General features: G+C 35.5%; 2 pseudogenes; both read left to right on the top strand.

Moving 5' to 3' along the window:
- Positions 1-23,654: 23,654 nt before the first annotated feature.
- LOC149181566 (polyubiquitin-like) lies at positions 23,655-50,297 on the top strand (annotated as a pseudogene).
- A 15,343-nt stretch (positions 50,298-65,640) lies between these two features.
- LOC149181565 (ubiquitin-NEDD8-like protein RUB2 pseudogene) lies at positions 65,641-67,763 on the top strand (annotated as a pseudogene).
- Positions 67,764-72,089: the final 4,326 nt, after the last annotated feature.

Here is a 72,089-nt window from a genome sequence, read left to right as displayed (position 1 = left end):
AACTTTTAGGATTTTTTTCAAATTTTTGTATTTATTTTGGTTTTTAAGTAGCTTCTAGGTTTTTCTTCAAAATTATGTATTTATTTGGGTTTTTAAGTGGCTGGTATGTTTCATGATTCTATAATGTAAAGAATATCTTTCAATTTTATCTGTTAAGCCATTAGGGAGGAAATACTTATGCAATAGGTGCAATTTTTGGTCCTTTTTTTGGGAAGGTCATTAGTGTTTCATGTTTCTGTTCGCATATTTTTCTCTCTAACACTTGATCCTTCTAGTTCTCTTGGGAGGTTTGATAACAACTTGTGTTGTAAGTTGTATCTGCTTTTAGTAGTCTACATAGTAGATTGAATTCTAAGCTGAGAATCTTTTTTGAATTTGAAATTTGCTAGTCAACATGATTATAGTATATATGTTGTGAGATTATAAAACTAAAAAAATTGTTTACCTGTAAAGTCATTTATAATAGATGTAATTTTGCATTTTTTATTAAATTCAAAAGAGATACTTTGGGCACGATAAAATATTGAAATGTTGAATAATTTACATAAATACATTTCTTATCTGTATTGAAGCATTGATTTTTTTTAATAGTAAATTTTTTTGTTTTGATGCCCATTGCGGGCTCATCTATGTAGGATGACAAATGAATGATGAAAAGATATCCAATGAGTACAACATTTGGGGTGGTTCTCTTCTTTATCTGGTGTTAGATATGGGTGGGGGTCGTCAGTGAGAGGGATAAGAAATATTTTTTCCCACTCAAAATTTAATTCTAAATCAGTTTTGACTAAGCGATGAAGATTATGGATGAAATGAGTTACTTGGAATTGTCAATTTTCCTAAGGTTTCTAAGGTCTTGTTCTCCTTAAAGTTATCCAATTTGTCTAGCTGGGGGTTGTTAGTGAGATGGATAAGAAATATTTTTTGCCACTCAATATTCAATTCTAAATCAGTTTTAACTAAGTGATGAAGATTATGGATGGATCGAGTTACCTAGAATCGTCCATTTTCCTAAGGTTTCAATGTATTATTCTCCTTAAAATTAACCAATTCAATGGAATTGTTTTTAGTTACATTTTGTGTTTATTTTCTTTGTTCTACATATCATTCCTAAACACTTCTAAACATATAGCTGATATTAATTCCTAAACACTTATGAAGATATAGATGATATTAAGTGATTATTGGTTGGAATTAAGATGCTAGGTTGGAATACTCGTGTGGTGAGAGGATTATGTGATATCTCACTTTTTTTAATGAGGATTATATGCCCAGAAAGTACAAACATACAATGGATTATGTGATATGATATTTGGTTTAAATTGTTTTTTAGTTTTCTTCTTTTGTGGTGAGAGGATTATGTTATAGCTCATTTTTTTAATGGAGATTAAATTCTCGGAAAATACAAGCATAGAATGGAATATTTGGTAAGAAAGATATGTTTCTTTTGTGGTGAGAGGATTATGTTGTATCTTATTTTTTAATGGAGATTAAATGCTGGGAAAATACAAACATAGAATGGAATATGTGATATGCAAAATATGTTGCTTTTGTGGTGAGAGGATTATGTCATATCTCATTTTCTTAATGGAGATTAGATGTTAGGAAAATGCAAGCACAAAATGGAATATGTGATATGAAAGATATGTTGCTTTTGTGGTGAGAGTATTATGTTATATCTCATTATTTTTAATGGAGATTAAATGGTGGGAAAATACAAACATAGAATGGAATATGTGGTATGCAAGATATGAGATTAAGAATCTTGTAGTGTTATTTCTTTGGGATATATGAATTGTGGCTGGGTGGAAGCTAGGTGGGTAGAATATTTATTAAAAGTTATAAACAATGATGGACATGGGAGAATCTCACCCAACCAACATCTATGGCACCATCACACTTCCTTGTAACTATCTAAAGTGCTGGTGTGATATTTTTTTGGATAATCTTGCAGGATTGAGATCTCTGCAATAAACTTTCCTCTGCTTGCGGGAAAGATTGGGATCTCTGCCATATTTTCATAGTATTGTTGTATTCTGCTACTAAAATATATTTTTGGTTATCAGATGTACTCATATAGATCTTTTTAGTTTCCAGTTTATTATTGTTTGTGTAGGATTTTCATTCTCATGTATGTTGTGTTAAGGGTGTGCAATTGGCTGGAAATATCAGTTCATATATTAATAATTAAATTAGTTACCCATCTAAAAGTGGTGAACATTTTGGTACCCATTCCTTAGTGATCAGTTTTTTACTTATTAGTTGTACACATGTTTCTAGATTGTTTCCATTTTTTTAAATTATTATAATGTTTAAGTGTATGTAACTCACTTGAAAGATCAGCTCATAGATTAAAATTCCATCACAAGATCAAATCATGTTGCCCATTAGTTTGTTATATCGAGATGGCCATATGTTGTTTCAAAAAAACATTGATGGTAGATACCTCATAAATAGCCCTACTTTGTTGTACAATATCTGCAATCCATGACACAACATCACAACCACATTAATTAGTTGTACAGTAGTAAGATTCCCGCATACTTCATCATATTCAAAGGAAATTCACCATGACATCTCTACATGGTCACTACATATCGACAAATTCTCTAGAATTTCATTAAGGTAATTTGTTGAATTTGTGGTGTAGATCTTTTCATTATTGCAGGTCTCTTCTAATAAAAAGTGAAAATTGATCTTATTCTTGGAGTGCATTTTACCATAACTAAATTTTCCGGAGGTCCAATCTCTTATAATGTAAGGTATAGAAAATTGGTATAGAAAACTAGTTTGTAAATCAAAATCAAATTATCAATTGTGCAAAATGAACCCATAAACAAATGAGAAGAGGGATGAAGTGGTCACCAAATATGAAGAAAACAAACTTAGAAATGCTTAAAGTCCTAAGTTACTTCAACTCACAACCAATATTTCAAACCTCATTGACACCCTAGTAAATTTTACCATACTTACCTTGCTCTTCCCTCCACCACAAAATTGTCCTTCAATTTCTATAATTATATTTATAATTTTACCACACTTACCATTCTAGTTGCTCCACCACAAGATTGTACTCCAATTTGTATAATTTTATTTATAATTTTACCACACTTATCATGCTGCCTACACCACCACAAAAATTGAATTTGATTTGAATGTTACCATTTGGCTAAATATTGTGTTGTGTGCAGTACATAAAATGAGATTAAAAGAATTAACAGTGCATTACATAAAATTAGATTAAAAAAAAATTCAATGTATTAATGCAATTTAATTGGTAAATGTGATGGAAAGACCAATTGAGTGGGTAATGGAAACATAATTGACTAACTTAGATTAATGGCAAGAAACTAGATGATAGAAAAACATAGTTATTTGGAAAATTTATCCAATTTTAAAGAAAAATGATTTGGAAAATACATTAATATAAGAAATGATAGCATTGTCCATTTCAATGTTAATCTAAAACCAATTAGTTGAAGGTTATGTTTGTAAAAAAATACGCGAATCAAATTTATTAAGAAACTTGACACCTGTGGAACACCACGTGTAAGACTAACAATTCCTTTGCACACCTCAGTCTAACAATTCATCAAATGAGAAATATATTCATGAAACACACATTTAGGGAAGTTAAAACAACACGGAAGAAAAAATGAACAAACTCCTTAAGGTTTTGTTTGAACGGTCACTCCATTACTACGTTTCTTCATTAATCTTTGGAGAAATGGATTCATGGATATGGTTAACACTTCGCTAAACAAATCAAACTTGATTCTATCAAGAGTTTTGGTAAAAATATCACGAGCATTGTCACAACTATTACAATACTCAATATGGATTTCTCTTCACTCAACTTTCTCCGTTAAAAAACAAAATTGTGTATGGATATGCTTTGCATTCTTATGAAATACTCGATTATTTTCAAGTTTGATGGAGCTCTAGTTGTCCCATTTGATCACTGCGGAAACCTTCTGTTCTTATCCAACATCAAGGAGAAGTCTCCTCAACCAAACACCTTCACATCTTGTTGCACACATGGCTTGATATTTAGCTTCGACAAAAGACATGGATATGGTGTTCTCATTTTTTGTGGTCCATGTAATGACCCGAGAGACAATGCTAAATACCAAAATCTAAGGTTCCCTCCAGATACCTTAAAACACCTTTTTCCGCAACCCAATGACTCTCAATGGGCTTTCACGTAAATTGGCTCAATGCACTCATTGCATAAGCCAAATGAGGCCTACATGTAGTCAAGTAGATTAGACTCCTAATGAGTTGTCTATACAAAGTTGCATCTGCCTCCTTAGATCCATCTTCATTCTGAAGTTTTAAATTTTGCTTTAAAGGTATTACTGTAGCTTTGCACTGATCCATTCTAAACTTTTCCACTAAGTTCCTCACATACTTACTCTGTGACATAAAAGTTTGTCAAGAATCACTTAGGACTTCCACACCCAAACAATAATGTAGCTCTCCACGGGGTTCCATCTCAAATACTTGTGACATCTCCGCCTTGAGTTCTTTAATGAGATTATAAACATTCCTTGTAATGATTAGATCATCTACATATAAAGAAATTAAAACAATACTTCCCTCTTTATCAAACACGGTATAAAGATTAGGGTAATTTTTTCTCCTTTTACAACCATTATGTAGGAAAAATGAATAAATTTTGTCATACCATGAATTCGGTTCCTGTTCTAGTCCATACAACGCTTTCTTTAACATGCAGTCAAAATGCTCTTCACCCTGTTTGACAAACTCCTCAAGTTTCACTAAGTAGACTTCTTCTTTTAAGTCCCCATATAAAAATGCAAATTTAACATCTAGCTCGTGAATCATCCAATGGTGTTTGGTAGCTAAAGCAATTATCATTCTGATTGTGTTTAATTTAGCTACAGGGGAAAATGTTTCATCATAATCTATGCCTTCTTGCTACGAATACTCCTTTGCAACAAGCATAGCTTTATACTTATCTATGCTCCCATATACTTCAAATTTAGTCTTATATAGCCATTTGCATTAAATGGGTCATTTGCCTTTAGGTAATTTAACTAAATCACAAGTTCTTGTTTTGATGATTGATTCATATTCCTCTTCTCTAGCAGCCCTCCATTCACTATATTTACTTATTTTTTTATAAATTGAGGGTTAAAAAGCATTCATCATACTAGTTATCAAAGCATTTTTCCTATATCTTACTAGAAACTAAACCTTCTTACCTCAACCTCTCAGTGGTAGGGTAGCTTCAAGCCTCGTCTCATCATCATTTTCTAGACTTGTCTTGATAACTACATCATCTTCTTTCCCTTCCTACTACTACTGCTGCTCATTATTGTCACCTGATTCATCACTTCCTTCTTCCATCAACAAGGGCACGTGTCATTGTTCATTAGCACTCTCATGGCTTCGATCACTAACCTGCTCATGAAACACTACATCTCTACTCACAAAAGCTTTATGAGTAGAGGCATTAAACAATTTCTAAGCGTTAAATTATGTACAATACCCAACAAAAATGCATTTGATGGTCTTTGAATTGAGTTTCTTTTTATCTTCCTTTGGGACCTGGGTAAAGGCTTTGCTACCAAAAACTCTCAAATGCTTAACTGTGGGCCTATAACCAAAAAAAGCTTCAAAAGGAGTTTTGAAATATAAACTTCTTGTTGGACTCCTATTCTTTAGATATACTAGAGTATTAATCGTTTTAGCCCAAAACCCATTAGAAAGATCCTTACATTTCAACATACTATGAGCACACTCCATAAGGATTTTGTTCTTCCTCTCTGCAACCCCTTTCTATTGAGAAGTGTGGGGTACTGTAAACTGTTCATGTATCCCATTATCTTTGCAGTATTTGAGGACACAAGCTTTCTTGTACTCTCCCCCTTGATCCGAGCATAGGATCCTAATGCTTTTACTTGTGCGCTTTTCAACCAAACTTCTGAACTCCTTGAAGTATTCAATAGTTTGGCTCTTCTTACTCAGGAAATACACTAAAGTAAATCTAGTACATTCATTAATAAATAGTAAAAAATAGCATGCACCGCCTAACAATCTTGTCTGCATAGGCCCGCATAAATCTCTGTGTACCATCTTGAGTATATCTCTCCTCCTTCTATCAGCATTCATAGGAAATTCATCTCTGTGCAACTTTTCTAGTGAACATGCATCACAATCAATATGAGAGGGATTTAAAATAGGAATACCTTCAACCATACCTCTTTTCTCTAACAACAGCAGATCATTGAAGTTAATATGGACATCATTGTACCATACTTACTTTGTGTGGTCAAATAAAGCCGTTTATTGGGTTGAAGGTTTGAACCTATCAATTCCACCTACATAGCCCTCATCCCCAAGGTGGACTTGCCGATATCTTTCAATCATTTAAGACCTATATCCCATTGTAATCTCCTTTATAAAATTATTGCGAATATTATTGTAAACCACATTAAACCGATCTTGTCGGGCCACATCTCTCCAGAACAGTTTTCCTTTCTACAAAACCAACAAATCCATGAGGCCATAGGCACGACACAAGAGGCCCTTCACTCCATCAAACTGAAGAAACTCAAATTGGTGTTGCTAAAAATTAACCTCTCAAAGGACTTTGACATGGTGAGCTGGTTATACCTAAGGATGATATTTACCCATATCGGGTTCCCACTATTCTATATCAGATGGATTATGTGTTGCATCACCTCCGTATCGTTCGCAATCTTAATCAATGAATAAACCTCCCACTCTTTCTGGGTGGAGTGTAGAATTAAGCAAGGGTGCCCACTATCCCTCTGCTATTTCTCTTGGTCATGGAAGGCATAACATGGTTGATTGCGTCAAAGAAATGAGCAATGCAACTCATGGGTCTCAAGATGACGAATCAATGCACACTATCTCGTCTGGTCTTTCTTGATGACATTCACATTTTCCTAGATGGGGGAATACAGGACAACATCACACTCTCTGAAGTGCTTAAACTATTTAGTGTTGCAACAAATATGGAAATAAATGGGGCCAAATCTACTATATCATTCTCTGTGTGTACTCAACAGGAAACCCACATTACAATACAAAATTTCTCGTTTCAAAACGTGTCATTGGATGAAGGTTTGAAGTACTTGGGATCTATGATAAAAGAATATGGATACAAAATTGCAGACATGACATGGTTGATTGCCAAGGTGGAAACAATATTAAACATTTGGAGTCGTCATATACTCTCGACAGTGAGTAGACTACTGCTCATTAAATCAGTTCTAGAAGCCACACCAGTCTTTTGGATGTCCCTCGCTTGGATCCCCCAAGGCATACTACAATGGATTCAACGAGTATGTTTTAATTTCTTATGGAAGGGCCACATGGAAGGAAAACCCTATGCATGGGTCAAATGGAGTAGAATTTCTACTCCCAAAAAATGGGGAGGTTGGGCCCGAAAAACCCTCTCTACATTTGTACAAGCACTTGCAGCAAAACTAGGTTGGTTGCTCTTGAAGAAAAAGAGCCTTTGGTTAGAGGTGGTTACCTACAAATACATCTTGGCAAGCTTTGTTTTAGATTGGTTAAGGCTACATACCTAGAATAGGAAGGGTATATCAGTGAGCTTGAGGGATGTAATAAATACCCTTCCTCCCATAAGAAGGGGTTCCACATGGAGGATCGGTAATGTGGGTTTGTCCGCAATGGAATCGATCCATTCATCGGCTCCAGAAACTCCTACCATATCCCACCTAACCTGATTACCTTCCTCAACCAAAACAGAGTGGTCAACATAGCACAACTCGGAGATCCTCACAATACAACTATATATTAGCAAGTGTGGTCATCTGGGGAGGCCTTGGATATACCAGCTCAATGTCACATGGAGTGGAGGACTTACATGCAAACATTAATTGACTCCCATGTGAGATTAAAGGATGAGGATGACGACAAGATCTCAGGATTTGCACAGAAAGTAAACTATACACCAAAGGATGGATATCCTATCATCCATGCTACCCACAAGCCCAAATCTCTGAAAAGCTGGTGGAGTAATATCTAGAAGATAAAAGGTCCACCACACATTTGCTTACTAATGTGGAACATCATTATGGATAAAACCCCGAATGGATCTAATCTTAGGAAATGATCGTATTTGGGGCCTACACGGTGTGTTTTATGTCAAGCAGAGGAGGAATCAAATCAACATCTCTTCCTCTCATGCCCCACTACTCAACAGGTATGGGCGTAGGTCTTACACACACTAAACTTACCTCTTACATGGACTGGCGTTGATATACCAACTGCCTGGAACACGTGGTGGGCAGCAGAAACTAACCCAAGAGTCCGAAACCTACCTTTAATATTATGCTCGTACATTTGGATGTCCTAGAACAACAATATCTTTCAGGGGAAAACATTGTCTCGACACAGATAATCCCCAAGATTTGTAATAGCTATTTGGAAATCCTGGTCAATGAACAAGTTGTCCGGACTTGGAACATTACTCCAAAAGTTATTGAGAAGGTGCACCATTCGGCCTATTTCAATGGAGCAGCACAAGAATACAGTTATGGTGGCAGAATTATCCTTCATTTGACTAAAACACACTATTTTCACATTTGTTTGGGGTTGGGGGATGGAACAAATAATTTCGTGGAGCTCCTTACAATCTGTCATCTCTTATATTTTTTTATTTACAAAAATTATAGACAATTACAAATTTATGGGGATTCCAAGATTTTTATTAACTCGTTCAACTGCATATCAACATGCCATGCATATACACTCAGCACCATATTAGATGATGTTTTATTTCTAAAAACACAATTTGATCTTGTTTCATGTACTCATATCTACAGGGAGCGCAATGAATCAGTGAACCGACTTTACAAATAGTCCACAGTTGACCATGATCACTTCTTATGCATATGCTTGTGGCATTTACAACATGTTATTTTCTCTGTTAATTAAAATTATGATATTTCTCCTGAGGAAATATATATATATATATATATATATATATATATATATATATATATATATATATATATATATATATATATATATATATATATATATATATATATATATATATATATATATATATATATATATATATATATTTTATTATTATTATTATTTTATTTATTAATTTTTTTCATCTATTTTTAAAATGTTTATTTTTATTTATTTAGTTAAAATATATTCTCCCTTGTTTGGTTACAATAAGATGCTTTATTTATTCGTTTTATATTATTATTTTTTAAGTCTACCGAGCTATTTAATAGAATAGGCCCTCCGATAACAAATAATATTATATAAATAATTATTAAATTCATTGAAATAGAATTTTCTAGATTTAGTTATTCCTAACACCTAGTTCTTAACTAAACTCTTAATATTTTAATATTTTAATATTATATAAATAATTATTAAATTCATTGAAATAGAATTTTCTAGATTTAGTTATTCATAAGAGCTAGTTCTTAACTAAACTCTTAATATTTTAACATATTATATACATAATTATTAAATTGATTAAAATACAATATTCTAGATTTAGTTATTCATAACACCTAATTTTTAACAAAATTTTAAATAATATTTTTCTTACCTTAATAGCTAATTTTTTAACGACTAACTCTGGCCAATGATGCATCCATGCTATTTATTTCAACAGATCAATTGATTTCCACCTTGTTCCGAGGATGAACCACATTAGTTGGTTAGAAATTTCGACCAAATCCTAATAATGTGATTAATCCAGAAGACATATTTCAACATTATGGATCACAAAGTCTTAGATCTAACATGTTTATTCTTGTTTGGTTTTCTTTGAAGAATTGCCATGGATTGGTAGTTTGGAGGGTTCAATACACCATTAGATTTCTAGCCTTGTTTCTTTTTGCATAAATATCTTTAGATAGTAAGAAAAATACTGAGACAAACAAAATTAGAATGTATCGGACATGAAATCTTGGTGAACATTGTATAAAAAATTGAGAACTTTGTTAGCTATACTATGAGAGATGATTTTATATGCTCGAAAATTCTATCTCAAAAAAGTGTCTCGTTGAAGATCATCATAACTCTCTTTTGATACATTAAAATTGAATTTTGTAAAATTTGGTCGAAATTTGAGAGAATCTAGTTTCGTGGGTACTGTTTTAGTTGCCAAATGTTGAAAGAGTGTCTTTTGGTAGTCCATAGAAGTTCGGTCTATTCCACGAGTCCATAAGGAGGTCATCTTTGGAGAATTGGTGTAACATTGACTTGAAGAATATAATCTCGATGTAACTAGTGTTGTTGGAAGCACGATACCATAGGATAAAATTTTGTATGTTGGAAGGCAAATATTATAGAGATATAATAATTCAAGATCAAGATCCAAAATCAAAGGGAAAATCTATGCATTTTTAAAATTTGCATCACTTTTGTTTGAAAGAATAATATGAAGCGTTTCAGACAACATAGTAAAAGAAAAATAAGGGTTGAGTGGTGATAAATATCAAACAAAAATATTCAATGGTGGAGCATGTTAGGGTCCTATAATAATAGGATTCATAATTTTGAATTGGCTATGGTTAGTCTTGTAATATTGTACATACTTTTTCTTCTTGCAAAATCTTTTCCATATTAAAAATTAAAAATATAAAGAGGGTATGTCCTAAAAGAATAATCAAAGGACAAAAAGAAAGGAGAAGGATAAAAGAAGTAAAAAATATGAACCCCAAAGATAAATAAAAATAGATCATGAAAGTGTGAAAATTTAAATGCCACTACTTTCTACTTTATTGTGCAAAATAAGATTGTGTGCATCTTGTAAGAAATGCCACAATCCATGATGGTCAAATAGTTTAATCTTGACTCATCCATGCTTTAAATTTCATGTTGATAGATAAAGAATAAAGATCTAGCCAAACTGTTATATCTTGGGAGATCAATAGTTAGGTAGAAAATAAAAATGAGCTCACGAGTTTAATGTGAGCCATTGCAAATTATAAGGCTAGAATTAGATTGTTTTTAAATCAAAATAAAATGAAATAAAGAGTGAGAAAGATCAAATGCACCGATTGAAATTTAGAGAAAATGTTAGCGTAAATAAAGGGTAGGTAGAAGAAATGTTGCAAATGGACGAGGTGGCTAAGTCAAAAACAAATTTATCATGCTTAATCATATGTTCGATGTGCATGAAGAATTGTGAGAAAGAAAGGATATTCACCACGCTTCTTTACTAATTTCCCCTCATTTCACTACACCCCACATACTTATTTTCTAATTTCCCCATTTTCCCCTTCATTACTTATAAATACCCTTTTCCCCTCATTCTGACCTTTACTCCTTGGTTTCACACACTCCCCTAGAAATTACGCTTAAAAAAATCAGCCCCCTCCCTAAAAACCCCTTTCCTAGTGTCAAACCCATTCCCCATTACAAATATTACTTTCCCCAATTATTAATTTCCTTATTCCCCTTAAAAACATACAAAACCATTTATCCTATGTTTTTTCTATGGTCTCGCGTTATCCAATTTCTGTCCCCCACTTTATATTTCCCTGATACTCTTTTTAAACCAATAACCCTTGGTGGAGTTAAAAAACCTCTGCCACATAACCCATGGTCACATATTTTGTTGTAGTGTATAATTCTTCCTCCTTTAGCTTAAACTCTATCTTCTTAGGTTCCTTTAATAGGACTTCATGTTTAATAAAATATTTCACCTCTCTAAAGACCACATATCGGTTGTACACAACCTTCCTTGTTTCTAAGTTCCAAACCTTATAACCTTTTAAATCATCCTTATACACAATGAAGATGCACATTTCAGATTTACTATCCAACTTTTTTATTTTCTCATTTGGAACATGTACATATTCATCATATCGAAATACCCTCAAATGTGAAAGAGAAGGTTTCTTACGAGTCAATACCTCTTGTGGAGAGTTATCCTCCAACGGTGATGATAGTGATATGAGGTAACATGTAGTCTCCACTCCCTCTCCCGAGAATTCTTGTCCTAACCCCGCACCACTAAGCATGCTTCTTGCCTTTTCCATCAACGTCTTGTTCATTCTTTCTGCAACTCCATTTTGATGAGGTGTGCATGGAGTAGACTTATGTGGTGCTATACCACACTTCTTACAAAACTCTTCAAATTCCTTCTTGTAAAAGTCTCCACCATTATCTACCCTCAGCACCTTTATATTTTTATCTCTCTAGTTTTCCATGAGTGTTACCGGGAAAAGTGTCTATTTAGAACTCCTCTATCACACTAAGGTGTGACAGTTGCCTTAAAAACAAACAGAGAAAACTACTTTTGTATTTCCTTTATGAATTAAAGATAGAGGGGGACAGAAAGAACCGACCTGTGTCTTGCGCTAATCCTTTGATCCAATCCCTCTCTTCTTTGACAGCTTCCAACTACCTCCTCCCTTACTTGCCCAGCTTCACCAAGTACCTGTAAGATCACAGAGGAAGAAAACTATACAAAGACATGGATCTATATTCATAAAGAGCTTAGGATCATATTTAAGCTAATCATACAAATGTAACAAGCATCAATGATACACAAGCATGTAGGAAAGACTCAAATAGTTTTTATTGATATACAAGAAGATCCACGAGGAGTTACAACCAATGATTCCTGACCCAGCATCAACCTCCCAGCAAAGAAGCCCCTCTTCACCTCCAACAAAGCATAAATCACCCAATACTCTGATACCTATCTCAAAACCAACAGCAATTCCTTACAATGTGCAAAATTCCAGCCTCTGGATCTCTGGGATGAGGGATCCATATATAGATGTATGCAAGGAAGATGAGTCAGCTTGTGATTTGATTAGTGTCTTCTCTCTGTCAATTCTTGCTTCCACTTGGAGACTGAAAGCCTCTTACTCATCCTTGGTCGAATTTAGTGAGGCAAGTGTCGTAGGAGAAGATTCTGGAAGCTTCCATTGTCTTTCCACCTCGCGGAATGACACTGTCGTTTGTCATTTCCCGCTCAATGCACCCTCATAGTGCATTTAGGTGCGTTGCAATGCACCTAGCTAGTGTGTTTAGGTGCTATGCAACGCACTTAGCCAATGTAGCAGCTGAAATGATCTTGTTTTGACTTATTCTGAGCAGCTTCTGGTGGAGAACTTCTGGGAGAAGCTGTAACTTGTTGACCTTGTTCCTTTAGGGGTTAGAACAACTCTTTTAGGGACTTAGGAGCCCTTGGTTTATGGACATTTCATACTTGGAGCTGCCAGGCACAAAAATGTCTATAACAGTTGCCCCCTAAAGTATGAGGTCGTTAATCGGGTGAAATGCTTTATTATGAGGATCCGAAGTTCTTTCATGATCTAGTTGAGGCGGGCATTCCCATGATCTAGTTGAGGCGGGCATTCCCATGCTCAGCTTTATAAATTCATTTTCATGTACATAGGATAGACAATCGTCTGATTGTAGACTCATGATTCTGATAGAGCCATCATCCATTTGGTAGGATGATTATCTGTGCTGCAATGCTGTACATTTTAATGTCTTTACTTCCCTGAATATATATCGCAGCCCGGATGGATGAAACTAGATCTGGGGTCTTCAATCTCGTCCGATCTTCACTCGAAGTACAAGTCGATCCATGTGAGAAATGTTTTGAAGTCGAACATGGAAAGACATCGCTTGATTACCAGTCAATGATGTAAACTGTTAACAAGCGCGAGAGGAATCACCGATAATGATAATGACCCTCAAGGTACTACAGCACAATTCACGTGGTGTGAATAAAGGACTTGGCGTCGAACACCACGCAAAATCTTTCGGTCGAAGGCCATTGATGTAAACCTATCGCCGGAAGTGAGAAACTTGCCATTAAGGCATGGAAGCTTCAAAGTACTGAATGGGGTGTTCCTAGACCAACTTCTTGGATAATGAGCTGATGTTGACAAGAAGTGATCCGTCAAAGGAGGGCCTTAATGAATCCAACATCAATGACACAGAACGAAGCAAATGATTTTGATGGAGGTGAAAACAATCTGATGATATACGGTTCAGGGTGGCAGTCATGAAAGAATGGAGTATAATGTATGGTAGTTGGTGGGACACAGGTGACTTCTCTGGATGACTTCTCTTGAACATGTCAGCGACACTGATGTGATGGATTGGTAGCGTTAACCCAAAATGCGGATGGTATGGTGTGACCATGGCGATGTGGCCGGTGAATGAAACAACCCAACCCGACTTGGACACGGAGTGGAAGTGTCATGTTCAAGAGCGACTTGCTACCAATAAAGATTCTTTGAGTTTTCTTCCCAATTTTTCCCCAGTCATTGCTGACCAGTACCTCTTTATTTTTGTCAAGCTTCAGGAGGATAACATATGCTTTTTCTATAATTTGACCTTCGGCCAAACCCATCGCTATGTTTTAACGAGCCTAGCGATAGTGAAACTCGTTCTCGTCTAAAGACAATTTTGTCGCTATTAATCTTTTTAACGAGTTTAACGACAAAGATAACTCGGTCCTTTTCATTTTTAGAGAGTTTGAAAAGGTACGAAAAGGTAACTCCAAAATTCCTTTTTCGTCATCTAATCCCTTAAGTCCGAAAAAGTATAAAACAATATAGAAGGGATGAATTTTCGATAGTTTTAACGAGCCGAACAAAACAAGCGCTCGATCTTTTTGTGTAATAATCCCTCAGGTCCAAAAAGATTAAAATCTAGAGGAGGGATAGCACTTCCTATCCCTTTAAGGAGCTGGAGAGGCTAATGGCTTGACAATCTTTTCATATTTTACGAGTCAGTTGAAAAGAGCTTAAAGAAGACTCGTCTTTTGAGGAACGAGTGATAAAAAGGGTAGCAGCTGATTCCAGGAAAGGTTTGGAATTTTCCAATCATGGGAGTGTCACAAGGATGGCTAGTGAAATCACTCTTCACAGTTGTTCCTCAAAATGGGTAAACAATCAAGTGGAGGTGACGGTGCAAACACGATTAAGGCTTTAATGGCTGAAGTACTACATTCACGGTGGTTATTTACCGAGGAATAGTTCATTTTTTAACGAGCTTAAACGTGGGTGGAAACATTTGCTCGGTGCGGGTTTATTTTTTAACGAGCTTGAACCTTGCGGTAACACTGCTCGATTAATCCAGTCGTGTGATAAGAATGTCTCATATAAAACGACAACTTTTAGAGTTTTGCCCCACATCCTTTCTTTATGCAAGTTAGGAAACGACCAATCCTACGGGTTTAAAGGGTTAGAGTTCCTAAAAATTTAAAAAATAAATAGTCGTTCTTTGCTTGCATGCCAAATGGCTTGCATGCCCCCAGGTATAAAACTGAGTTTCAAGGTTACCTCTACTTCTATCCGCCAAAACATTTGTTTTACCGAGAGAGGCCTACCTCTTACAGGTTACCCAAAGATTGTTCTATTCGCGGCGCAAACAAAACACTTCTTCGGCGATGTCTACCGAGATAAACAAAGGTGAGTGGCGGCGCTCGCAAACTCACATAACTTTGACAAGAGAATCCTCTACTAGAATAACCCCCTCTTCCACTCATGGACGGGGGTACAGACTAGGCATATTCTCCCGCGGAAACCTACTCTATACCCGAAGTTTTCCTGCCGAAGCAGACCAGGATGCATGCCCCGTGGTTTTCAGTCATGTCCCTCCGAATTACTCGCGCTCATCGGGAGGACGGACTGGAGATTGAGACATCTCTTGCGTGAAAAGACCGTTCAAGGATGGTATATGACTATTTGCTCTGTATGATCCAGGAAATGAAAGTTGGTCCACGAGCTTGACCACTCTTCCTTCGTGCGAAAAACACATTACTCTAAAGAGTGAGGAGACAATGGCTCCCATGCAATAAATATAGTCTCGTCCAAGGAGTAGATTGTAATCTAGGGGTCCTTGAACTACCATTACATTCAGGTGAACGATTTTCCCCCTCAATGTTATGGGCACATCGGGAAGGATCCCTAAAGGTCAACTGGATCCTTTATCAAACCCTGTCAGATTTCTCATCTCAGGCAAAAGCGATGGCAAACCAAGCGCTTTCCAAGTAGTTTAGGAAAGGATACTCACAGAAGCCCCCTCATCTATGATGGTACCAGCCATAACCATTCTATACATTTGGACGATAATTCAGAATGGTATGCTTGCTGGTAAACGGGGTCTGCCTAGTTGATTCCAGTCGAAGGAGACAACTAGGTTGCTTGGAGGTGGGATCGAATAGACGGCTGGGTACGGCTCTGACGAACTTCCTTCCTGTGGTAAAGGAACGGGTAAATTGCCCCCATGTTCGTTGGAGTCTGTGCTTATGAAGAGAATTTGGACGGTGTCATCCTTGTTCTCCTCAGTGAGTGTATCATCTGAAGATGAAACCTCTGAAGGCAAGACCGGGTCAACTGCCGCCTCGACCTTTTGACTTTCTTCTGGTATGGATCTAGATGGTTTATATTCAATGATAGGTGCTTCAGCCGACCACCTGAGCGGGCCAGCCAGATTTTCAACTAGTGACGGACTGGGCAAAAGTTTTTTATATCCAGGAGGAAGTCGTAACGGTGAAACCGGACAATCATCCAAAACTCTTTTAGCTTCGTCTAAGAAGGGACAACGGTGGACGGCGTGATCACCTTCACACAGCTTACAAGGAAATCTATATTTTCCTTTTTTTCCTGGGACTTCACTTTCACTAGTCGATGGTGTGCTTTCAACATGATCATCAGAGGTTGACGACACCGGGTTGTGCAATCTAGGAGACCAATCCCTTAATATCCGAGGGATGCAAGGACAATCTCTGTGAAAGTGGTCTCCTTTGCAAATGACACATGGCGATTTAGGCATGGTCGGTGCAGTGTGTGGATTTTCGTTAGACGACACTCGTTTTCCCCCATTCGCCTTTGGCTCCTTCTCCTTCTTCTCTTTTTTCTCCTTTTCCTTCTTCTCCTTAGGAACTTGAATTTTGGCTTTACGAGCCCCATCAAGCGAAGAGGAAGGAGGAGAGGAAGAATTAGAGGAAGTAGAAGGTTGGTGGGCAACTCTGGACTCGTCTAATTGCTGATTCGATTGTTTAGGAATAGTGGTGTTCTAAATGACAGAGGTTGAGAAGAGCCATACAGGCAAACCAATTGTCAGTCCTGGAAGCGACAATGTGGCCATATGGGGTGCACCAACATCTCCCCAAGAGGAGAAGGGACTAGGATTTCCTCCAAGGGGAATTCCTTGCTTGGTGGACTCCATTTTCTCAACCCAAGATCAACGTAGGAAAGGGGTAATGAATATTCCGTTTAAAATAAATTTATAGACGCTTTGACACAACTTGTTTTTTCAGTTTTTAAGAGTCGAGAAAAAACAAAAGATGACTCTAGTCTCCTTCGATTTTTAATGAGCCTGAAGTGACAAGTGCTTAGATGGAACTTTTCCGTTAAGGAGTCTGAAAAGGAACGAAAGGGACTACTCTCGAGATCTAGGTAGAGGGAGTACCAAACCAATCGCAAAACTGCAGAATACTTTTTACGGTACGACAGTCAATCTTCCCGAATGTTGTGTTCAGTGCATTGCGATCGATAGGGCGGCAGACATGGCTTCCTATGGATAAAGGATTTAAGCCTATAGGGGTCTCCCAAAATATACTCGACGGTACGTGGGAGCACAAGTCCGTACTGGCACTTATCATCTCAAAGTGGAGGAATCATCCAACCATCAGTGATGACAACAGTTACCAGGCTTTACGACGCCGGAATACGTATCTAGCCTAGACCTCTAAATGTTTTGCATTAAGTTCCAAAGCGTTGTTAGATTCATTGAATTTATTTTAAGTTGATCTTTCTTATCAAGTTTTCCTTTTTGGTTCACCACGAGATGTAGATGTAATTCCTAAAATGCAATCTAAAGATGATAAACAAACTTTTATCTCTTTTGTGCAATGAAAATCCTAGCTACTAGGGGAAAAGAAAGACACAATCTTTTCACAAAGAGCAAAGAGCACACTGTAAATGCACTTTCCTAAATCAAGCCAAACAGACTGTCAATATGCAAATGCACATGCATGTATTTGTTTTCGACTTTCTTAGTATTGATGCTAAAAAGAAAGTTGATGTACAAATCTGAATTTGCTTTCAAGCGACAAACACAAACAAGCTTCTTTTCGAAATCAAAAGATAGAGACGATTACGACACTTTACGATTTTGAAATGAACACTCATTTTTGACACTAGAAAAACACAAATTCAGACCAAAGGCAATAGTAAAAGTATAATCGACTATCAACAGTAATCAAACTTTCTCCTATGATCGAAATCGACACTTGCGACAGATCTAAATCAAAGGACGACAGTATGACTATTCTACTTTTGCAATGGAAAACTGTAAACGACTCAACAAACACACAAAAACATCTACAGTTCTTTTGTACAAAGGAGGCGGAATAACAGCAAGGAAAAGGGGTTTTTAAACAGACATATACTGATCACAGGCTGCAAAAATCAGAGACAAAGCTGGAAAGAATGAAGCACAAGAACCTCAGCTGCACAGGGCTAGTCTGATCAGCGCACTTGTAACACAGAGAAACTAGATTGCAGCGGAGGTTGCCCTTTCGGGAAGTGCCCTGAAATGCAGGAACTCTTAAAAGTACCTGCGCTGGGCCAGAAACGAGAATCTGTCCAGGTTCTGGGTCACGGTTTGCAGTTTAGTCTTTGGTTTTTGGCCGAGTAAAAGCAATCAGTAATGCAGAATCAGGGGTAGATCTAAGGAGGGTCTAAGAGCTATCACAAGGGCAATCAGATCATTTGTGAATCAGCTCTTCAAATCACAAACAGATCCAGTGAATGGATTGAAGCAGCAGATGTCTACTTTGCATTTGTTATGGCAAATGCAGTTCGAATGCTACTTATAAGTTTGTGAAAAAAACAACAAAGAGATACAAAAACAAACTAATTAGACATTCGTCCCCAGCGGAGTCGCCATTTTGTTACCGGGAAAAGTGTCTATTTAGAACTGCTCTATCCCACTAAGGTGTGACAACTGCCTTAGAAACAAACAGAGAAAACTACTTTTGTATTTCCTTTATGAATTAAAGATAGAGGGGGATAGAAAGAACCGACGTGTGTCTTGCGCTAATCCTTTGATCCAATCCCTCTCTTCTTTGACATCTTCCAACTACCTGCTCCCTTACTTTCCCAGCTTCACCAAGTACCTGTAAGATCACAGAGGAAGAAAACTATACAAAGACATGGATCTATATTCATAAACAGCTTAGGATCAGATTTAAGCTAACCATACAAATGTAACAAGCATCAATGATACACAAGCATGTAGGAAAGACTCAAATAGTTTTTATTGATATACAAGAAGATCCAGGAGGAGTTACAACCGATGATTCCTGACCCAGCATCAACCTCCTAGCAAAGAAGCCCCTCTTCACCTCCAACAAAGCATAAATCACCCAATACTCTGATACCTATCTCAAAACCAACAGCAATTCCTTACAATGTGCAAAATTCCAGCCTCTGGATCTCTGGGATGAGGGATCCATATATAGATGAATGCAAGGAGGATGAGTCAGCTTGTGATTTGATTAGTGTCTTCTCTCTGTCAGTTCTTGCTTCCACTTGGAGACTGAAAGCCTCTTACTCATCCTTGGTCGAATTCAGTGGGGCAAGTGTCATAGGAGAAGATTCTGGAAGCTTCCATTGTCTTTCCACCTCGTGGAATGACACTGCCATTTGTCATTTCCTGCTCAACACACCCTCATAGTGCATTTAGGTGCGTTGAAATGCACCTAGCTAGTGTGTTTAGGTGCTATGCAACACACTTAGCCAGTGTAGTAGCTGAAATGATCCTGTTTTGACTTATTCTGAGCAGCTTCTGGTGGAGAACTTCTGGGAGAAGCTGTAACTTGTTGACCTTGTTCCTTTAGGGGTTAGAACAACACTTTTAGGGACTTAGGAGCCCTTGGTTTATGGACATTTCATACTTGGAGCTGTCGGGCACAAAAATGTCTATAACAATGAGAGCCTTAACATATTTGAGCCTGTCAAAGACTTCAAATTTCTTTTTGAGGAAATATATCCATGTATTCCTTGAGAAGTCATCTATAAATGATACATAGTAAACAAACTTTTCCAGCAGTGGAGCCGAAATAAGTCCAAACACATCACTATGTATAAGCTTTAATATTTGTTTTGCTCTCTTACGATGAGAGGGGAAACTCACCCAACTCTGCTTCCCATATACAAAATTTTCGAAAGAATCAAAATCTAGAGAGGACTTACACGTAACTGCTACTATACCTTTACCATGAGGTATTCAAAGACCCTTCTCTCCAATATGTCCAAACTTTTGATTACATAGCATGGTCTTTTCTCGAGAGACCACTAGATTTTCTACTCCACTTTGAGGAATCACACAACTGTTCCACCCATAAATAATAGTGCTACCCTAAAGTTTGTACAAAGTTCCAATTCGAACTACCTGCATCAATACGAGTGCTCTTCAAACCATCTTGGGTATATCTTTTTCGAACATTGTTCTTAAACTTGCATGATCCAACTTTCTTATGCAAATCAAATTTCTAGCCAATGAAAAAATATGAAGAACACCGAGAAGTGTTCTAATCCTTCCTCCTTGAAACTTCAACCTGTATTTTTTGCGACCCACGATTCTAGACTTCATGTCATCCCCTAAGAAAACATCACCACCATCATATTTCTCTTACTCGCAAATCCACTCCGTGTGGGGATTGAAGTGAAAGGATGCACCTAAGTCAATCAACCATGCCTCATGATCTACATGTGTACATGAAGAAGAAGCCAAGTACACATCCCCACCTTCATCTGAGGTGGCTTTCGCCTCTTCCGAAGAAGCATCATCACATCCCTTTCCTTCCTAAGGAGCTTTAGATTTATAATCCCTTTTTAAGTGCCCTTTCGTTCCGCATTTCCAACAATCCTTTAATGTTTTTTTCTAGAGATTTAGATCTCCCACTCGAGAACTTATTTTTGTTTCTCTTTTGGGATGAACCTCATACAGATAAGGCATCAACATTTTGGTTCTCCATATTTTTCTGTCTCATCTCCTCTAATAGCAAGGATGAGACTATTTCATCAAACTATAACATAGATGCAATGCTACTTATTGCAACAACGAGAATATCCCACGAATCTGGTAGAGAACAAAAAAAACTTATGGATTTATCTTCATCTCAAATTTTAATATCAACAGATGATAACTTATTTACCACAATATTAAAGGCATTTATATTCTGTCACTGAGTCTCCATCTTTCATCCTCACGTTATACAACTTTTTCTACAGGAACAATTTATTGTCTAGAGACTTAGATTAGTACAAAGTCACTAGCTTGTCCCACAAAGCCTTCACCAAAGCTTCCCCTCATACATTAGCAATAGTGAATCTCAGTCACGCAATCGTATTGTGCTTGTTGCCTTCCCATACAACTTTGTTGAGTCTTCATCTCACATTATTGTTGGTTTAGTACTCGGATCTATTATGATCCATTGATCTTTATCCACCAACACATCTTGCATCTTGAGTTTCAGCAAGTCAAAACTCTCACAATTAAATTTCTCAATCTCTATCTTTCCACCACTTGCCATATTCTTTCACAAGAACAATCAATCTCGCACATCTCCTAGTGAACAGGTTCTACCACACGCTTGAGCAAAAACCACTCAATAGCAAAGGCATCCCCTTGAAGCCAAAACAACTCTAATACCAAATGTAGGTTTTAACCGTGTACATAAATTATGTGCATATGAATTCTAAAAACAGAAAACAAACAATGGGGAGAGCAGAAAACATAAAACAGATATACGTAGAGATTTTCCCTTGAATCTTAAAACTACGAGATTGATTTTTCATTATGTCCCTTTCAATGTTACAATACACATATATACATGCAGAAGCAACCATAAACCCAATCCTTTAACCATGGATTAGAACATAACTGTAGTTCCCTTGGCCGGATCTACAAGATACCGTGGACAAAAAACCATCATGCCCAAAAAGCATGTGTGAAATCCATGCACAAAACCATAGGTAGGTTTGCCCACCTAATATAGGTTCCAAAAATTTTTCTTGAGGCATTGCCCGAGATCCCATGCAAGGGGGATACCTTCCCCATGCATACCCCTCGAAACGAAGGTAGCCGCTCCCCTATGACCCACGGTAGCACCGGATGCAATGTACAGGGGGCTGCTCACCCCGTTTGACCTTGTGTGTGTAGAGTTGTCTCGAAAGAATTATTTCATGTTGGGTCTTTAGTACACTAGAGTTTGTTCTCTTTCTTTTTAAAAATTATATAGGTATTTTCATTTATATGAGGAGGTTATTCAAAACATTATATATATATATATATATATATATATATATATATATATATATATATTATTTTATTAAATCATATATAGATTATTTGGTGGAATTGGTATGTAACGCCCTTTTACACCCATGACACACGGTTGGTCTTGTTTATTATTATTATAACCCCTACTGGTTCTCATAGTATCCCATACTTGGCATATAGGGTTAGCTGATGTTTTTACCAATGATATTATAAGGAGTGACTTAAGAATGCACTCTCTCACAGGCTTATCTATATCCTAGGGGATTTTCATAAAAGAAATATGCGGTGAGCTTAATCCACTTAGGTATACATAGGTCACAAATCCATTAATATAATACCTTTCGGAGCAATTTGAGGGTTCAACCATTACTTCAAGGTATTTCCATAATTTTTAAAATTAGTGACATAATTAATGTGCTTATATGTGTTTGTGTTAGAAGACCATTAGTATAATGTCTAAGAATGCAACCATCAAGTTTGACCATTACCTCAAGGTAATCCCATAACTTACCTCAAGGTAATCCCATAACTTTTAAGATAAGTAGCCCTCACTAGAGTTATACTTCTACCAAAAAATTGTCTTGGTTGGCAAAATTACCTCTAATTCCTTCAAATAATTTCTATTTTCAAATTTTTTTGAATTCATTTTAAAAATATACTATACTAATTATTAATCAATTTAGAACGTATTTAATAACATAAAAGGGACTTTAATTATTAAGCTACCATATCACACAACAATACCATGAGAAAAACCAAAAACTCCAAAATTTTATGTTTTTAATTGTATTTATAATTTAATTGTATTTTTTTTTTAACTAGTCAAAATTTTTGGAATTCACACTATACTTAGTTTAAAAAAAAAAAAAAAAAAAAAAAACACAATAAATTTCATTACAAAATTGAGTTAAAAATAAATTTTGGTAGTTTCTTGCAATCGTATTGGTGGACCACAATTCTCATGGTTGTGGCCATTCCCTTCCTTGACGTATAAAGCGAATTTGCATATATAGTAAAATGCAAAAACATCTGAGTGTTCTTTAGGGACACAATCGTGGACTTATGGGAGTCCTGGGGCAATCAGCCATCCCGTCGGTGTCAAATTCTTCATTGCCTTTGTGTTAAGGGGTTCTTCTTTCTTGTCGGATCAAACAACTTATCGTTGCATAAACCTTATATGAATCTACTCCGTCCTCGATAATTTTCATTTCAAGAGAGACCGCTCCTTTTCACTCCGTAATCTCACCACCCTTCAATCTGAGCTGGATTCCCCTATCTCGCACAGGTTTTTTTTTTGGAGGATCAGTGATATTCAGGCCAACATGCAGATATTTGTGGAGACTCTCAAAGCGAGGACGATCATCCTCGATGTTGAAAGCAGCGATACCATTCATAATGTGAAGAGAAAAATCCAGGTATTGGAATAATGCTGTATCCCAATTAGGTATCATGTTGTATCCCAATTAGGTTTATGTTTTCCTTTTTTTAGTTGTATGATGCGAGTGGGGTTTTGTAGAACTTAGTTTTTGTTTTCGAATTTTTTGTTACTTGTGGGGTTTTTCTTTTACGTATGGCTTTTGGTTATCAATGGATATTTTCTTTATGGTCTCTGTGGTTTTATTCCGGGCATTCATGCCGCGTTGTTGTCGTTATATTTTATTTATTGCGGGTTTTTTTTTTGTGTCATGTGAACTTTGTGTATGCATACTTTTCCTTCACTTTTGATCCAAGGGGAATACCGCTTTATTATTTTTTTTTAGATTCTGCAACTCTGTATAGTCAGTGATTGCGCTCTTAACCATTGGGCATTCTATCATGCATTTTTAGTTATTTTTTTTACTTGTGTTGATATAATTAAAAGCTATTTGCGTAGAATTTTTTACTTTTACTTCGATAAAATGCCTCTCATGTATTGATTAGCCACCATATATCCAGAGGTGAGATAACTTTTATATATGCATTGATCATCCGCCATCTATTCGCTAATGAGATACTACTTACATTATACACCTACGTACTCACCTGGACTTAACTCCGTGTAGGTTGTGTGTCCGCCACTTCTTTGGTATATCTTTGAACCCTGGTGGAGGATATAACAACTCCCCATTTTCCCCACTCTGCTGACCTCTTAAATCTGGCAAGTCTTAACGAAAACACAATCGTGAAACTCCCTTTATATGTTCACGTGGTATACTTCTCCGGGTGTCATAAGTTTGAGCCATATCTCCAAGTGAGCAAAAGCTGGTGGGGATGGAACCTTACCCTGTCGTGAGAAACTTCTAACTCCTCACTGTTACTCCCGAGCCTATCACGCGTACCAAAATTTGATTATTTGGTATTGGTACTTACAAATACTCGTTAAAATCATTGTGGATTTTTACTGCTTCTATAGTGCTTGCTGATAGCCTTTTGAATCTTTGCAAATTTTGAAGCATATGTAAAGTAGTCATTGACAGTCATTTAAATCACTGGATTTTTGTAATATCTATGGTGTATCCTAATTGCTGATAGTCGTTTTAACTATTGATGAGTTTTAAGGTTTTGCGTAGTATTTCAGGTTTAAGCATTGTGCATACAGAGTGTTTTCTCTCTGCTATAAATTGCAATTGCACTTGGGCTTTAACTATGTGTGTTATTTGGTTGTTGTGACAGTATAAGGAGGGTATCCCTCCACATGAGCAGCGATTAATATTTCGTGGAAAACAACTAGAAGATGGGCTCACTCTAGCTGATTATAATATGGAAAACCACTCAACTCTTCGCTTACTTTTGCGGTTAAGGGGAGGAATTTCCATCAAGGTGAAAACCCTTACAGGAACCCTTACAGGAAATGAAGTCGAGATAGATATTGAACCCAATGATACAATTGATCAAATTAAGCAGCCAGATGCAAGTATATTTGTGTGCCTTTTATAATATAATTTAGTTCTTTTATAATATGATTTCATCTATTTCAGTTTCTTACTTAATGTAATTTAGTTATTTTATAGTATGATTTCATTGTGCAAGTGACTCTATATTATTGTAAGTCAAGCATATGTGTGTTCTTAGAGTCTATTTTATTGTAAGTTAAGCATATGTGTGTTCTTAGAGTCTAGACCATAACGGGTTTAATTCAATGTTGCAGTACTGAGTTTTTCAAGCTCCACATTTGGATTATCATTAGCTTTTAGTATTTTTTTCAAAATTTTGTATTTATTTGGGTTTTTAAGTAACTTCTAGGATTTTCTTCAAAATTCTGTATTTATTTGGGTTTTGTAATGTAAAAAATATCTTTCAATTTTATCTCTTCAGCCACTGGGGAGGAAATACTTAGGCAATAGGTGCAATTTTTGGTCTTTTTTTTGGGGAAGGTCATTAGTGTTTCATGTTTATGTTAGTATATTTTTCTCTCTAACACTTGATCCTTCTAGTTCTCTTGGGAGGTTTGGTAACAACTTGTGTTGGAAGTTGTATATGCTTTTAGTAGTCTACATAGCAGATTGACTTCTAAGCTGAGAATCTTTTGTGAATTCGAAATTTGCTAGTCAACATGATTATACTATATATGTTGTGAGATTATAAAACTAAAAAAATTGTTTACCTATAAAGTCATTTATAATAGATGTAATTTTGCATTTTATATTACATTCAAAGGAGATACTTTGTGCAGGATAAAATATTGAAATGTTGAATGACGTACATAAATAAATTTCTCATCTGTATTGAAGGATTGATTTTTTTTAATACTAAAAAAAATTGTTTTGATGCCCATTGCAGGCACATCTATGTAGGAAACCAAATGAATGATGAAAATACACCCAATGAGTACAACATTGGGGGTGGTTATGTTCTTGGTTATGTTCTTCATCTGGTGCTTGCTCTGGGTGGGGGTTGTTAGTGATATGGATAAGAAATATTTTTTGCCACTCAATATTCAATTCTAAATCAGTTTTAACTAAGTGATGAATATTATGGATGCATTGAGTTACCTGGAATTGTCCATTTTTGTAAGGTTTCTAATGCCTTATTCTCATTAAAATTAATCAATTGGTTGGTGGTGGTTGTTAGTCAGATGGATAAGAAATATTTTTTGCCACTCAATATTAAATTATAATTCAATTTTAACTAAGTGATGAAGAATATGGATGCATTGAGTTACTTGGAATTGTCCATTTTCCTAAGGTTTCTAATGTCTTATTCTCCTTAAGATTAACCAATTCAAAATTTGTGGACTTGATTTTTGTTTACATTTTGTGTTTATTTTCTTTGTTCTACATATCATTCCTAAACACTTCTAAAGATATAGCTGATATTAAGTGATTATTGGTTGGAATTATGATGCTAGGTTGGAATACTTGTGTGGTGAGAGGATTATGTGATATCTCACTTTTTCTAATGGAGATTATATGCCCAGAAAGTACAGACATACAATGGAATATGTGATATGATATTTGTTTTACATTGTTTTTTTTTTCTTTTGTGGTGAGAGGATTATGTTATATTTCATTTTTTCAATGGAGATTAAATGCCCTGAAAATAAAAACATAGAATGGAATATGTGATATGCAAGAAATGTTTGTTTTGTGGTGATAGGATTATGTTGTATCTCAGTTTTTTAATGGAGATTAAATGATAGGAAATACAAAAATAGAATGGAATATGTGATATTCAAGATATGTTGCTTTTGTGGTGAGAGGATTATGTTATATCTTAGTTTTTAATGGAGATTAGATGCTAGGAAAATACAAACATAGAATGGAATAAGTGATATGCAAGATATGTTGCTTTTGTGGTGAGAGTATTATGTTATATCTCATTTTTTTTAATGGAGATTAAATGCTGGGAAAATACAAACATAGAATGGAGTATGTGATATGCAAGATATGAGATTAAGGATCTTGTAGTGTGATTTCTTTGGGATATACTAATTGTGGCTAGGTGAAAGTTGGGTGGGTAGGATCTTTATTAAAAGTTAAACAATGATGGACATGGGAGAATGTGGCCCAACCAACATCTATGGCACCACCACACTTCCCTGTCACTGTCTAAAATACCCGTGTGATATTTTTTTGGATAAGTAACCTTTCCTCCTGAAGGATTCAGATCTCTACCATAACCGTTCTTTACATTACCGACAGGATTGGGATCTCCCCCATATTTTGGTAGTATTGTTGTATTCTGCTGCTGAAATATGTTTTGGGTTATTAGATGTACTGATATAGATCTTGTTAGTTTCCAGTTTATTTTTGTTTGTGTAGGATTTTCATCAGTGTTAAGGGTGTGCAATTAGCTGGAAAGATCAGTTCATATATTAAAAATTACATTAGTTACCCATCTACAAATGGTGAACATTTTGGTACCATTCCTTAGTGATCATGTTTTTAGTTATGAGTTGTACACATGTTTCTGGATTGTTTCCATTTTCTTATATCACCTCATATATTAAAAATCCATCACAAGATCCAATCATGTTGCTCATTAATTTTGTTCTATCAAGATGGGCATATGTTGTTGCAAAAAAAACATTGATGGTAGATACATCATAAATAGCCCCACATTGTTGTACAATACCTGCAATCCATGACACAACATCACAACCACTCTAATTAGTTGTTAAGTAGTAACATTCCAGCATACTTCATCATATTCAAAGGAAATTCACCATGATATCTGTAAATGGTCACTACATATTGACAAATTCTCTAGAATCTCATCAATGTATTTGTTGAATTTGTGGTGTAGATCTTTCCATTATTGTGGGTATCTTCTAATAAAAATTGAAAATTGACCTTATTCCTTGAGTGCATTTTACCATAACTAAATTTTTTGGAGGTCCAATCTTTTATAATGTAAGGTATAGAAAGCTAGTTTGAAAATCAAAATCAAATTACCAATTGTGCAAAATGAACCCAAAAACCAATGAGAAAAGGGATGAAGTGGTCACCAAACAGGAAGAAAACAAAGTTAATGCTTAAAGTCCTATGTTACTTCAACTCACAACCAATACTGCAAACCTCATTTTGAGGCCCAAGTAAATTTTACCATACTTACCTTGCTCTTCCCTCCACCACAAAATTGCACTTCAATTTTTGTAATTATTTTATAATTTTACCACACTTACCATTCTAGTTGCTCCACCACAAAATTGTACTCCAATTTTTATAATTATATTTATAATTTTACCACACTTATCATGCTGCCTACCCCACCACAAAATTTGAATTTGATTTGGATGTTACCATTTGGCTAATTATTGTGTTGTGTGCAATACATAAAATGAGATTAAAGTAATTCACATTGCATTACATAAAATGAGATTAAAAAAATTATAAATGTCTTAATGCAATTTAATTGGTAAATGTGATGGAAAGACCAATTGAGTGGGTAATGGAAACATGAATTGACTAACTTAGATTGATGGCAAGAAACTAGAGGATAGAAAAACTGAGTTATTTGGAAAATTTATCCAATTTTAAAGAAAAAATGATTTGGAAAATACATTAAGATAAGAAATAATAGGATTCTCCATCTAAATGTTAATCCAATAACAATTAGTTGAAGGTTATGTTTGTAAAAAAATACAAGAATCAAATTTATTAAGAAACCTCACACCTCAGCTTCCACGCAAGACAAGGATAGTGTGTTCTACTTTTTCGTGGTCCATGTAATGACTAGAGAGCCAATGGTAAATACCAAAATATAAGGTTTCCTCAAGATATCTTAAAACACCTTTTGCTGCAACCCAATGAATCTCAAGAGGGTTTGACATAAATTTGCTCAATGCATGCCAAATGAGGCCTACATGTAGTCAAGTAGATTAGAATCCCACTGAGTTGTCTATACAACGTAGCATCTACCTCCTTAGATCCATCTTCATTCTCAACTTTTCCAGTAATCTCATCACATACTTACATTGTGACATAAAAGTTTGTCAAGGATCCCTAGGGACTTCCACACCTAAACAAAAATGTAGCTCTCCAAGGTCCTTCATGGTAGCTCTCCAAGGTCTTTCACCTCAAAGACTTGTGACATCTCCGCCTTGATATCTTTAATAAGATTATCAACATTCTTTATAATCATTAGATCATCTACATATAAAGAAATCAAAACAATACTTCCCTCTTTATGAAACACGGTATAAAGATTAGGGTCATTTTTACTCCTTTTATAACCATTCTATAGGAAAAATGAATAAATTTTGTCATACCATGAACTTGGTGATTGTTTTAGTCCATACAACACTTTCTTTAATGTGCAATCTAAATGTTCTTCACCTCCTCAATTTTCACTAAGTAGACTTCTTCTTTTAAGTCCCCATTTAAAAATGTAGATTTAACATCTAGCTCGTGAATCATCCAATGGTGTTTTATAGCTGAAGCAATTATCGTTCTCATTTTGTTTAATTTAGCTACAGGGGAAACTGTTTCATCATAACCTATGCCTTCTTGCGGCAACAAGCATTCCTTTATAATTATCTATGCTCCTATCTCCTTTAAATTGAGTCTTATAAAACCATTTGCATCCTACAAGTCGTTTGCCTTTAGGTAATTTAACTAAATCCCAAGTTTTGTTTTTGATGATTGATTCATATTTCTCTTTTATAGCAGCCCTCCATTCACTATATTGACTCACTTTTTTATAACTAGACGGTTAAAAAACATTCATCATCCTAGTTATCAAAGAATTTTTCCTATATCTTGGTAGAAACGAAACATTCCTACCTCATCTCCTTAATGGCGGGTAGCTTCAAACCTTGTCTAATCATCATTTTCTGGACTTGTCTTGATAGCTACATCATCTTCTTTCCCTTGTTGTTGTTGTTGCTGCTCATTGTTGTCACCACATTCATCACTTCCTTCTTCCACCAACAAGGGCACGTGTTGTTCTCCATTAGCACTCTCATGGCTTCCATCACTAACCTGCTCATGAAAAACTACATCTCTACTCACAAAAACTTTATGAGTAGAGGGACTAAACAATTTCTAAGCCTTAAATTCTGTACAATACCCAACAAAAATGAATTTCATGGCCTTTGAATTGATTTTCTTTATATCTTCCTTTAGGACATGGGCAAAGGCTTTACTCCCAAAAACTCTCAAATGCTTAACTGTGGGCTTATAACCAAATAAAGCTTCAAAAGTAGTTTTGAAATATAAACTTCTTGTTGGGTTCCTATTCTTTAGATATACTTGAGTATTAATCGCTTCAGCCCAAAACCCATTAGAAAGATTCTTACCTTTCAACATACTACGAGCACACTCCACAAGGGTTTTGTTCTTCCTCTCTGCAACCCCGTTCTATTGAGGAGTGTGTGGTGTTGTAAACAGTTGTTGTATCCCATTATCTTTGCAATATTTGAGGACACAAGCTTTCTTGTACTCTCCCCCTTGATCTCACGGGAGAATCCTCATGCTTTTACCTCTGTGCTTTTCAACCATACTTCTAAACTCGTTCAAGAATTCAAGATTTTAGCTCTTCTTCCTCAAGAAATACACTCAATTAAATCTAGTACATTCATCAATAAATAGTGAAAAATAGTATGCACCACTTAACGATCGTGTGTGCATAGGCCCGCATAAATCTGTGTGTATCATCTCGAGTATATCTATCCTCCTTCTATCTGCATTCACAGGAAATTCATCTCTATGCAACTTTCCGAGTGAACGTGCATCACAATCAATATGAACGGGTTTTAAAATAGGAAGACCTTCGACCATACCTCTTTTCCCTAATAGCAATAGATCATAGAAGTTAATATGGACGTTATTGTACTAGACTTACTTGTTGTGGTTGAAGGAAGACATTTATTGGTTAGAATGTTAGAACTTATCAATTCCACCTATATATCCCTCATCCCCAAGTGAGGTTCCCTACTATCTTTCAGTTAATTCAAACCTATATCCCTATGTAATTTCCTTTATAAAATTATCACGAATATTATTGCAAACCACATTAAACCGATCTTGTGAGGCCACATCTCTCCGGAACAGTTTTCCTTTCTACAAAACTGACAAATCCATGAGGCCATAGGCATGACCCAAGAGGCCCTTCACTCCATAAAGCTGAAGAAACTCAAAGGGGTGTTGTTCAAAATTGACCTCTCTAAGGCCTTTGACACGGTGAGCTAGTTATACCTAAGGATAGTACTTACCCATCTCGGGTTCCCACTATTTTATATCAGATGGATTATGTGCTGTATCACCTCTATATCGTTCGCAATCTTAATCAATGGATCAACCTCCCACTCTTTCTAGGCAGAGTGTGGAATTAGGCAAGGGTGCCCACTATCCCTCTGCTATTTCTCTTGGTCTTGGAAGGCCTAAGAATGTCGATTGCATTGGAGAAGTGAGCAAGGTGACTCTTGGGCCTCAAGATGATGGATAAATGCACACTATCTCATCTGCTCTTTATTGATGACATTCACATTTTCCTAGATGTGGGAATAAAAGAAAACGTTACACTCTCTCAAGTGCTTAAACTATTTAGTGTTGCAATAGAGATGGAAATAAATGGGTCCAAATCTACTATATCATTCTCTGTGTGTACTCAATAGGAAACCCACATTGCAATAAAAAATTTCCCCTTTCAAAGCTTGTCATTGGAGGATTGTTTGAAGTAATTGGGCTTTAGGATAAAAGAAGATGGATACAAAATTGCAGACTCGACATTGTTGATTACCAAGGTGGAAAGAAGATTAAACATTTGGAGTCGTCATCTACTCTCCAAAGTCGATAGACTAGTGCTCATTAAATCGATTTTGGAAGCCACGCCGATATTTTGGATGTCCCTCGCCTGGATCCCCCAAGGCATACTACAATGGATTCAATGATTATGTTTTCATTTATTTGGAAGGGCCACAATGAAGGAAAACCCTATGCATGGGTCAAATGGAGTAGAATTGCTACTCCAAAAAAATGGGGAGGTTGGGGACTAAAAGTCTGCTCTACTTTTGTACAATCACTTGCAGCAAAACTAGGTTGGTTGCTCCTGAAGCAAAAGAGCCTTTGGTGAGAGATGGTTACCTACAAATACATCTGGCCAAGCTTCTTTTTGGATTGGTTAAGGTTACCTACCTTGAACAAGAAGGGTATATCAGTGATCTCGAGGGCTGTAATAAATACCCTTCCCACCATAAGAAGGGGTCTCACATGGCGGATAGGTAATTTTAGGTCTGTCCACATGAGGATCAATCCATGGATTGGCTCTGGAAACTCCTACCATCTCCCACCTGACCTCATTACCTTCCTCAATCAAAACAGAGTGGTCAACATAGCACAACTCGAAGATCCTCACAATACAACTATATATCAACAAGTGTGGTTATCTGGGGAGGCCTTGGATATACCAGCTCAATTGCACATGGAGTGGAGGACTTACATGCAGGCATTAATCAAATCCCATATGAGATTAAGGGATGAGGATGATGACATGATCTGTGGATTTGTGGAGAAATGAAACTATACCCCAAATGATGGATATCCTATCATCCATGCTGGCCACAAGCCCAAATCTCTAAAAAGCTATTGGAGTAATATTTGGAAGTTAAAAGGTCCACCACACACTCGCTTACCGATGTGGAACATCATTATGGATAAAACCTTGAATGGATCTAATCTTAGGAAATGATCGTATTTGGGGCCTACATGGTGTGTTTTGTGTCGAGCAAAGGAGGAATCAAATCAACATTTCTTCCTCTCATGCACCACTACTCAACAGGTATGGGCATAGGTCTTACACACACTAAACTTAGCACTTACATGGACTGGCGTTGATATACCAACTGCCTGGAACATGTGGTGGGTAGTAGAAACTAACCCAAGACCTCAGAATGTGCCATTAATAGTATGATCATACATTTGAATATGCCAGAACAAAAATATCTTTCGAGGGAAAAACATTGTCTCGACACAGATAATCCCCAAGATCTGTAATAGCTATTTGGAAATCTTGGTCAATGAACAGGTTGTTCGGACTCAGAACATTACTTTGGAAGTCATTAACAATGCGCACTCTTTGGCCTATTTCAATGGTGCAGCACAAGAATAGGTTTGTGGTGGCATGATTATCCTTCATTTGACTGAAACACACTACTTTCACATCTGTTTGGGGTTGGGAGATGGCACAAATAGTTTCATGGAGCTCCTTACACTCTGTCATCTCTTATATTTTGTTATTTACAAAAATTGCAGACACATACAAATTTATGGGCATTCCAAGATTTTTGTTAACTAGTTCAACTACATGTCAACATGCCATGCATATACACTTAGAACCATATTGGATGATGTTTTATTTCTAAAATCACAATTTGATCATGTTTCATGTACTCATATCTACAAGGAGCACAATGAATCCACAAACCGAATTTCAAAGGAGGCAACACATCATCCTAGAGGGGAATGGATGGTGAGGGAGCATACACCTTAGTACCAGAATACCAAATATGCGAAGAAATATACCCAAAACATAGAACAATGAGAAATAACAACAACTATTTTATTATTCAGAAAGAAATGTTCACTTGCCTCTTCGAGGGGGCAACCTCCAACAGAGCTGAGCTCAATTAAAAAATAAGACATGATGCTCCTCGACGGGAGTCTCTATCCTTTATATAGGATTCATACATGCAATACCATGGTTCTTATTAATACCATCTATCTAATAACATGGCCCATTTGCAACTAACTGTGGTCCCTTCATTAAATGCGGGTTAACCACTTACAATTATTAATATGGGCTTTATTGACTCTTTACTTAACTACAACTATGACTCAATCCTATTACATAAATAAAGGGGTTAGGGTTGGACCCTAACATGCCCTCCCCCATAAGAATATCCTTGTCCTCAAGGCTGAAGCTGCGGAAACTGTTGAAGGATGGTGGCTGGTTCTGAGGTTGCATCATTCAGAGAGGTGTCTTTCCACTTGACGAGGACTTCCTTGATCATGCAGCCATGCAGGTGCCATTCTCGTGTGTTAAGAACCTATTCAGGTTGGAGCGAGATTGACCCTTCTTCATCCAGTTCAGGTAGACTCGCTTGAATTCTGTAATTGTTCCTGATCACTTTCTTGAGGCATGACACATGGAAGACTGAATGGATTTTTGCAATGGGTGGAAAAGCTAGCTTGTAGGAAACTTCTCCAATGCACTGATGTACTTGTTATTGTCTGTAGAGTTTTGGAGATAATTTTTGACAACCATTGTCTTTGAGTGATATTTGTTTAAATGGTTGCAGCCTCAAAAATAACTGATCCCCTTCTTGAAGTTGGCGTTCTAAGCAATGTTGATCTACCTGTTGCTTCATGCGGTTTTGGGCTTGATGACGATTCTCTCTAAGGTGGACCAACATGGTTGTGCAGTTCTGTGGGATTTGATCCACTACTTGTACCTTCGAGCATCCCTTGATATAAGAAGGAGGGGAAGGATGGAGTTGACCATAAACTGCTTCATATGGAGTCATTTTGGCGGTGGCATGATAGTTGATTTTATACCACCATTCGGCTAGAGGTAACCACTGTACCCAGAGATATTGCTTTTCTGAAGTGAAACACCTAAGGTAGGTCTCCAAACATTTTTTGACTGCTTCAATTTGACCATCTATTTGTGGATGATAGGAAGTATTGAGTTGTAGTTGGTTACCTTGTAGCTAGAAGAGTTCCTGTCAAAAGTTACTAGTGATGATTGCGTCACGATCAGACACAATGGAAGTGGCATGCCATGCAATTTGAAGATATGATCCATGAAATATTGAGCGACCAAAGTTGGTGTAAAAGGGTGGGTAGGGCACAAAAATGAGCATACTTAGAAAGTTTGTCCACAACTTCCATGATGACTGACTTGTTTCTTGACTTTGGAAGACCCGTAATGAAATCCATAGAAACCTCCGTCGAGATTGAGGTTGAGATGGGCAATGGCTATAATGTGCCTGGGGATTTGATTTTTCTCCTTTGTGGTGCTGACAGATGTCGCATTCAACTACAAAAGTAAGAATGTCCTTTTTAATGCCTGTCCAAAAAAATGATCTTCCAATGTGAGCATACGTCTTCTGAAAGCCTGAATGTCCTGCAGTTGGAGATGAGTGCAACTCCACCAAAATGCGGCTTTTGAGGATGGATGTTGGTGATATTATGACTTTGTCCTTGTAGCAAAGAGTCTCATCCTGCCACGAGTAGCTCGCTGTGGAATTTGGATCCGCCTACAATTGATTAATGAGTTGGGAGAGCCAAGGATGTGAAAACCATTCCTTGCGAGCCTCTTCAATCCATTCTGGAATGGGAAGGGAAATTGCAAGCAGGGTACTTTCCTCCTCAAATTGGCGGGATAATGCATCTGTGACAATATTTTCGCACCCTTTCTTGTAACTTATCTCATAATCATATCCCAGCATTTTGGCGATCCATTTATTTTGTTGTGGTGAGGATAGGCATTGCTCCAAAAAAATTTAAGGCTTTAATGGTCTGTGCAGATTTGGAAACGTCGCCCCAATAAGTATGGTCGCCAAGTATCTACTGCATGTAAGATGGCCGTCATCTCCTTCTCATAAGTAGATTGTCCCAGATTCTTCCCACTTAGTTGTTGGCTCCTGAAGGCCAATGGTTGACCGTCCTACATTAAGACTGCCCCAATACCCGTACCAGAAGCATCACATTCAATCACAAAAGATTTGGTGAAGTCGGGTAGTGCTAAAACTGGAGTGGAACACATGGCATGTTTGAGAGCTGTAAAGGCCTGTTCTGCTTCATCATTCCAGAGGAATGAATTTTTCTTGAGGAGTTGAGTGAGGGGCCTAGCAATTCGACCATAATTGTGGACAAACTTGTGATAGTAGCCTATGAGACCCAAAAATCCTCCCAATCTCTTCAAGGTCTTTCGTTAAGGCAAATACTGCATTGCCTAGATCGTTTTGGGGTCCACCCTGACACCTTCACGCCCCACAATGTGGCATAAATACTCAACTTCTTCCATGCCAACAGAGAAGTTGGACATCTTGACAAATAATTTATTCTTGCAGAGCAGATGCAAGAGAAGATCTACATGTTGAAGATGTGTGGCCCAGGTACGACTGTAGATGAGGATGTCATCAAAGAAAACAAAGAAAAATACTCTGACATATGGTTTGAGCAAGTGGTTCATAAGGCTCTAAAACGAGGATGGAGCATTACAAATACCAAATGGCATGACCAAGAACTCACAATGTCCTTCATGAGTTCAGAAAGCAGTCTTTGGAATGTCTACTTCTTTCATGCGAATTTGGTGGTAGCCCAAGCAAAGATTGAGCTTAGTAAACAATTGAGCCCCATTTAGTTCATCCAGCAAATTATCGACAACCGGGATGGGAAATTTATCTTTGACCGTTAACTTATTGAGGGCCCTGAATTCTGGACACATATGCCATTCCCCATATTTTTTGAGCACCATGACCATCGGTGATGAATAAGGACTAATGCTGGGAGGAATGACGCCTGCTTCCAAGAGTTCCTTGATTATTTTTTCAATTTCATTATTTTGGGTGAACGGATATCTATATAGGTGCACATTTTGTGGTTGGGCACCTGGGACCAAAGTAATGCTATGATCATGTTCCCCTCTCAAGGGTGGAAGCTTACGAGGCTTGTCAAAGACTGGCAGATGGTTGTTTAAGATCTATCGCATCTCAGGATGAATATGAAGAGAATTGGGTCCGAAGGCCTCGATGGCATTAAATTGGGCTATAAGTCCATGGTGGCCCTTTTTTAACAATTTTTCCATCTGATGTGAGCTGATGATAGAGGGAGCTCCGGCGTGGAGTCCGCAGAGGGCATGTGTGTGGTTGTTCTTCTTAAATCTCATATATAACTCATGGAAATCCATTGTGATTGGGCCAAGTGTGTGAAACCATTCAGCACCTAGGACAATGTCACACCCTCCCATGTGTATGGAAAACATGTGGGTCTTTAACTGATAATCCCCCATTTGAAGTTTGACATTTTCAAAGTGCCCTTCACATTTCATTGTCCCGCCGTCAGCAATCTGGACCTGGAAGTTAGAAACTACTTGGACAAAACAATGCACTACTTCCGTGACTCTTTGATGGATAAAATGATGTGTACTGCCATTGTCAATCAAGATGACTACTGGGCGATGCTTAATAGAACCTCTAATTTTGAGAGTTTTGGGAGAAGAAATCCCAGCCAAAGCATGCAACAAGATAACTGGTTTTTCAGGTACATTGTTCTGTTGGTTGTCCTCTTCTTCCTCCTCTGGTTCCTCAAGAGGTGGGGCTTCCTCCGCTGAACTATGATTAGCATCAATTTGAAAGAATTTTGGCTCCTTGAATATATGCCCTGGGGAGTATTTCTCATCACAGTAGTAACAAAATCCTTGCTTTGTTCTTTCTACCATTTTTGCTAGTGACACCTTTTGAACCTTGAGTGTTTGGGTAGTGCTTTGAGCCTATGTGGGACGACCCTTGGCGATGAAATTTGGGTGATTGGACTAGGCCGCTAACACACGTTCTGCTTCACGAGCTATCCTGCAAGCATGCAACCATGAGCTAGGGTGGTGTAGTCAGACATGGGATTGTATGGCTTCTTTGAGACCACTAACAAAACATTCCACTTAGAACTCATCGTGTAGACATCCAGTGCGGAAAGCTAAGGCTTCAAAGGTGGAAATATATTCGTTGACTATTCCTATCTGTCGGAGCTTAGTAAGACAACCCAAAAAATCAGATTCCTGGTCAAAGCGATCCATAAGAGATTTTTTGAATGTCTCCCATGTCAGGGGCCTTCCATAGCAACGTTGATGCCATTGACACTATTGCCATCTTTCATTGTCCAAGTACATGATACCCACAGTAAGCTGAGTTGCATCATCCATGATGTAATTCAGTGTGAAATATTGCTCCATTTGTGCTATCCATGTAGTCGGGAGAGAGCCATCAAATTTATACATGTCCAGCTTGGGTAGTTGCGAATAGGATTGTTGGTGGGTTCCAAAGAGGTGAAGAGACTCGCTAGACTTTCCCTCAATGTTTTCATTGCCAATATATGCCTCCGCGCGTGCCTCCACCTTAGCCTTAGAGAGTGTTTCATTTAAGCTCTGCAGCTACAACACGACTCCTTTCAATTGTGATTCAAGGCTATCAATCCTCTCATTGGCCATAGATTGAGCTCTAGTTTGTACCATGCACTGATCTGATGTACTTGATATTTGGGACCGCCAAAATTTTTTTGCACTAAGAATTGAATGGTACCACCTTGCTCAGCTCGTCATCCTAATTTTTTACTCCAAACAGAGTTTTACTCCTTACTTAGGAATACTACAGTAGCAGAATCCCAGAAATGTCAATGCTGCCAAAAGTCCTACGAAAATCACTCCCAGGTATAGGAACCCACACAACTACTCCGATCTAAATGGTGGATCTAATTGTTGCAATGGCTAGAGAGCCCAAACTTCTAGATCTCGATGGCGAATCTGAATGGTTGATCTGATAGATTTGAACGACGAAACTGATTGTTGCTGCTACAACAAAGCACCACTTGCATGATCTAATCTGGCAAAGATTATGCATGAACCAGAGATAGAGAAGGGAACTATGGTCCCCAAGAGTGTGAGGTGCTACAACTCACAATATACATAAGGGTCTGACAGTATTACTTGGCCCAATTTTCACGACACTAGCCAAGGAGGATCAAACGTACCCTTAGCTGTACAACCCGACTACCCTATCATATGCGCGAGTAATCTGTGTGAGTGATGTTCTCGGTGTACTATAGCAGCAAGACGGTCGACGGTTTATCTATGCTGAGCTTTCAAGGGAGCTAGGGGGCTTCTGATATACCCATAGGGTACTTGGAAGACAGTCCGTGTGCGGTTCTGTCTAATGCGCTACTACTCGAAGGGGTACTGACAGGGGTTACAAGGGAGTCCAAAAAGCGTGACCACACCTTGTATTTCTTGCATGCATGCCTCCCCAAATCCATAGGTTTATGCGCTCAATGACACATCTCGTAGTTTAAAGACGCCGGAACATGTCTCTAGCCAATTTTTTTTCTGCTAAAAATTGGAGATCCCACCAGCCCTCGGAAGCACTCTGATACCACTTGTTATGCTCTTAACCTGCAAGATGATACCAGAATACCAAATATGTGAAGAAATATACCCAGAACATAGAACAATGAGAAATAACAGCAAGTATTTTATTATTCAAAAAGCAATGTTCACTTTCCTCTTCAAGGGGGCAACCTCAAATAGAGCTGAGCTCAATTACAAAATAAGACACAATGCTCCTCGAGGGGAGTCTCTCTAATTTATATATGATTCATACATGTAATACCATGGGGCAATATTATGGTTCTTATTAATACCATCTATAGAATACCATGGCCCATTTACAACTAACTGAGGTCCCTTCATTAAATGTGGGTCAACCACTTACAATTATTAATATGGGTTTTATTGACTCTTTACTTAACTATAACTATGACCTGATCCTATTACAAAAATAGCGGGGTTAGGGTTGTACCCTAACAATTCTTCCATAGACCATACATGGATTAGGATCTACATAGGGTTGACACGCCCTAACTTATCAATTTTTTTGCGTGTTAATATTTTTCCTACACAACAGTAATCACCATTGGTGAATTTTTGAATATGTAAATAAAATGTATATGATTAGATACTAACAACATACCCTACAAATTGTCCACAATTGACCATGGTCACTTTTTATGAATATGCCTATGGCATTTACAACATGTAATTTTCGTTGTTAAGTAAAATTAGGATATTTCTCCCCGAGAAATGTATATATATATACACATATATTAGCGTTTTGTTTATTTATTATTATTATTATTTTAATTTATTTCTTTATTTATTCATTTTAATTTTTTAATTTTAAAATGTTTATTTTTATTAATTTAGTTAAAATATATTTTCCCTTGTTTGGTTACAATAAGATGCATTATTTATTTGTTTTATATTATTATTTTTTAAGTCTACCTAGTTATTTAATAGAATAGTCCCTCCGATAACAAATAATATTATATAAGTAATTATTAAATTCATTGGAATAGAATTGTCTAGTTTTAGTTATTCGTAACACCTAGTTCTTAACTAAACTCTTAGTATTTTAATATTTTAATATTATATAAATAATTATTAAATTCATTGAAATAGATTTTTCTAGATTTAGTTACTCCCAAGAGCTAGTCGTTAACTAAACTCTTAATATTTTAACATTATAATATTATATACATAATTACTAAATTCATTAAAATAGAATATTCTAGATTTAGTTATTCATGACACCTAATTTTTAAGAAAATTTTAAACAAAATTTTTCTTACCTTAATAACTAATTTTGTAGCGACTAACTCTGGCCAATGTTGCATCCATGCTATTTATTCCCACACATCGATTGATTTCTCACCTTGTCGTGAGGATGAACCACATTAGTTGGTTAAAAACATTGACCAAATCCTAATAATGTGATTAATGAGTATTATGGAACAAGCTCACAAAAAGATCAAAAAGATAGATTAACAGCTTAGAAATAAGCCTCTTCGGGGTGGTAACCTCCTTTCTATATTACACAAATGAACAATCTTGGATGATACAAATGAAAAGAGCTCCTTTCTATATATAGGAGTCTAAGGGGTCATAATATAATCAGAGTCTACATAACAATAATAATATAAGGGCACAATAATAGCAATAGTGGGGTTCCATGGGGCACAATAATAACAATATTGGGACTACATGGGCACAACAATATAATAAGGGGGTTGTAATAATAGCAATAAGGGGCTACACTAGTAGTATAGGGACCTTACATGCCCCTCTCCTTCAAAAAGGGTTGTCCTCAACACTTGAGTGGTTCTTGATGCTTCTGTACAAATTCTTGTCCTCCCATTTGGAATCTTTAGGGGGTAAGTTCATCCACTTGATGAGATACTCTAAAATTGACCTATTTCGTAGCTTTTGATTTCTCAGTTCTGTGACTGCTTCAGGTTCCAATATCATTTTTCCTTCCTTGTCAAGTTCTTGCAATACTATTTGAACTGAGATCTTTTGCAACTTTTGAATGAGTTCCCACACCTTTGGGCATATGGATATATGTAAGGCATGATGTTTGGAGGAACTCTTCATGGTATCAAATGAATAGCATGATCATGACCACAAATAGGTGGGAGGCCTTAGGGAGTCTCAAATACCTTGGAATTATTGTTCAAAACGTTTTGAAGATCTGGTGAAATACATGATTTCAATGTGGGATCCTCTAGTGAACATAATTGTGCAATTACACCCTGTTGTTCTTTATTTAGAAGCTTTGTCATGCTATTAGAGTTGATTACCTTTCTAGGCTTTCCTTCGATACCACTCAATTCAACTTCCTTTCCTTCCCAAAAAAATTTCAAGAAAATTTCTTGAAAGTTAAAATCTATTGTACCCAAAGATTGTAGCCATTGGACTCCTAGTAAAACATCAGCACCACCCATTGGAATGGAAAGCATTGGGCTATTCAATACGTATTCTCCCATGGATAGCTTGATATTATGGTACTTTCCAAAGAAATTTGTGGTTCCTCCACTTGCAATCATCACTTGACACTCCGGTGCTAGATATAGGAAGCAATTCAATTCCTTGGTTATCTTACAATCAATAAAATTATGGGTACTACCTGAATCAATCAACACTCTTACCTTTTTCTTCTTGATATGTCCTTCTATCTTGATAGTTTGAGGAGTGGTAATTTCTTCCAATGCATTACAAGATATGGTTGGATTGATTTCTTGAGACTCGATGTGATCTTTCAATTCTTGAACATTTTTCTTCTTGATACATCCTTCTATATTGATAGTTTGAGGAGTGGTAATTCCATCCAATGCATTACAAGATATGGTCGTATTCATTTCTTCTTTCTCGATGTGATCTTTCACTTCTTGAACCATTTTCTTCTTCATATGTCCTTCTATCTTGATATTTTTATGTGTGGTAATTCTTTCCAATGCTTTACAAGATATGGTTGGATTCATTTCTTCTTTCTCTAGGGTTGGTTCCTAGTGTATATACTCTATTTTTGACATTTCTTGATCCTTTTTTTCCTCCCTTCCAAAACCAATGTAAAATAATTTCTTCTCAACACACTTATGACCTTTAATGTGTTTGTTATCACAATTGTAACAAAGCCCTTCTTTTCTTTGTTCTTCCAATTGTTGTGGTGTAACCCTTGTAGGTTGTGTAAGGCTAGGAGAAACAACACTTCCATCGTTATAGTTGTGAGAGGTAGACTTCCTTATTGCCATAATTTTGCTTTCCACTTTGTAACAAAGCCATTTTTCTCTCTTTTCTTCCAATTTTTGTGGTGTTTCTTTAAAGAAGGTGTTTCTCTCTGTATCCTCATAATGTGCTATCATTTCCTCCATGAAAATTGACCACATAGCAAGTTGTTTACGAGAACAAAGCCCTTTATACCATAAAAATTGATTCGGTTCTAAATACGAAGATGCAATACATAGATTTTGTAATAGTGGTACATCATGTATATCAAAATATTGCTCCATCTATAGTATCCAATTTATTGGATCCTTTCCATAAAACTTTCACATATTGCCTTTTCTTGATTTTGGGAGCTCAATCTTGAAATGACTATAGCTCTATAATTGCAAATCCTCGAGTTCTGAAATCATGATTTGTAGTAGCCCTCTATGTCCTCTTTCCAATGCCACCAGTCTAATCAAAATTGGATTTTCCAAGGAAGAGTTATGCAGAACATCCCAAGATGACCTGATTATATACCTTTTAAGATGATCGATATTGTGTGAAGTGCCTTGTGTCACATTTTTTACCTTCGGATCAAAAAAATATGCACAGACAACTACAATCCGTCCTCTTTTTGTAGCTTATTACAAAATTTCAATTTGACTCTCAGAGAGAAAGTTATGATGATTTTCCCAAGGTCACCTGTTTAAGATGTAATTCGGGAGTTTGCAAAAACCTTAACTTCCTTAGATCATATATACAAAAATATAGTGAGACAAGCTCTGCCATCTGGACCGAGGATTCAGAACGGATTCTTCTAAAATGGGTTTTTTCTTTAGCTTTTGAAACTTTCTAGCGAAAAGGTTATAGTAAAAATTCCACGATGACCTGTTTTAGATGAAATTATGGATCTTTCAAAAACCATAACTTCATCATATCATATCTCCAAAAATATAGCGAGAAAACATCTAACATTCGATCACATGGTTCAGCAATATTTCTTCTCAAATGGGTGTTTTTTTACCTTCTGAAACATCACAAAAAAAGGGTACAGCGAAAATACCACGATGACCTGTTTGGAGCAGCAAAACCCTTGAATCAAAAGCTCTGATATCAAATGTTATGGAATAAGCTCCCAAAAATATAGAAAAGATATATCAACGCCTTAGAAATAAGCCTCTTTGAGGTGGAAACCACCCTTCTATATTACACAAATGAAGAATTCTTGGATGATACAAATGACAAGACCTCCTTTCTATATATAGCAGTCGAAGGGGTCATAGTATAATGAGAGCTCACGTAACAATAATAATGTAAGGGCACAATAATAATAATAGTGGGCTTCTATGGGGCACAATAATAACAATATGAGAACTACATGGGCACAACAATATAATGAGGGTGTTGTACCAATAATAATTAGGGGTTACACTAGTAGTATAGGGACCTAACAATTCGGAAGACATATTTCTACATTATGGATCACAAAAGTCTTATATCTAACATGTTTATTCTTGTGTGGTTTTCTTTGAAGAATGGCCATGGATTGGTAGCTTGGAGGGTTCAAAGACCTTAGTTTCTTGGGTACTATTTTAATTGGCAAATGTTGAAAGAGTGCCTTATGGTAGTCCATACAAGTTTTGTATATTCCATGAGTCCATAAGGAGGTCATCTTTGGAGATTTGGTGTAACATTGACTTGAAGAATATAATCTCAATGTAACTAGTGTTGTTGGAAACACGATACCGTAGGAGAAAATTTTGTATGTCGGAAGGCCAATATTATAGAGATATAATAATTTTAAGATTAAGATCCAAAATCAAAGGGAAAAGCTATGTATTTTTAAAATTTTCATCACTTTTGTTTGAAAAAATAATATGAAGTGATTCAAACGACATAGTAAAGGGAAAAAAAGTGTTGAGTGGTGATAAATATTAAACAAAAATATTCAATGGTGGAGCATGTTAGGGTCCTATAATAATAGGATTCATAATTTTGAATTGGCTATGGTTAGTCTTGTAATATTGTACATACTTTTTCTTTCTGCAAAATTTATTCCATATTAAAAATTAAAAAATGTAAAGAGGGTATGTCCTAAAAGAATAATCAAAGGACAAAAAGAAAGGAAAATGATAAAAAAAATTAAAAAATATGAACCCTAAAAAGAAATAAAAATAGATTATGAAAGTTTGCAAATTTAAATGCCACTACTTTGTACTTTACTATGCAAAACAAGATTGTGGTAGCTTGTAAGAAATGCCACAATCCATAATGGTCAAATAGCTTAATCTTGACTCATCCATGCTTTAAGATGTTGATAGATAAAGAATAAAGATCTAGCCAAACTGCTATATCTTGCCAGATCATTAGCTAGGTAGAGAATAAAAATGAGCTCACGAGTTTAATCTAAGCCATTGGAAGTTATAAGATTAGAATTAGATAGTTTTCTAATAAAAAGAAAATGAATTAAAGGATCAGCAAACTCAAATGCACCCACTGAAATGAAAAGAAAATGTTAGGGTAAATAAAGGGTAGATAGAAGAAATGTTGCAATTGCACAAGGTTGCTAAGTCAAAAGTACATTTATCATGCTTAATCCTATACTCCATGCGAATGAGGAATTGTGAGAAAGAAAGGATATTCACCAAGCTTCTTTACTAATTTCCGCTCATTTCACTACACCCCCACATACTTATTTGCTAATTTCCCCATTTTTCCCTTCATTACTTATGAATACCCTTTTACCCTCATTCTGAACTTTACCCCTTGGTTTCACACACTCCCCTAGAAATTACCCTTAAACAATCATCCCCCTTCCTAAAAACCCCTCTCCTAGTGTGAAACCCATTCCCATTACAAATATTACTTTTTCCACTTATTAATTTCCCTATTCGCCTTCAAAACCCACAAAACCATGTATCGTGTGTTTTTTCTATGCCCTCACATTATCTAATTACTGTCCCCCACTTTATATTTCCCTGATACCCTTTTTAGCCCAAAAACCCTTGGTGTAGTTAAAAAACCCCTACCACATAACCCATGGTACCATTTTCTATTGTAGAGTCTAATTCTTCCTCATTTAGCTCAAACTCTATCTTCTTAGGTTCCTTTAAGAGGAATTTATGCTTAATAACATAGTTCACCTCTCTAAAGACCAAACCCCAATTGTACACAACCTCCCTTGTTTCTGAGTTCCACAACTTATAACCTTTTAAATCATCCTTATTCCAAATGAAGATGTACTTCTCAGATTTACTATCCAACTTTGTTATTTTCTCGTTTGGAACATGCACATATGCATCACATCAAAATACTCTCAAATGTGAAAGACAAGGTTTCTTACGACTCAATACCTCTTGTGGAGACTTATCCTCCAACGCTGGTGATGGTGATATGTTAACGAGGTAACACGTAGTCTCCACTACCTCTCCCAAGAGATATTGTCCTAACCCCACACCATTGAGCAAGCTTCTTGCATTTTCCATCAATCTCTTGTTCATTCTTTTTGCAATCCATTTTGATGAGGTGTGTAGGGAGTATTCTTCTATCGTGCTATACCACACTTCTTATAGAACTCTTCAAACCTTCTTGTAATAGTCTCCACCATTATCTACCCTCAGCACCTTTATATTTTTATCTCTCTGGTTTTCCATGAGAGACTTGACATATTTGAGCATGTAAAAGACTTCAAATTTCTTCGTGAGGAAATATATCCATGTATCCCTTGAGAATTCATCTATAAATGATACATAGTAAACAAAATTTCAGGGTGATGGAACCGACATAGGTCGAAACACATCACTATGTACAAGCTCTACTATTTGTTTCCCTCTCTTACCACCAGAGAGGAAACTCACCCGTCTCTACTCCACTTTCAGGAATCACACAACTGTTCCACCGATAAATAAAAGCACTTGCTACCCTAAAGCTTGTACAAAATTGCAATTAAAAATCCCCGCATCAGTACGAGTGCTCCCAGACCATTCTTGCATGTATGTTTAACGAATATTGTTCTTAAACCTACATCATCCAACTTTCTTACATAAATCAAATTTCTAGCCAATGAAAAAATATGTGGAAGTGTTCTAATCCTTCCACCTTGAAACTTCAACTTGTATTTTTGGTGAACCACAATTCTAGCCATTATCTCATACCCTAAGAAGAGATCAACACCATCATATTGGTTGTACTTGCAAAACCACTCCATGTGGGCAGTGAAGTGAAAGGATGCACCTACGTCAATCAACCATGCCTCATGATCTACATATGTACATGAAGAAGACGCCAAGTACACATCCCCACCTTCATGTGAGGTGGTTTTCACCTTTGCAAAAGGAGCATCATCACATCCCTTTCCTTTCTAAGGAGCTTTAGATTTACAGTCCCCTTGGAAGTGTCCTTCCTTTCCACATTTCCAGGACACCTTTAATTTTTTTTTAAGAGATTTAGATCTCCCTCTACACTTAGATCTCCCACACGAGGACTTATTTTTTTTTTCTATTTTGCAACGAACCTCGTTCAGATAAGGCATCAACATTTTGGCCCTTCATATTTTTCTCTCTCATCTCCTCCGATAGCAAGGATGACACTATTTCATCAAACTGCAAGGTAGATGCATTGCAACTTATTGCAACAATGAGAATATCCCAAGAATCGGGTAGAGAACAAAAAGAACAGATGCATTTATATTCATCTAAAATTTTAATATCAATAGATAATAACTTGCTTAGCAAAATATTAAAGGCATTTAGATTCTTTGTCACTGAGTCTCCATCTTTCATCCTCACGTTATACAACTTTTTCCACAGGAATAGTTTATTGACTAGAGACTTAGATTGGTACAAACTCCCTAACTTGTCCCAAAAAGCCTTCACAGAAGCTTCCCCTCATACATTAGAAATACTGAATCTGAGTCATGCAATGTTGTTCTCGTTGCCTTCCCATGCAACTTAGTTGGGTCTTGATCTAACATTGTTGTTGGTTTAGTACCTGAATTTACTATGATCCATTGGTCTTTATCCACCAACACATACTCCATCTCGAGTGTCAACAACTCAAAACTCTCACCAATAAATTTCCCAATCCTTATCTTTCCACCATTTGCCATATTCTTTCACCACTAGTGATATTTTTAGGCCAAGATGCAGATATTTGTGAAGACTCTTAAAGTGAGGAAGATTGTCCTCGATGTTGAAAGCAAGAATATCATTGATAATGTGAAGAGAAAAATATAGGTATTGGAATCATGTTTTATCCCACTTAGGTTTATGTTTTCTTTTTTTTAGTTGTTTGATGTGAGTGGGGTTTTGTATGACAAAATTGTAGAACTTAGTTTTTGTTTTCGAATTTTTTTTGTTAGAAGTGGGGTTTTGCTTTTAGTGATGGATTTTGGTTATGAATGGATTCTTTTATGACTTTCTTTATGGTATCTGTGGTTTTGTTTATGGTATCTGTGGTTTTGTTCTGGGCATTCATGCCCTATTGTTGCAATTTTATTTTGTTTATTTCGAGTTCTTGTTGTGTCATGTGAGCTTTGTGTATGCATACTTTTCCTTCACTTTTGATTCTGCAACTATGTATTGTGAGTGACTGAGCTCTTAACCATTGGGTATTCTATCATGAACTTTTTGTTATTTCTTTTACTTGTGTTAATGAAATTAAACACTATTTGTATAGAATTTTTTACTTTTACTTGTATAAAATTCCTCTCATGTATTGATTAGCCACCATATATCCACAGGTGAGATAACTTTTATATATGCATTGATCATCTGCCATCTATTCGCTAATGAGATGCTACTTACATTATACACCTACATACTCACCTGGACTTAACTCTGTGTAAGTTGTGTGTCGCCACTTATTTGGTATATCTTTAAGCCCTAGTGGAAGATATAACATTTCCCCACATTCCCCCACTCTGCTGACCTCTTAAATCTGGCAAGTCTCAACGAAAACACAATCGTGAAACTCCCTTTATATGTTCACCTAATATTCATCTCTCGGTGTCATAAGTTTGAGCCATATATCCAAGTGAGTGAAAGCTGGTGGGGATGGAACCTTATCCTATCGTGAGAAACTTCTAACTGCTCATTGTTACTCCCGAGCCTGTCAGGCATGCCAAAATTTGATTATTTGGTATTGGTACTTACTAATACTTGTTAAAATCATTGTCGATTTTTACTGCTTGTATATTGCTTGCTGATAGCCTTTTGAATCTTTGCAGATTTTGAAGCATATGTAAAGTAGTCATTTATAGCCTTTTAAATCATTGTGTATTTTTGTAATATCTATGGTGTATCGTACTTGGTGATAGTCGTTTAAACTATTCATGAGTTTTAATGTTTTGCGTAGTATTTGAAGTTTAAGCACTGTGTATATAGAGTGTTTTCATTCTGTTGTAAAATGCAATTGCACTTGGGCTCTAACTAGGTGTGTTATTTGGTTGTTGTAACAGTATAAGGAGGGTATCCCTCCACATGAGCAATGATTAATATTTACTGGAAGGCAACTAGAAGATGGGCTCACTCTAGCGGATTATAATATGGAAAACCACTCAACTCTTCACTGGCTCTTGTGGTTAAGGGGAGGAATTTCCATCAAGGTCAAAACCTTTAAAGAAAGGAAGTCGAGATAGATATTGAACCCAATGATACAATTGACCAAATTAAGCAGCCGGTTGAGGAAAAGGAACTAATACCGCCTAGACAGCAAAGTTATGCAATACTCCTAGATCCATGTGCAAGTATATTTGTGTGCCTTTTGTAATATAATTTAGTTCTTTTATAGTATGATTTCATCTATTTCGGTGTCTTATGTAATATAATTTAGTTATTTTATAGTATGATTTCATTGTGCAAGTGACTCTATATAATTGTAAGTTAAGCATATGTGTGTTCTTAGAGTCCAGACCACAACGAGTTCAATTCAATGTTGAAGCACTGAGCTTTTCATGCTCAAACCAAGTTTTCATTATCATCAACTTTTAGGATTTTTTTTCAAAATTTTGTATTTATTTGAATTTTTAAGTAGCTTCTAGGATTTTCTTCAAAATTCTGTATTTATTTGGGTTTTTAAGTAGCTGGTATGTTTCATGATACTGTAATGTAAAGAGCATCTTTCAATTTTATCTCTTCAACCATTGGGGAGGAAATACTTATGCAATAGGTGCAATTTTTTGTTTTTTTTTTGGGAAGGTCATTAGTGTTTCATGTTTCTCTTAGTATATTTTTCTCTCTAACACTTGATCCTTCTAGTTCTCTTAGGAGGTTTGATAACAACTTGTGTTGTAAGTTCTCTCTGCTTTTAGTAGTCTACATAGCAGATTGTAGTCTACATAGCAGATTGAATTCTAAGCTGAGAGAACCTTTTGTGAATTTGAAATTTGCTAGTCAACATGATTATACTATATATGTTGGGAGATTATAAAACTAAAAAAATTGTTTACCTGTAAAGTCATTTATAATAGATGTAATTTTACATTTTATATTAAATTTGAAAGAGATCCTTTGGGCAGGATAAAATATTGAAATGTTGAATGATGTACATAAATAAATTTCTTATATGTATTGAAGGATTGATTTTTTTTTTAATACTATTTTTTTTGTTTTGATGCCCATTCCAGGCTCAGCTATCTAGGAAAACAAATGAATGACGAAAAGATACCTAGTGACTACAACAATGCGGTTGGTTCTATTCTTCATCTGGTGATGGCTTTGGGTGGGGGTTGTTAGTGAGAGGGATAAGAAATATTTTTTGCCACTCAAAATTCAATTCTAAATCATTTTTAACAAAGTGATGAATATTATGGATGCACTGAGCTAAGTGGAATTGTCCATTTTCCTAAGGTTTGCAATGTCTTGTTCTCCTTAAAATTAACCAGTTGGTCTTGCTGGGGTTGTTAGTGAGATGGATAAGAAATATTTTTTGCCACTCAATACTAAATTCTAAATCAGTTTTAACTAAGTGATGAAGATTATGCATGCATTGACTTACTTGGAATTATCCATTTTCCTAAGGTTTCTAGTGTCTTATTCTCCTTAAAATTAACAAATTCAAAATTTGTGGAATTGTTTTTATTTACATTTTGTGTTTATTTTCTTTGTTCTGCATATCATTCCTAAACACTTCTAAACATATAGCTGACATTAATTCCTAAACGCTTATGAAGATATAGCTGATATTAAGTTATTATTGGTTGGAATTATGATGCTAGGTAGGAATACTTGTGTGGTGAGAGGATTATGTGATATCTCAGATTTTTTAATGGAGATTATATGTTGAGAAAGCACAAACATAGAATGGAATATGTGATATGATATTTTGTTTACATTGTTTTTTTAGTTTTTTTCATTAGTGGTGAGAGGATTATTTTATATCTCATTTTTTTAATGGAGATTAAATGATGGGAAAATACAAACATAGGATGGAATATTTGATATGCAAGATATGTTTCTTTTGTGGTGAGAGGATTATGTTGTACCTCATTTTTTAATGGAGATTAAATGTTGGGAAAATGCAAACATAGAATGGAATATGTAATATGCAAGATATGTTTCTTTTGTGGTGAGAGGATTATGTCATATCTCATTTTCTTAATTGAGATTAAATGCTAGGAAAAACAAACATAGACTGGAATATGTGATATGCAAGATATGTTGCTTTTGTGGTGAGAGTATTATGTTATATCTCATTATTTTTAATGAGGATTAAATGCTGGGAAAATACAAACATAGAATGGAATATGTGCTACGAAAGATATGATATTAAGAATCGTGTAGTGTTATTTATTTGGGATATATGAATTGTGGCTGGGTGGAAGCTAGGTGGGTAGAATCTTTATTAAAATTTATAAACAATGATGGACATGGGAAAATCTCACCCAACCAACATCTATGGCACCATCAAACTTCCTCGTCACTTTCTAAAGGGCTGGTTTGTGGATAAGTAACCTTTCCTCATATTTCCTACATGATTGATATTTCCTCAGCTTGCAGGCTGGATTAGGATCTCTGCCATATTTTTGTAGTATTGTTTTATTCTGCTGCTGAAATATGTTTTTGGTTATTAGATGTACTCATATAGATCTTGTTAGTTTACAGCTTATTTTTGTTTGTGCGTTCGAATGTATGTTGTGTTAAGGGTGTGAAATTGGCTGGAAAGATGAGTTCATGTATTAAAAATTACATTAGTTACCCATTTACAAGTGGAAAACATTTTGGTACCCATTCCTTAGTGATCTAGTTTTTAGTTATTAGTTGTACATATGTTTCTAGATTGTTTCCATTATTATTATTATTATAGTGTTTAAGTGTATGTAACTCGCTGGAAAGATCACCTCATAGATTAAAAATACATTAGAAGATCCAATCATGTTTCTCATTAATTTATTATATTGAGATGGCCATATGTTGTTGCATAAAAACATTGATGGTAGATACCTCATAAATAGCCCCACTTTGCTGTACAATATCTACAATCCATGACACATCATCACAACCACATTAATTAGTTGTACATTAGTAACATTCTGGCATAGTTCATCATATTCAAAGGAAATTCACCATGAGATCTGTACATGGTCACTACATATTGACAAATTCTCTGGAATTTCATCAAGGTAATTTGTTGAATTTTTGGTGTAGATCTTTCCATTATTGCACGTCTCTTCTAATAAAAATTGAAAATTGATCTTATTCATGGAGTGCATTTTACCATAACTAAATTTTCTGGAGGTCCAATCTCTTATAATGTAAGGTATAGAAAATTAAAATCAAATTATCAATTGTGCAAAATGAACCTAGAAACTAATGACAAAAGGGATGAGGTGGTCACCAAACATGAAGAAAACAAAGTTAATAATGCTTAAAGTCCTAAGTTATTTCAACTCACAACCAATATTTCAAACCTCATTGAGGCCTTAGTAAATTTTACCATACTTACCTTGCTCTTCCCTCCACCACAAAATTGTACTTCAATTTCTATAATTATATTTATAATTTTACCACACTTACCATTCTAGTTGCTCCACCACAAAATTGTACTCCAATTTTTATAATTATATTTATAATTTTACCGCATATATCATGCTACCTACACCACCACAAAATTTGATTTGATTTGGGTGTTACCATTTGGCTAAATATTGTGTTTTGTGCAATACATAAAATGAGATTAAAAAAATTATAAATGTATTAATGCAATTTCATTAGTAAATTTGATGGAAAGACCAATTGAGTGGGTAATGGAAACATGAATTGACTAACTTAGATTAATGGAAAGAAACTAGATGATAGAAAAACTAAGTTATTTGGAAAATTTATCCAATTTTAAAGAAAAATGATTTGGAAAATACATTAAGATAAGAAATAATAGCATTGTCCATCTCAATGTTAATCCAATAGCAATTAGTTGAAGGTTATGTTTGTCAAAACATACATGAATCAAATTTATTAAGAAACATGACACCTGTGGAACACCACCTCTAAGACTAACACTTCCTCTACACAACTCAGTATTACAGTTGATCACATGAGAAATATATACATGAAACACACATTTAGGGAAGTTAAAACAATGCGGTAGAACGCGGTAGAAAAAATGAACAAACTACTTAAGGTTTTGTTTGAGAAGTCACTCCATTATTACATTTCTTCATTAATCTTTAGAGAAATGGATTCACACATATGCCTAACGCTTCCCTAAACAACTCAAACTTGATTCTACCAAGAGTTTTGGTAAAAATACAAGGAGCATTGTCACAACTATTACAATACTCAATATGGATTTCTTTTCACTCAACTTTCTCCGTGAAAAAATGAAATTGTGTATGGATATACTTTGTGTTCTTGTGAAATACTTGATTATTTGCAAGTTTGATGGAGCTCTAGTTGCCCCATTTGATCACTGTTCCAACCTTCTAGTTCTTATCCAACATCAAGGAGAAGTCTCCTCAACCAAACTGCTTCACATCTTGCTGCAAACATAGCTTGATATTCAGCTTCCACAGAATACAAGGATAGTCTGTTCTGCTTTTTGGTGGTCCATGTCATGACGTCATATCCAATGCTAAATATTTAAATCTAAGGTTCCCTCGAGATACATTAAAACATCTTTTGACGCAACCCAATGACTCTCAAGGCACTTTGAAATAAATTGGCTCAATGCACTCACTGCATAAGCCAAATGAGGCCTACATGTAGTTAGGTAGATTAGGCTCCCAATGAGTTGTATATACAAAGTCACATCTACCTCCTTAGATCCATCTTCATTCTCAAGTTTTAAATTTTGCTGTAAAGGTATTACTATAGCTTTGCACTCATCCATTCTGAACTTTTCCACTAAGCTCCTCACATACTTACTTTGTGACATAAAAGTTTGTCAAGAATCCCTTCCACAGCCAAATAATAATGTAGCTATCCAAGGTCTTTCATCTCAAAGACTTTTGACATCTCCGCCTTGAATTCTTTAATGAGATTATCAACATTCCTTGTAATGATTAGATCATCTACATATAATGAAATCAAAACAATAGGTCCCTCTTTATCAAACACGGTATAAATATTAGGGTCATTTTTTCTCCTTTTATAACCATTCTATAGGAAAAATGAATAAGTTTTGTCATACCATGAACTCGGTGCCTATTCTAGTCCATAGAACACTTTCTTCAATGTGAAATCTAAATGTTCTTCACCCTGTTTCAAAAACTCCTCAAGTTGCACTAAGTAGGATTCTTCTTTTAAGTCCCCATTTAGAAAATCAGATTTAACATCTAGCTCGTGAATCATCCAATGGTGTTTGGTAGCTTAAGCAATTATCATTCTCATTGTGTTTAATTTAGCCACAAGGTAAAATGTTTCATCATAATCTATGCCTTCTTGTTGCGAATACTCCTTTGCAACAAGCATAGCTTTATACTTATCCATGCTCCCATTTGCTTTAAATTTAGTCTTATATATCCATTTTCATCCTATGGGTCATTTGCCCTTAGGTAATTTAACTAAAACCCAAGTTTTTTTTTAGATGATTGATTCATATTCCTCTTCTATAGCAGCCCTCCATTCACTATATTGACTCGCTTTTTTATAACTCGAGGGTTAAAAACCATTCGTCATGCTAGTTATCAGAGCATTTTTCCTATATCTTACTAGAAACTAAACCTTCATACCTCATATCCTCAGTGGTAGGGTAGCTTGAAACCTTGTCTCATCATCATTTTATGGACTTGTCTTGACAACTACATCATATTCTTTCCCTTCCTACTTCTACTGCTGCTCATTGTTGTCACCTCATTCGTCACTTCCTTCTTCCATAAACAAGGGCATATGTCATTCTTCATTAGCACTCTCATGGCTTCCATCACTAACTTGCTCATGAAACACTACATCTCTACTCACAAAAACTTTATGAGTAGAGAGATTAAACAATCTCTAAGCCTTAAATTTTGTACAACACCCAACAAAAATGCATTTGATGGTCTTTGAATTGAGTTTCTTTCTATCTTCCTTTGGAATATGGACAAAGGCTTTACTGCCAAAAACTCTCAAATGCTTAAATGTGGGCTTATAACCAAACAAATCTTCAAAAGGAGTTTTGCAATATAAACTTCTCGATGGACTCCTATTCTTTATATATATTGGACTATAAATCACTTTAGCCCAAAACCCATTAGAATGATTCTTACCTTTCAACATACTACAAGCGCACTCCACAAGGGTTATGTTCTTCCTCTCTGCAACCCCTTTCTCTGCAAACTATTGTTGTATCCCATTATCTTTGCAGTATTTGAGGACACAAGCTTTCTTATACTCTCCCCTTGATCTGAGTGGAGAATCCTGATGCTTTTACCTACGTGCTTTTCAACCATACTTCTGAACTCCTTGAAGTATTCAAGAGTTTGGCTCTTCTTCCTCAGGAAATACACCCAAGTAAATCTAGTACATTCATCAATAAATAGTAAAAAATAGTATGCACCACCTAACGATCTTGTCTGCATAGGCACGCATAAATCTGTGTGTACCATCTCGAGTATATCTCTCCTCCTTCTATCAGCATTCACAAGAAATTCGTCTCTGTGAAACTTTCCTAGTGCACATGCATCACAATCTATATGAACGGGTTTTAAAATAGGAAGACCTTCAACCATACCTCTTTTCTCTAATAGCAGTATATCATTGAACCTAATATGGACGTCATTGTACTGGACTTACTTTGTGTGGTCGAATAAAGTTGTTTATTGGGTAGAATATTTGAACCTATCAATTCCACCTATATAGCCCTCATCCCCAAGTCGGACTCCCCAATACCTTTCAATGATTTTAGACCTATATCCCTACGTAATTTCTTTTATAAAATTATCACGAATATTATTGAAAACCACATTAAACCAATGTTGTAAGGCCACATCTCTCTGGAACAGTTTTCCTTTCTACAAAACTGAAAAATCCATGAGGCCATAGGCACGACACAAGAGGCCCTTCACTCCATCAAACTGAAGAAATTCAAAGGGATGTTGCTAAAAATTCACCTATGAAAGGCCTTTTACATGTTGAGCTAGTTATACCTAAGGATGATACTCACTTGTCTAGGGTTCCCACTATTTTATATCAGATGTATTATGTGCTACGTCACCTTTGTATCATTTGCAATCTTAATCAATGGATCAACCTCACACTCTTTCTAGGCAGAGAGTGGAATCAGGCAAGGGTGCCCACTATCCTCTCTGCTATTTCTCTTGGTCATGGAAGGCCTACCAAGATGATTCAGAGAAGTGAGCAAGGTAACAAATGGGCCTAAAGATGACAGATTAATGCACACTATCTCATCTGCTCTTTGTTGATGACATTCACAGTGTCCTAGATGGGGGAATACAATACAACATCACACTCTCTGAAGTGCGTAAACTATTTATCGTTGCAACAGATATGGAAATAAATGGGACCAAATCTAATATATCATTCTCTGTGTGTACTCAAGAGGAAACCTACAATGCAATACAAAATTCCACCTTTCAAAACCTGTCATTGGAGGAAGGTTTGAAGTACTTGGGCTTTAGGATAAAAGAAGATGGATACAAAATTGCAAACTCAACATGTTTGATTGCCAAGGTGGAAAGAAGATTAAAAATTTGGAGCCATCATCTACTCTCGAGATCCGGTAGACTCGCACTCATTAAATCGGTTCTGGAAGCCACACGGGTCTTTTAAATTTCCGTGGCTTGGATCCCCCAAGGTATACTACAAAGAATTCAACGAGTATGTTCTCATTTCTTATGGAAGGGCCATAAGGAAGGAAAACCCTATGCATGGATCAAATGGAGTAGAATTTCTACTCGCAAAAAATGGGGATGTTAGGGTCTAAAAATCCTCTCTGCTTTTGTACAAGCACTTGCGCAAAACTAGGTTCATTGCTCTTGAAGAAAAGGAACCTGTGGTCAGAGGTGGTTAAATACAAATACATCTGGGCAAAGCTTTGTGTTGGATTGGTTAAGGTTACCTACCTGGAATAGGAAGGGTATATCAGTGATCTCGACGGATGTAATAAATACCCTTCCCACCATAAGAAGGGGTCTTACATGGAGGATAGGTAATGTTGGGTCTCTTCGCATTGGGATTGATCCATGGATCGGCTCTGGAAACTCCTACCATCTCCCACCTTACCTGATTACCTTCTTCAATCAAAATGGAGTGGTCAACATAGCACAACTCGGAGACCCCCACAATACAGCTATATATTAGCAAGCATGGTTATCTGGGGAGGTCTTGGATATGCCAACTCAATGGCGCATGGAGTGGACGACTTACATGCAGGAATTAATCGACTCCCATGTGAGATTAAAGGATGAGGATGATGCCATGATCTGCGGATTTGCACAGAAAGGAAACTATACCCCAAATGATGGATATCCTATCATCCATGCTGGCCATAAGCTTGAATCTCCGAAAAGCTGGTGGAGTAATATTTGGAAGTTAAAAGGTGCACCATGCTCTTGCTTACTGGTGTGGAACATCATTATGGATAAAACCCTGAATGGATCTAATCTTAGGAAATGATCATATCTGGGGCCTACATGGTGTGTTTTATGCTGAGCAAAGGAGGAATCAAATCAACATCTCTTCCTCTCATGCCCCACTACTCAACAGGTATGGGCATAGGTCTTATACACACTAAACTTACCACTTACATGGATTGACATTGATATACCAACTGCGTGGAACAAGTGGTGGGCAATAAAAACTAACCCAAGATCTCGGAACCTACCTTTAATATTATGCTCATACATTTGGATGTGCTGGAACAACAATATCTTTTAGGGGAAAAAAATTGCCTTAACATAGATAATCCTCAAGATTTGTAGTAGCCATTTGGAAATCCTGGTCAATGAACACATTTTTTGACTCAGAACATTACTCCAGAAGTCATTGACAAAGCACACCCTTTGGCCTATTTCAATGGAGCAGCACAAGAATATGGTTGTGGTGGCAGAATTATGCTTCATTTGACTGAAACAAACTATTTTCACATCTGTTTAGAGTTGGGGGATGGCACAAACAGTTTCGCAGAGCTCCTTACACTGTGTCATCTCTTATATTTTTTTATTTACAAAAATTACAGACACATACAAATTTATGGGGAATCCAAGATTGCTATTAACTGGTTCAACTGCATATCAACATGCCATGCATATACACTCAAAACCATATTGGATGATGTTTTATTTCTAAAAACACAATTTGATCTTATTTCATGTACTCATATCTACAGGGAGCGCAATGAATCCGCAAACCAACTTTCAAAGGAGGCAACGCATTATCCTAGAGGGGAATGGATGGTGAGGGAGCATACACTTCAGTAGATCTATGAGTTCTTCCATAAACCTTACATGGATTATGATCTACATAGTCTTGACATGCCCTAACTTATCAATTTTTTGTGTGTTAATATTTTGCCTACAGAACATTAATCACCATGGGTGAATTTTTGAATATGTAAATAAAATGTATATGATTAGATACTAATAGCATACCCTACACAAGGTCTTTTTGTAGTTTCTTTACACTTACAAATAGTCCACATTTGACCACAGTCACTTTTTATTCATATGCCTATGGCATTTACAACATGTTATTTTCTCTGTTAATGAAATCATGATATTTCTCCACATATATATATATATATATATATATATATATATATATATATATATATAAACTAGCATTTTGTTTATTTATTATTATTATTTTTATTTATTTATTTTTTCATTTTTTCATCTATTTTTTAAAATGTTTATTTTTGTTAATTTAGTTAAAATATATTTTCCCTTGTTTGGTTGCAATAAGATGCTTTATTTATTTGTTTTATATTATTATTTTTTAAGTCTACTGAGCTATTTAATAGAACAGGCCCTCTCATAACAAATAATATTATATAAATAATTATTAAATTCATTGAAATAGAATTTTCTAGATTTAGTTATTCCTAACACCTAGTTCTTAACAAAATTCTTAATATTTTAATATTATATAAATAATTATTAAATTAATTGAAATAGAATTTTCTAGATTTAGTTATTCCTAAGAGCTAGTTCTTAACTAAACCCTTAATATTTTAACATTCTAATATTATGTACATAATTATTAAATTCATTAAAATATAATATTCTAGATTTAGTTATTCATAACACGTGATTTTTGACAAAATTTTAAATAATATTTTCTTACCTTAATAACTAATTTTGTAACGACTAACTCTCGCCAATGATGCATCCATGCTATTTATTTCCACAGATCGATTGATTTGTCACCTTGTCGTGAGGATGAGCCACATTAGTTGGTTAGAAATATTGACCAAATCCTAATAATGTGATTAATCCGGAAGACATATTTCTACATTATGGATCACAAAGTCTTAGATCTAACATGTTTATTCTTGTTTGGTTTTCTTTGAAGAATTTCCATGGATTGGTAGTTTGGAGGGTTCAATAAACCCTTAGGTTTCTAGCCTCGTTTCTTTTTGTATAAATAGCTTTAGATAGTAAGAAAAATACTCATACAAACAAAATTAGAATGTATCACACATGAAATCCTGTTGAACATTGTATAAAAATTTGAGAACTTTGTTAGCTATACTATGATAGATGCGTTTATATGCTCGAAAATTCTATCTCAAACAAGTGTCTCGGGGAAGATCATCATAACTCTCTTTTGATACATTAAAATTGAATTTTGTAAAAATTGGTCAAAATTTGAGAGACACTAGTTTCTTGGGTACCATTTTAATTGCCAAATGTTGAAAGAGTGTCTTGTGGTAGTCCATAGAATTTCCGTCTATCTCACAAGTCCATAAGGAGGTCACCTTTGGAGATTTGGTGTAACATTGACTTGAAGAATATAAACTCAATGTAACTAGTGTTCTTGGAAACATGATTCCATAAGAGAAAATTTTGAATGTTGGAAGGCCAATATTATAGAGATAGAATAATTTCAAGATCAAGATCCAAAATCAAAGGGAAAAGCTATGTATTTTTAAAATTTGCATCACTTTTGTTTGAAAAAATAACATGAAGCGATTCAGACATAATAGTAAAAGAAAAAAAAGGGTTTCGTGGTGATAAATATCAAACAAAACTATTCAATGGTTGAGCATGTTAGTATCCTATAATAATAGGATTCATAATTTTGAATTGGCTATGGTTAGTCTTGTAGTATTGTACATTTTTTTGCTTTTTGCAAAATGTTTTCCATATTAAAAATTAAAAAATATAAAGAAGGTATGTCCTAAAAGAATAATGAAAGGAAAAAAATAAAGAAGAAGGATAAAAAAAGTAAAAAATATCAACCCCAAAAAGAAATAAAAATAGATTATGAAAGTGTGAAAATTTAAATTCCACTACATTCTACTTTAGTGAGAAAAATAAGATTTTTTGCATCTTCAAAGAAATGCCACAGTCCATGATACTCAAATAGCTTAATATTGACTCATCCATGCTTTAAATTTCATGTTGATAGATAGAGAATAAAGATCTAGCCAAACTGTTATATCTTGGAAGATCATTAGTTAGGTAGAGAATAAAAATGAGCTCATGAGTTTAGTGTGAGCCATTGGAAGTTATAAGGTTAGAACTAGATAGCTTTCTAATCAAAAGAAAATGAAATAAAGGGTCAACAAGCTCAAATGCACCCATTGAAATGAAGAAAAAATTCTAGGGTAAATAAAGGGTAGGTAGAAGAATGTTGCAAATGCACAAGGTTGCCAAGTCAAAAACACATTTATCATGCTTAATCCTATGTTCCATGTGCATTAGGAAATTTGAGAATGAAAGGATATTCGCCAAGCTTCTTTACTAATTTCCCCTCATTTCACTACAACCCCACATACTTATTTGATAATTTCCCCATTTTTCCCTTCATTACTTATAAATACGCTCTTCGCTTCATTCTGACATTTACCCCTTGGTTTCACACACTCTCCTAGAAATTACCCTTAAAAAAATCATCCCCCTTCCTAAAAACCCCTTTCCTAGTGTGAAACCCATTCCCCATTACAAATATTACTTTCCCCACTTATTAATTTCCCTATTCCCCTTAAAAACCCACAAAACCATTTATCCTAAGTTTTTCTATGCTCTCACATTATCCAATTACCATCCACGACTTTATATTTCCCCAAAATCCTTTTTAACCCAATAACCCTTGGTGCACTTAAAAAACCTCTGCTAGATGACCCATGGTCCCATCTTCTATTGTAGAGTCTAATTCTTCCTCCTTTAGCCCAAACTCTATCTTGTTAGGTTCCTTTAATAGGACTTCATGTTTATAACATATTTCACGTCTCTAAAGACCACATATCGACTCTACACAACCATCCTTGTTTATGAGTTGCAAAGCTTATAACCTTTTAAATCATTCTTATACCCAATGAAGATGCACTTTCTAGATTTAGTCTCCAACTTTTTTATTTTCTCATTTAGAACATGTACATATGCATCACATCGAAATACCCTCAAATTTGAAAGATAAGGTTTCTTACGAGTCAATACCTCTTATGGAGACTTATCCTCCAACGCTAATGATAGTGATATGTTAACTCGGTAACATGTAGTATCCATTCCTTCTCCTAAGAACTCTTATCCTAACCCGACAACACTAAACATGCTTCATGCCTTTTCCATCAACGTCTGGTTCATTCTTTCTGCAACTCCATTTTGATGAGGTGTATATGGAGTAGTCTTCTGTCATTCTATAACACACTTCTTAAAGAACTCTTCAAATTCCTTCTTGTAAAAATCTCTACCATTATCTACCCTCGACACCATTATATTTTTACCTCTCTCGTTTTCCATGAGAGCCTTAACATATTTGATCCTGTCAAAGACTTCAAATTTCTCGTGAGAAAAATATATTTTTGTATTCCTTGAGAAGTCATCTATAAATGATACATAATAAAAAAACTTTCTGAGTGATGGAACCGACATAGGTCCAAACACATCACTATGTACAAGCTCTAATATTTGTTTCGCTATCTTACGAGCAAAGGGGAAACTCAACCGTCTCTGCTTCCCATATACACAATTTTCACAAAAATCAAAATCTATAGAGGAACTAGACATAACTTCTACCATACCATTACCATGTGGAATTTGAAGACCCTTCTATCCAATATGTCTAAGCCTTTGATTCCATAGCATGGTCTTTTCTTGAGAGACCACTAGATTTTCTGCTCCACTTTGAGGAATCACACAACAGTTCCATCCATAAATAATAGTGCTACCCTAAAGCTTGTAAAAGTTCCGATTTGAACTCCCCACATCAATATGAGTCCTCCCCAAACCATCTTCCATGTATCTTAATCGAACATTGTTCTTAAACATGCATCATGTAACTTGCTTACATAAATCAAATTTCTAGCCAATGAAAACATATGCAAAACATCGAGAAGTGTTTTAATCCTCCCACCTTGAAACTTTAAATTGTATTTTCGGCGACGCATGATTCTAGCATTCATGACATCCCCTAATAATACATCACAACCATCATATTTGTCTTACTTACAAAACCACTCCCTGTGGGGAGTGAAGTAAAAGGATGCACCTACGTTTATCAACCATGCCTCATGATCTACATGTGTACATGAAGAAGAAGCCATGTACACATCCCCACCTTCATCTGAGATGGTCTTCACCTCTGCAGAAAGAGCATCACCACATCCCTTTCCTTCCTAAGGAGCTTTAGATTTACAATCCCTTTTGAAGTGCACTTCGTTTTCGAATTTCCAGCACACCTTTAAAGTTTTTTTTAATGATTTAGATCTCCCTCTAAATTTAGCTCTCCCACTCGAGAACTTATTTTTGTTTCTCTTTTGGGACGAACCTCGTACAGACAAGCGATAAACATTTTGGGCCCCCATATTTTTCTGTGTCATATCCTTTGATAGCAAGGATGAGACAATTTCATCAAACTGCAAGGTATATGCATTGCTACTTATTGCAAAAACAAGAATATCCCATGAATTTGTTAGAGAACAAAAAAAAGCGATGCATTTATCTTCATCTAAAATTTTAATATCAACAGATAATAAGTTGCTGACAAAAATATTAAAGGAATTTACATTCTTTGTCATTGAGTCTGAATCTTTCATCCTCACGTTATACAGCTTTTTCCATAGGAACAATTTATTGACTTGAGACTTTGATTGGTACAAAGTCCCTAACTTGTCCCACAAAGCGTTCGCCGAAGCTTCCCCTCATACATTAGCAATACTGAATCTGAGTCACGCAATTTATTGTGCTCATTGCCTTCCCATGCAACTTCGTTGAGTCTTTATCTCACATTGTTGTAGGTTTAGTACCCAGATCTACTATGATCCATTCATCTTTATCCACCAACACATCCTTCATATTGAGTTTCAACACTCAAAACTCTCACCATTAAATTTCTCAATCTCTATCTTTCCACTACTCTCCATATTCTTTCACCACAAGAATCGATCCCGTAGATCTCCTAGTGAACACGGTCTACCACACGCTTGAGCAAAAACCACTCAGTAGCAAAGGCATCCCCTTTAAGCCAAAACAACTCTAATACCAAATGTAGGTTTTAACCATGTACGTAGATTATGTGCATACGAATTCTAAAAATAGAAAACAAAGAATGGGGAGAGCAGAAAACATAAAAAAGATATACAAAGAGATTTTCCCTTCAATACCAAGATTATGAGATTGATTTTTCATTATGTTCCTTTCAATGTTACAATATATATATATATATATATATATATATATATATATATATATATATATATATATATATATATGCAGAAGAAACCATAAACCCAATCCATTAACCATGGATTAAAACATAACCGTAGTTCCCTTGACCGGATCTACAAATTACCATGGACAAAAAACCATCATGCAAAAAAACCATTTGTGAAATCCATGCACAAAACCATAGGAAGGTCTGCCCCCCTAATATAGGGTCCAAATAATTTTCCCAGGGCATTGCTCGAGACCCCATGCAACGGGGCTACCGCCCCCGCCAATACCCCCCGACACGGGGGCAGCCGCCCCCCTATGACCGACGACAGCACCAGACACAAAGTACAGGGGGCCCTCTTGACCCCGTGTGACCGTGTGCACGCGGGGTAGTCTCGAAAGAATTATTTCATGTTGGTTCTTTCGTACACTAGAGTTTGTTCTCTTTCTTTTTAAAAAGTATACAGGTATTCTCATTTATATGAGGATGTTATTCAAAACATTAGATATATATATATATATATATATATATATATATATATATATATATATATATATATATATATATATGTATGTATATATATATATATATGATTTTACTATATCATATATAGATTATTTGGTGGAATTGGTATGTAATGCCCTTTTACACGGATGAGAGAGGGCTAGTCTTGTTTATTATTATAATAACCTCTATTGGTTCTCATACTATCCCATACTTGGCATATAGGGTTAATTGATGTTTTTACCAATGATATTATAAGGAGTGCCTTAAGAATGCACTCTCTCACAAGCTTATCTATATCCTAGGGGATTTTCATAAAAGAAAGATGGGGTGAGCTTATTCCACTTATGTATACATATGTCACAAATCCATTAGGTTCAACCATTACTTCAAGGTATTTCCATAATTTTTAAAATTAGTGACATAATTAATGTGCTTATATTTGTTTGTGTTAGAAGACCATTAGTATAATGTCTAAGAATGCAACCATGAATTTTGACCATTACTTCAAGGTAATCCCATAACTTTTAAGATGAGTAGCCCTCACTAGAATTATACTTCTACCAAAAAAAAAGTCTTGGTTCGCAAAATTACCTCTAATTCCTTCAAATAATTTCTATTTTGAAATTTCTTTGAATTCATTTTAAAAATATGCTATACTAATAATTAATCAATTTAAAACATATTTAATAACATAAAAGGACCTTAATTATTAAGCTACCATATCACATAACAATATCATGAGGAAAACCAAAAACTCCAAAATTTTATGTTTTTAATTGTATTTATAATTTAATTGTATTTTTTTTAAACGAGTGAAAATTTATAGAATCTATAATATTTTAGGCATTCACACTATACTTAGTTAAAATAAAATAAAAAACAATAAATTTCATTACAAAATTGAGTTGAAAATAAATTTTGGTAGTTTCTTGCAATCCTATTGGTGGACCACAATTCTCATGGTTCTGGCTATGCCCTCCCTTGACGTATGGTAAAATGATTTTCATCGACTCGTGTAAAAACTTCTGGGTGTTCTTTAGGGACACAATCGTGGACTTATGATGGTCCTGGGGCAATCAGCCATCCCGTCGGTGTCAAATTCTTCATTGCCCTTCTGTTAAGGGGTTCTTGTTTCTTGTCAGATCAAACAACTTATGCTTGCATGAACCTTATATGTATCTATTCCGTCCTCGATAATTTTCATTTCAAGAGAGACTGGTCCTTTTCACTCCGTAATCTCACCACCCTTCAATCTGGGCTGGATTCCCCTATCTCGCACAGGTTTTTTTTGGAGGATCGGTGATATTTTCAGACCAAGATGCAGATATTTGTGGAGAGTCTCAAAGCAAAGACGATCATCCTCGATGTGGAAAGCAGCGATACCATTGATAATGTGAAGAGAAAAATCCAGGTATTGGAATCATGTTGTATCCCAATTCCGTTTATGTTTTCTTTTTTTAGTTGTCTGATGCGAGTGGGGTTTTGTATGGCAGAATTGTAGAACTTAGTTTTTGTTTTCGAATTTTTTTGTTTTCTTTTACTCATGGCTTTTGGTTATTTATGGATTCTTTTATGATTTACTTTCTGGTCTCTGTGGTTTTATTCCTGGCATTCATGCCGTGTTGTTGCCGTTTTATTTTATTTATTGCGGGTTTTTGTTGTGTCATGTGTACTTTGTGTATGCATACTTTTCCTTCACTTTTGATCCAAGGGGAATACGGCTTTATTATTTTTTTTAGATTTGCAACTCTGTATTGTCAGTGATTGCGCTCTTAACCATTGGGCATTCTATCCTGCATTTTTTGTTATTTTTTTACTTGTGTTGGTGAAATTAAATGCTATTTGCGTAGAATTTGTGACTTTTACTTCTATAAAATGCCTCTCATGTATTGATTAGGCACTATATATGCAGAGATGAGATAACTTTTATATATGCATTGATCATCCGCCAACTATTCACTGATGAGATGCTACTTACATTATACACCTACGTACTCACCTGGACTTAACTCCGTGTATGTTGTGTGTCCGCCACTTCTTTGGTATATGTTTTAACCCTGGTGGAGGATATAACAACTCCCCACTTTCCCCCACTCTGCTGACCTCTGACCTATTAAATCTGGCAACTCTTAATTAAAACACAATCGTGAAACTCCCTTTATATGTTCACCTGGTATTCATCTCCGGGTGTCATAAGTTTGAGCCATATCTCCAAGTGAGCAAAAGCTGGTGGGGATGGAACCTTACCCCATAGTGAGAAACTTCTAACTCCTCACTGTTACTCCCGAGCCTGTCCGGCGTACCAAAATTTGATTATTTGGTATTGGTACTTACTAATACTCGTTAAAATCATTGTGGATTTTTACTGCTTGTATAGTGCTTGCTGATGGCCTAAATTTGATTATTTGGTATTGGTACTTACTAATACTCGTTAAAATCGTTGTGGATTTTTACTGCTTGTATAGTGCTTGCTGATGTCCTTTTGAATCTTTGCAAACATTGAAGCATATGTAAAATAGTCATTGACAGTCATTTAAATCATTGTGGATTTTTGTAATATCTTTGGTGTATCGTAATTGCTGATAGTGGTTTAAACTATTGATGAGTTTTAAGGTTTTGCGTAGCATTTGAAGTTTAAGCACTGTGTATACAGAATGTTTTCGTTTTGTTGTAAAATGCAATTGCACTTGGGCTTTAACTAGGTGTGTTAGTTGGTTGTTGTGACAGTGTAAGGAGGGTATCCTTCCACTTGAGCAGCGATTAATATTTCCTGGAAAACAACTAGAAGATGGGCTCACTCTGGCTGATTATAATGTGGAAAACCACTCAACTCTTTGCTTACTTTTGCGGTTAAGGGGAGGCATTTCCATCAAGGTCAAACCCTTACAGGAAACGAAGTAGAGATAGATATTGAACCTAATGATACAATTGACCAAATTAAGCAGGCAGTTGAGGAAAATGAAGGAATACCGCCTATACAGCAAAGGTATGCAATATATGTCGTCAAAGGTAGGAAATTTTGCTGGTCAACATGATTATACTATATATGTTGTGAGATTATAAAACTAAAAAAATTGTTTACTTGTAAAATATTTAGAATAGATGTAATTTTGCATTTTATATTAAATTCAAAAGAGATACTTTGTGCATGATAAAATATTGAAACGTTGAATGATGTACATAAATAAATTTCTTATATGTGTGGAAGGAATGATTTTTTTTAATATTAAAATTTTTTGTTTTGATGCCCATTGCAGGCTCATCTATGTAGGAAAACAAATGAATGATGAAAGGATACCAGGTGAGTACAACATTGGGGGTGGTTATGTTCTTCATTTGGGGCTGGCTCTCGGATGGGGGTTGTTAGGGGCTGGCTCTCCGATGGGGGTTGTTAGTGAGATGGATAAGAAATATTTTTTGCCACTCAATATTCAATTCTAAATCAGTTTTAACTAGGTGATGAAGATTATGAATGCATTGAGTTACCTGGAATTGTCCATTTTCCTAAGGTTTCTAATGTCTTATTCTCCTTATAATTAACCAATTGGTCTGGGTGGGGGTTGTTAGTGAGATGGATAAAAAATATTTTTTTACACTCAATACTAAATTCTAGATCAGTTTTAACTAAGTGATGAAGATAATGGATGCATTGAGTTAAGTGGAATTGCCCATTTTCCTAAGGTTTCTAATGTCTTATTCTCCTTAAAATTAACCAATTAAAAATTTGTGGACTTGTTTTTAATTTACATTTTGTGTTTATTTTATTTGTTCTGCATATCATTCCTAAACACTTGTGAAGATATAGCTGATATTAATTCCTAAACACTTGTGAGGATATAGTTGATATTATGTGATTATTGGTAGGAATTATGATGCTAGGTTGGAATACTTGTGTGGTGAGAGGATTATGTGATATCTCACTTTTTTTAATGGAGATTTTATGCCCACAAAGTACAAACATACAATGGAATATGTGATAGGATATTTGTTTTACATTGTTTTTTTTCTTTTTTTTGCTCTTGTTGTGAGAGGATTATGTTATATTTCATTCTTCCAATGGAGATTAAATGCTGGGAAAATACAAACATAGAATGGAATATGTGATATGCAAGATATGTTTCTTTTGTGGTGAGAGGATTATGTTGTATCTCATTTTTTTTAATGGAAATTAAATGGTGGGAAAATACAAACATAGAATGGAACATGTGATATGCAAGATATGTTGCTTTTGTGGTGAGAGGATTATGTTATATCTCATTTTTTTAATGGAGATTAGATGCTAGGAAAATACAAAGATAGAATGGAATATGTGATATGCAAGATATGTTGCTTTTGGGGTGAGAGTATTATGTTATATATCATTATTTTTAATGGAGATTAAATGTTGGGAAAATACAAACATAGAATGGAATATGTGATATGTAAGCTATGAGATTAAGTATCTTGTAGTGTGATTTCTTTGGGATATATGAATTGTGGCTGGATGGAAGGTGGGTATAATCTTTATTAAAAGTTATAAACAATGATGGTCATGGGAGAATGTAGCCCAACCAACATCTATGGCACCACCAAACTTCCTTGTCACTGTCTTTTTTGTGGATAAGTAACATTTCCTCCTGAAGGATTGAGATCTTGCCATAACCTTTCCTCACATTGCTAGCAGGATTGGGATCTCCCCCATATTTGGTAGTATTGTTGTATCTGAAATAAGCTTTTGGTTATCACATGTACTCATATTGATCTTGTTAGTTTCCAGTTTATTTTTGTTTGTGTAGGATTTTCATTCTCATGTACTTTGTGTTAAGGGTGTGCAATTAGGAAATATCAGTTCATATGTTAAAAATTACATTAGTTACCCATCTACAATTTTTAGTTATCAGTTGTACACATGTTTCTAGATTGTTTCCATTTTTTATTATTATTATTCTAGTGTTTAAGTGTATGTAACTAGCTAGAAAGATCAACTAGTATATTAGAAATCCATCACAGGATCCAATCATGTTGCTCATTAATTTGTTATATGGAGATGGCCATATCTTGTTGCAAAAAAAACATTGATGGTAGATACATCATAAATAGCCCCACTTTGTTGTACAATACCTGCAATCCATCACACAGCATCACAACCACTCTAATTAGTTGTACAGTGGTAACATTCCAGCATACTTCATCATATTCAAAGGAAATTCACCATGGCATCTGTACATGGTCACTACATATTGACAAATTCTGGGAATTTCATCAAGGTAATTTGTTGAATTTGTGGTGTAGATCATTCCATTATTGTAGGTCTCTTCTAATAAAAAGTGAAAATAGATATTATTCTTGGAGTGCATTTTAGTATAACTAAATTTTCTAGAGGTCCAATCTTTTATAATGTAAGGTATAGAAAACTAGTTTGTAAATCAAAATCAAATTACCAATTGTGCAAAATGAACCCAAATTACCATACTTACCATAATTATATTTATAATTTTACCACACTTACCATTTTGGTTGCTCCACCACAAAATTGTACTCCAAATTGTATAATTATATTTATATTTTACCACACTTATCATGTTGCCTACACCACCACAAAATTTGAATTTGATTTGGATGTTACAATTTAGCTAAATTTTGTGTCCTTTGCCATACATAAAATGAGATTAAAAGAATTAGTAGTGCATTACATAAAATGAGGGTAAAAAAATTATAAATTTATTAATGCAATTTAATTGGTAAATGTGATGAAAAGACCAATTGAGTGGCTAATGGAAACATGAATTGACTATCTTAGATTAATGGCAAGAAACTAGAGGATAGAAAAACTGAGTTATTTGGATAATTTATAGAATTTTAAAGAGAAAATGATTTGGAAAATACATTAAGATGATAAATAATAGCAATGTCCATCTCAATGTTAATCCAATATCAATTAGTTGAATGTTATGTTTGCCAAAAAATAAACGAATCAAATTTTTTATGAAACCTCACACCCACCTGTTAGACTAACACTTCCCTCACACCCACCTATCATACTAACACGTCCTCTGCACACATCAGTCTTGAAATTCATCACATGAGAAATATATACATGAAACACACAAAAAATGACTAACTCCTTAAGGTTTTGTTTCAACTGTCACTCCATTACTACATTTCTTCATTAATATTTGGAGAAATGGATTCACAGACATGCCTAAAGCTTCCCTAAACAACTCAAACTTGATTCTACCAAGAGTTTTGCTAAAAATATCATGAGCATTGTGACTAAATGGATTTATTTTCACTCAACTTTCTCCCTGAAATCTTGGTGAACATGAAATCTTGCTGCACATCTTATAAAATTTTGAGAACTTTGTTAGCTATACTATGAGAGATGTTTTTATATGCTCTAAAATTCTATCTCAAACAAGTGTCTTGGGGAAGATCTTCATAACTCTCTTTTCATATATTAAAATTGAATTTTGTAAAAATTTGTAGAAATTTCATAGACTCTAGTTTCTTGGGTACTATTTTAATTGCCAAATGTTGAAAGAGTGCCTTGTGGTAGTCCATACAAGTTCCTTATATTCCACGAGTCCATATGGAGGTCACCTTTGGAGATTTGCTATAACATTGACTTGAAGAATATGATCTCAATGTAACTAGTGTTGTTGGAAGCACGATACCATAGGAGAAAATTTTGAATGTTGGAAGGCCAATATTATAGAGATATAATAATTTCAAGATCAAGATCCAAAACCAAAGGTAAAAGCTATGTATTTTTAAAATTTGCATCACTTTTGGTTGAAAAAATAATATGAAGTGATTCAAACGGCATAGTAAAAGAAAAAAAAGTGTTGAGTGGTGATAAATTTCAAACAAAAATATTCAATGGTGGAGCATGCTAGGGTCCTATAATAATAGGATTCATAATTTTGAATTGGCTATGGTTAGTCTTGTAATATTGTACATACTTTTGCTTTATGCAAAATGTTTTCCATGTTAAAATTAAAAAAATATAAAGAGGGTATTTCCTAAAAAGGACAAAAAGAAATGAGAAGGATAAAAAAAGTAAAAAATATGAACACCAAAAAGAAATAAAAATAGATCATGAAAGTGTGAAAATTTAAATGCCACTACTTTCTACTTTACTATGCAAAATAAGATTGTGGGCAGCTTATAATAAATGCCACAATCCATCATAGTCAAATAGCTTAATCTTGACTCATCCATGCTTTAAATTTCATGTTGATAGATAGAAAATAAAGATATAGCCAAACTGTTATATCTTTGCACATCATTAGTTAGGTAGAGAATAAAAATGAGCACATGAGTTTAATGTGTCCCATTGGAAGTTATAAGATTAGAATTAGATAGTTTTTTAATAAAAAGAAAATGAAATAAAGGGTTAGCCAGCTCAAATGTACCCATTGAAATGAAGAGAAAATGTTAGGGTAAATAAAGTTTAGATAGAAGAAATGTTGCAAATGCACAAGGTTGCTAAGTCAAATGCACATTTATCATGCTTAATCCTATGCTCCATGTGCATGAGAAATTGTGAGAGAAAAATGATATTCACCAAGCTTCTTTACTAATTTCCCCTCATTTCACTACACCCCCACATACTTATCTGCTAATTTCCCCATTCCTTCATTACTTGTAAATACCCTTTCACCTTCATTCTTACCTTTACCATTTGGTTTCACACTCCCACATAAATTACCCTTAAAAAAATCATCCCCTTTCTAAAAACACCTTTCCTAGTGTGAAACCCATTCCCCCTTACTAATATTACTTTTC

The sequence above is a fragment of the Pinus tabuliformis genome, chromosome 3_2, assembly GCF_031772625.1.
Source record: "Pinus tabuliformis cultivar Carrire ecotype Pingquan chromosome 3_2, CPIR1, whole genome shotgun sequence".
Taxonomy (NCBI): Eukaryota; Viridiplantae; Streptophyta; class Pinopsida; order Pinales; family Pinaceae; genus Pinus; species Pinus tabuliformis.
The sequence above is the reverse complement of the archived record's forward strand: the minus strand, read 5'-3'. Positions and strand labels throughout refer to the sequence as shown.